The 72,089-nt window shown below is 35.7% G+C and overlaps 3 protein-coding genes and 1 long non-coding RNA gene across 5 annotated transcripts in view; all 4 read right to left on the bottom strand.

Moving 5' to 3' along the window:
- The window catches only part of LOC141347452 (uncharacterized), a 14,777-nt gene extending 2,878 nt beyond the window's left edge, over positions 1-11,899 (bottom strand). The window contains exon 1 of the mRNA XM_073852472.1: positions 11,843-11,899. Coding sequence (XP_073708573.1) covers positions 11,843-11,855 — 13 coding nt within the window. The 5' untranslated portion in view covers positions 11,856-11,899. The remainder of the gene's footprint in view (positions 1-11,842) is intronic.
- Positions 4,281-5,055, bottom strand: LOC141346419 (uncharacterized). Its single transcript, XR_012357212.1, has 2 exons — positions 4,884-5,055; positions 4,281-4,799 (listed from the first exon to the last, which is right to left on the bottom strand). It is a non-coding gene; the product is annotated as an uncharacterized lncRNA (long non-coding RNA).
- Positions 11,900-21,861: 9,962 nt separating the features above from the next.
- Positions 21,862-46,394, bottom strand: usp40 (ubiquitin specific peptidase 40). Of its 2 annotated transcripts, XM_073851504.1 has the most exons (31): positions 45,676-46,392; positions 44,324-44,391; positions 44,112-44,225; positions 43,602-43,766; positions 42,817-42,963; positions 42,071-42,214; positions 41,645-41,773; positions 41,410-41,538; positions 41,030-41,137; positions 39,785-40,100; positions 39,612-39,693; positions 39,358-39,529; positions 38,510-38,594; positions 37,294-37,364; positions 36,497-36,858; positions 34,351-34,504; positions 32,553-32,613; positions 32,207-32,260; positions 32,034-32,122; positions 31,839-31,925; positions 31,724-31,760; positions 31,569-31,633; positions 31,387-31,461; positions 31,204-31,312; positions 31,010-31,089; positions 28,103-28,221; positions 27,859-27,924; positions 27,529-27,739; positions 27,348-27,443; positions 24,582-24,676; positions 21,862-23,689 (listed from the first exon to the last, which is right to left on the bottom strand). In XM_073851504.1, the coding sequence occupies exons 1-31, from the start codon at positions 45,863-45,865 to the stop codon at positions 23,575-23,577; spliced, it is 3,795 nt and encodes a 1,264-aa protein (XP_073707605.1). In that variant the 5' UTR covers positions 45,866-46,392; the 3' UTR covers positions 21,862-23,574. The 2 variants fall into 2 exon arrangements, with proteins under 2 accessions (XP_073707605.1, XP_073707604.1); XM_073851503.1 differs by having other exon boundaries at positions 31,010-31,312; positions 45,676-46,394.
- A 164-nt stretch (positions 46,395-46,558) lies between these two features.
- Positions 46,559-67,246, bottom strand: tspeara (thrombospondin-type laminin G domain and EAR repeats a). Its single transcript, XM_073851505.1, has 12 exons — positions 66,854-67,246; positions 62,897-63,117; positions 59,914-60,140; positions 59,660-59,750; positions 59,393-59,549; positions 58,426-58,557; positions 56,947-57,179; positions 54,880-55,069; positions 51,859-52,091; positions 49,566-49,744; positions 49,384-49,485; positions 46,559-47,395 (listed from the first exon to the last, which is right to left on the bottom strand). The coding sequence occupies exons 1-12, from the start codon at positions 66,966-66,968 to the stop codon at positions 47,242-47,244; spliced, it is 2,034 nt and encodes a 677-aa protein (XP_073707606.1). The 5' UTR covers positions 66,969-67,246; the 3' UTR covers positions 46,559-47,241.
- Between the last annotated feature and the right edge of the window lie 4,843 nt (positions 67,247-72,089).

Raw genomic sequence — 72,089 nt, 5'->3', positions numbered from 1 at the left:
TATATACTACACACAGCCGTTGTTCACTGACGAGCTGCGCACATTCACACTGATAATGAACATTGATTTGCGCAGCTCGTCGGTAAACAACGGCTGTGTGTAGTATATACGGCTCAACGTGAAATCACGCACCTGATGGCATTTACCGCTGATTACAGAACCGGCTTTACTGACAAAACGCGCAAGCATGATCGGCCGATTCGTATCGGTGCATCCCTACTTTTAAGAAGCCATCTCTGGTAAAAGCCATCACTGTATGAACTGTAATCCATAATTAATCTACACATAGTTTTGCTCTCTCTCTTTCTGTGATTTATCATGACATTTTTAAAATCTCATAATTTTGACCAATTCTGTCAGAAAGCTGCTAGAATTAACAGGGAACTTGAACTCAAAGCTCCCAATGCTGATCTTGAAGAAGCTGTCAAAGAGGCTAAACAAGTCCTTCAATGATTCAATCTTTCACAGTAATGTTGAAGACATTTAGCCATAACTGATCTGCTTTAATCAACGCATCCTTATTTTAGGTGTTAATAATGACTTTCCTTACAGTCCTTCCTCTCAAATATTTTGGTCACAGATTTTGTTTAGCACATTGTCTCAACATGTGTGTATTTCTCTTTGTTTCAGGGTAAAGGGAAGACCAAAGGAAGGCCTGTCATGGGATTTGAATTGGGCCATGTTGTGCATTTATGGAAAAGACCAAAAGCAAAGGCAAACATTCCAATGGTATGTCAATGTTGGTCTGAGCACCTTGACTGAACTGTACTGCAATATCATATATCAATATATATATGATATTGTACAAGTGTACTCAAACAAAATTCTCAGATTTTTCACTTTTACTTCTGTCATTGGCCATTGCCTCAACTCTCATGTTAATTGTGTCCATTGTAAGTAGTCAGAGTGTTTATACCAATCCAGTTCATATTAAGTCCATTGTATTCTCTCTATATTAACCTTTACAAATTGGCACTGCCTCTTCCTGTTCTAACAGTACATGATATCTGCCCACACCTCAGAGGCTCAGAGCCTTTTTTTATGTTGATTTTTATTTAACACATCTGTCTAAGAAGCACAAGTCTGGAAATGCTAGTTTATCTTGTCACAAATCAGATCATTGGTAAATTTGGCCAAATCAGATTGCTTAAAGCGGTTCATACCAAGAGCAAGAACAACAATAAGAACTATTTTAGCATCCACACCAACGGACGATAGCGTTCTGTTTACACGCTACAGTCATCTGCCATCTGTTGTCAATGTTTTTGTTGTTCATCATGTGATAAATTCTCTTTCTTCCTGTCTTGCAGGATTTCTCACAGACTACTTATGTATATACATATACAGTGATAGTGACAGGAGTGACCACAGTAGAGATGGGAGTGTTGACTGTAGAGGAGAAAGTTAAATAATAATAATATTTTATGGGACATTCATATTTGTACTTAACTAGCACACTGTAAATACTGTTGCATTTCTATTCCTTAAATTTATTTGTCTTTTACTATACTAAGTGGCTTTTTATTTTATTTATTTTATACATTTATTTATTTCATAATTTTACTATGTTTAATATGTTTATCTGTGCTGCTTTCTTGTTTTATTGCTGCTGGTCTTTTTGAGCTACCAAACAAATTTCGTTGTATAACTACAATGAAAATAACGTATCTTTATCTTTATCTTTATCTTTATCTTTATCTTTATCTTTATATTTATATTTATATTTTAATTGTTATTAACCAATAATTTGTCTTGCATTTAGTCACAATAGAAGCAAACAACAATTACAGGAGAGATATATTTTTAAAGGTAATAATTGTAAAATATTGAAGTATTGTTCTAATCATTTTTTTTGGCCTATTAGTTTGTTAAACATAAGCATTGAATATTATCTGGCATCTTAACGTTTTCTGTAAACAAATTCTCTTTTTATTTTTGAATATTAGACAATCTTTTTAAGGGGTTTTCTATTGCCTATTTTTTAATTACCTCTATGCAAATGCATTTCAAATACAATCAACTACTTGTTTTGTCTTTTTTCTTTCTTTCGTAATGGCACAAACTGGAGAGAGAGAATGCTGTTCTGGGCACTGTTTATCTGTGAAAAGTTTGATGTCAATAAACATTGGGAAATGACTACAAAATGTGTGATTCATTATTTTATTCTTATAGTTCATCTGTCAGGTCTAAGAATTGCAATTTTGTAAGGTCCATTTCCAGGAAGCAGAAGTGATTAATTGTTTACCCTTAATACACTGTAAATGTTACAAAAGCTAAATTAAACAGTAGGAAAAAGCTTCATGTTAAAATAATCATTAGAGGTGCATGTTTTTTTGTTTTGAAAGCAAATTAAATATTTTGAATTATTGTTCACAGCAATTTATATCTAAGTTTTGAGTTTAAATATTGTACATACATTTATATTAGTGTGAACATAATTTGATAATTTTAATGGGAACCATTATGCCCTTATTTAAAAAAATAAAAATTATCCCAGTAATCAAATCTATTGCTGCATCAAGTTAACCAAACTATCCAATCTGTTGTTCCAGTTTTATGTTGAGTGGGGACAAATAAATATTTAACTGAATATTTGTATTTGCCACAAGAACCCGGAAGAACCTGTTATAAATGACCATATGTGGACAAGTAAGTGAGACGACTGTTCAATTGGGTTGCCATTTGGAACTCGCTGTGATTGGACTATCTTTTAATCCAAATGAAAAACAACGCTTAATGTTGCAAAGTCCGTGTTGCTCTTATTACATCAGTAATACCTTCAGTTAACAACGAAGTGTTGCTATGTTGTGAGAACTTCCTAATTTACAGAGATCCTAACCCTAACCCTAAGCAGATCTTAAACTACAAATAACAGCGCCATTTTTTCGTGTTCTATAGATAGAATGGAAGAGGTTTGTGGGTAATGTAGTTTAAAATGTTTAATATTAAAATAGTGGAAAATGCAATCTTTTTTGAACAAAGGTTTATCTAAACATGTTCATTGTGTAAATATCTATGACATATTTAAGAGGCAGGCTGAAATTTGTTTTTTACTAAGATCACTTTTTAAAACACCTTTATACCACATTTCCATGTATGTTTGAAAACTGTGTCCAACATTATGTAATTAACATAGCATAAGTAGTTGTCCTGCCAATTTTCTCTTTGACATTATAATCAGACACTGATTTACAGCCATTTGAAATGTTCATTTTTTTGCTCTTCCATGGGACTCTACTGGGCCCCTGGAGATGGAAGGGCAGTAAAAACACACAAATCTATTCTCATCATGGACAACACACTGTGCTGAGTCACATTTTTTAGATTGTCTTTTCAACAATTTGCCAATATGTAAGTTGCAAGTCATAGTTATCTTAGAATAAGAATAGACATTTCCTATTTGAATTGCGCTCCATTTATTTAATTAGATCAGGAGCAAGAACACAGTGATGACAGGAAATTAAGACACCAGTTTAAACAACCAATACATATTGTGACACTTCTTTGTACTATTACACAATGTCAGTGTGTCATTCAGTAAGAAAAGGTACAGACAGTGTGGTTTATGCAAAAGCCATACAATTCATTCAATGCAAAGGATCATAATATAAAAGACATCATTTGTATCTTTGTCAAATATTCCTCATCTTTGTCCTTTGTCCATCTTTGCAAAACATCAGTAATGTGCATGCTCATCTTATTTATTATACAGTACAGGATTTGTGTTGATCTTTCCCTGGTCCATCACCCTCAGCTGTGCATAAAGTGCCTGTAGCAATATAGTTGCAGTCTCTTCTAATGAATCTTTCAGCCTTCCCTTCATGTAATGAAGGTCATTAATATGACCAAATGTCACATCTTAATTAAAACACTCATGGTAATTATGTGTATTGTTAACTAAACTAAATGGTGTATTTACCAAACACCATTCCTAATAAAAAATATTTACCATACGTTATTATCCAATACTTTGTGCAATACATCACTAAGACAGATACAGTAACATATTAAGACAAATGATATTCAAGAGAAATAAAAATGTGTTATGTTAAAACCATGTTATTTTAACCAGATGAAGCCTCCCAAATGCATGCATGGTTAAATGTCTTCAGCATCATAGAATCACATTCAGTTTCCTGCTCATCATCAGAGCTCTCTTGGTTTTCTTCCTCTTGCTTATCCATATCCCTATCTTAATAATCCCCTTCCATGTCATGAACAATTTCGGTTGTTATTCATCACACTACAGTACAACTGACGGACAAAAGACATGTGACCAATTCAAATCATATCACTTTATTTTCACAATACCATGATCACAAGTGTACAGGCGGTGACATTTTTTTTGTGCAAACTGCAGCATGACAGTAAAGACAACAAATGTTCAATATATAGGCAACACACACATATAAGGGACTCAATACAGGTAGAGAACAATATGGTAAATAGTATGCTATACAGAGATCATGAAATTAAAACAATAATCACAGTACGCATACCTTTGCAGCGCAGTGTGGAATGAATTAGTGCAAACAGAATGTCATGGTGCAGAATAATAGTGAGTTAGAGTCCAGACAGTGCAACTGATAGAGAGCAGTGCATATGAGCTTGATGTGCTGTGTATTGTTTCTGGTACAAGTTCAGTGCAGTCTAATTGCCAGTGGAAAAATGTGTCTGCTGGTGCAGGTTCTGCAATAACTTCTGCCTGATGGTAACGATGAGAGTAATCCATGGCTCTGGTGGCTGGAGTCTCTGATGGTCCTCTGTGCTTTCCTCACACACCAACTGATGTAAATATCCTGGAGGGACATAACATGTATTTAGGGTGTTGTAAATCAATAAACAATATATATTTTTATTTTTAATTGTTGCATTGGACTTACCATTGATTCTTGTTGGAGATATGGGCCAAAAGGATCCCTTCACAACTATTTTGCAGTTGTTCAGTTGAAACAACTGAGTAAACAGTGAAGTTTACTTTTATGGACCGTAACATCTGAGCTGTCACAGTAGAGTTGTTCAGGAATGCAGTCTTCATCGCAGTTAACTGGTGGTTTCAGGCTGCAATGATGCATCTGGTGGCCATTGAATTGATATCGTCAACTGCCTTCATCCTCCTTCAAACAAACAGACAAAACAATAAGTCAACAATATTTCCAGAGAAATAGTGTTGATGAATAGGTGCAGGTGTCAGTACTCACCATATTTGGCCAATCCTGCCCAAATTCCAGATAATGGAATTGGAGATGATAGCACAGTTGATTTGCCAATTCTAGGAGCTATAAAAAAAAAGAAGTGCATGTGAAAATGGTAACTGCTGTCTTTTGAGAGATTAACATCAATTGCTATACCCCATATAACCCTAGCCCATGTAACTACATTGAAGGAAAAGGAAGGAAAGGAAAGGAAGTGAGGTGAGGCCAAGTATGGTGACCCATACTAGGAATTTGTGCTCTGCATTTAACCCATCCAAGTGCACACACACAGTAGTGAACACACACACACCGTGAACACACACCCGGAGCAGTGGGCGCCCGGGGAGCAGTTGGGGGATCGGTGCCTTGCTCAAGGGACTCACCTCAGCCGTGGTATTGAGGGTGGAGAGAGTGCTGTACATTCACTCCCCCCACCTACAATCCCTGCCGGACCTGAGAATCGAACCTGCAACCTTTGGATTACAAGTCCAACTCTCTAACCATTAGGCCACGGCTGCCCCACATTGCTTGATGTATTGCATGCATACATACATACATACATACATACATACATACATACATACATACATACATACATACCAGTGGAAATGTGCAACTTTTCAGCTCTGTGTTTGGGCACAAGAAGACCATGTTCATTCCTCATTCATCAGGACTGGCTTGCTAGGACTGATTTTCTTTGCATTTTTTGGTCTTCAGCTTTAAAACAATACAATATTTATTGACCCAATTTTTAATTATTATTGTTGTTTAAACATATAAATTAAGCAGTTATAATTATATACTTCAAGCTCAAGTTCCCTGGCAACTCTAGCAGGCTCCTGAGTTCATCTGTATACATTTCTATTCAGAGTCTGAGAAAAGGCCATCTTGCAAACTCTAAGCTTCTATTTTTCAACAGAGCACAAAATAATGTGTTAAGTGAGGGAGTAAAGAAATAAGATGAAGAGAAATAGGCAGAATTGTGTAAGTTTAACAAAATGAGAAGAAAGCAGCATTAGAAAAAAAAAATTATTTAACAGCAAACTAAAATGAAATATAATTACCTGCTGATGGTTTTGTTGTAAGCAGTTTAAAGGCCTCTTCACACCAAGGATGAGTCCACACCACAGCTATTTGACATAAAATGACACAGAAACAATATGGTTGGAATCTCTTTCAGAACAGATTTTTCCAGATTCCAAAACATTGACAGCCAATCAAAATCCACCACACTATAAATAGCCTGAGCATTTAAATGCAGACAACATAACTGCAGCACACGCTTATAATAATAAAAAAAAAAAATGTTATTTTCTGTTAGTGTGTTAGTCATTATAATTCTTGCTCTTGGTGTGAACAGCTTTAAGTGATCTGATTTGGCCAAATTAACTGAAGGTCTGATTTCTCACATGACAAGTTAGAGATAGGAGTGAGTGTTGACTAGAAGAGAAAAAAATAAAATAAAAATCAGTAGACATGCAAGGCTTGGTAAATTGTATTAGTTATTAATATTTCGACATGACACTTTGTTGGTTGTTCTTTCTGATGGGGCTGTAGGGTATGTAAAGATGCTGCACAATTTAACTACAGTACAGTCAGTGTTGGGCAGTAGCGTCGCTACAAGTAGTGACGCTACTAGCTTAACTACATTTCTCAGTAGCGTGGTGGTAGCGTCGCTGTTTTCTGAATCAAATAGCTTTTCAGTAGCTAAGCTATTATTTTGATCAAGTAACGCGGTAGCGTCAACAAAAGCTACAAGCTATATATTGTTCTATACTTTAAGCTCGGAAATATAACTGCTACGGATCACTGATCCTGGGTCAGTAAGTGGCGCCACCTCCACTAAACCTCGTGACGCCATTGGCTCATTAAACTGTCAGTCAAACCTTATTCCTCCCGAGTCCCGCCTCTCTCGTCAATGAAATGCGTGCAGCGCGCAGTTTGAAGCATCTCAGCGTGTTTGCAGACTTGAGGTAAATAAAGAAGTGTTGATTGAAAGTACATGTTTTCTGTATTTATAACACAGCACTGTATTTATAAAGGCTAATGTTTTTTTTGCATTCGAGGAGATGAGAAAAGTGTGTCTTAGTCTAACACTTGTTGTCGAGACTTTTGTTGTCGATATTTTTTTGCTAAATTCATGGCGAAAGGCAAAATGTTTCGGTTCGTTAGTAAAAACAAACAAACAAACAAACATAAAACGACCAGGTTCCATTCGTCTAAACGAATTATAATAATCTTTGCTAATATTCTTAATACTTCAAACTGCTTTGGACTTTGCAGTAGTGAATTATGCCTTTACTATGACCAACATGACAGAATATGATATTCAGCTGTTTGATCGCGCTGGTGTCTACGCGCACACATTTGAAACATAAAACAGTCACCCAAAAGTTACATTAGTCAATTTAAATAGTGTGTATTACGTGCAGTTCAGCATGACCACCGGTCCCGTGGCACATTTTTGCTCATCATGATATTTTCCATCGACGTGCATGAAGTACAAAGCTTACCCAATGCATAATAATTTTGCTTCAAATACATTGCAGATATGGAAACAGTTGTATTTGTGGCAAGAGAGGTAGTCTACATAAGCCCAACTACTTTCAGTTTCACATTTAATTTGTTTTGGATTGTTTAGGCAAATTTATTTATGTATTTATTTCATCATTGTTCTGTTCTGAATAAGATTAAAGTTAAAGGATTTGTTGTGGAGTGAGGGAAATAATGTCATAACATTATGCTGTAGGCCTGTTTATTTCAGAATATAATAAAATGTGACTTATAGGCCTTGCCGCTGTGACCTGTCGGTTTAATTTTTCCTCTCAAAGACTTACAATTTACGTTAATGTGTTTTACCTTCTGCAAACGAAAATAGCCGCTTGACTCGGTTATATATTCTTACTGTCAGTTAACAAATTTACAATAGAATTTAGCTTTGCTTCCCAGATAGTAACAGGGTCTGGGCCAAATCTGACTTACATTCCACACTTGTCTTTTATTCACAGTCTTGACTGCAAAAGTTTGTGATTTGTTTTTATTTTTGTATTTGTTATGCACTATAGATTCTGACAATTAAAAAAAACAGGCTCCTGTATTCATGAAATCAATCACTATCTTTGTTCAAACACGGCAGTAAATTAGAGTGCTGTTTTTGTGCGGTCTGTCATATTTTAGTAGCTATATACAACAAATCTACAGCGCTTCCATTAGACTGTTTTTTACGAAGCTGTCAACACTGTAAACTCTGACGACATGCAGTCAGTTGACGAACACCCATTCATATATAGACTATGTTAATAATATGTATACAATTATTTTATTTACAAATTGTGTGTTTTCCCCGTTTTATTCGTTTAATATTGTGAAACTGGTGCCATTGCTTTTTTGTTTTTATTTTTTTCAAGAAAGAATTCAACCCCCCAAAATATGAGATAAATCCAGGCCTGTACATGATACAGATTTTTTTTTTTTTTGCCAAATTGGTTTGGAAGAGTGGTTAAATAAACCATTAAACTGAACTTGTATGCCTGTATGACTGACAATTTAATTGATCACTGAGAGAGCATTGACTTGGTATGATGTTGGTTCAATAGAAAAATGAAATTTTAAAAAATAGCTTAGATGTAGTGAACTTCTTTTGCCATGATGCTGTAGCTTAGCTTGCTACATTACCCAAGGCTGTAGCTTTAGTGTAGTTAAGCTTCATTTAATGAAGAGTAACTGTTAGCTTAGCTCACTACATTTTCCAAGTAGCTTGCCCATCACTGAGTACAGTTCAGTCAAGGTGCTCAGACCAACATTGACATACCATTGGAATGTTTGCCTTTGCTTTTGGTCTTTTCCATAAATGCACAACATGGCCCAATTCAAATCCCATGACAGGCCTTCCTTTGGTCTTCCCTTTACCCTGAAACAAAGAGAAATACACACATGTTGAGACAATGTGCTAAACAAAATCTGTGACCAAAATATTTGAGAGGAAGGACTGTAAGGAAAGTTATTATTAACACCTAAAATAAGGATGCGTTGATTAAAGCAAATCAGTTATGGCTAAATGTCTTCAACATTACTGTGAAAGATTGAATCATTGAAGGACTTGTTTAGCCTCTTTGACAGCTTCTTCAAGATCAGCATTGGGAGCTTTGAGTTCAAGTTCCCTGTTAATTCTAGCAGCTTTCTGACAGAATTGGTCAAAATTATGAGATTTTAAAAATGTCATGATAAATCACAGAAAGAGAGAGAGCAAAACTATGTGTAGATTAATTATGGATTACAGTTCATACAGTGATGGCTTTTACCAGAGATGGCTTCTTAAAAGTAGGGATGCACCGATACGAATCGGCCGATCATGCTTGCGCGTTTTGTCAGTAAAGCCGGTTCTGTAATCAGCGGTAAATGCCATCAGGTGCATGATTTCACGTTGAGCCGTATATACTACACACAGCCGTTGTTTACCGACGAGCTGCGCAAATCAATGTTCATTATCAGTGTGAATGTGCGCAGCTCGTCAGTGAACAACAGCTGTGTGTAGTATATACGGCTCAACGTGAAATCACGCACCTGATGGCATTTACCGCTGATTACAGAACCGGCTTTACTGACAAAACGCGCAAGTGATCGGCCGATACGGATCGGTGCATCCCTACTTAAAAGAGCTCCTGGAGTAGGTGATCTGACATAACTGCAAGACAGAAAAAAAAAATACTGAATTACAATTACTTCACAAAAACTTTTTAAAGTGTGGTAAGCATTGTGGTTACTGTGCTTTACAAATAGTATACCGTAAAATCAAAAAACCATAGTAAGCTTTGTGGTTAGTGTGCATATCCTACAAATACCACAGTAAAACTACAGTTACAGTGGTAAAACCATAGTAAGCTTTGTGGTTAGTGTGCTTATACTACAAATACCACAGTAAAACTACGGTTACAGTGGTAAAACCATAGTAAGCTTTGTGGTTAGTGTGCTTATACTACAAATACCACAGTAAAACTACGGTTACAGTGGTAAAACCATTATAAGCTTTGTGGTTAGTGTGCTTATACTACAAATACCACAGTAAAACTACGGTTACAGTGGTAAAACCATAGTAAGCTAGTGGTTAGTGTGCTTATACTACAAATACCACAGTAAAACTACGGTTACAGTGGTAAAACCATAGTAAGCTAGTGGTTAGTGTGCTTATACTACAAATACCACAGTAAGACTACAGTTACAGTGGTAAAACCATAGTAAGCTTTGTGGTTAGTGTGCTTATACTACAAATACCACAGTAAAACTACTGTTACAGTGGTAAAACCATAGTAAGCTAGTGGTTAGTGTGCTTATACTACAAATACCACAGTAAAACTACGGTTACAGTGGTAAAACCATAGTAAGCTAGTGGTTAGTGTGCTTATACTACAAATACCACAGTAAAACTACGGTTACAGTGGTAAAACCATAGTAAGCTTTGTGGTTAGTGTGCTTATACTACAAATACCACAGTAAAACTACGGTTACAGTGGTAAAACCATAGTAAGCTAGTGGTTAGTGTGCTTATACTACAAATACCACAGTAAAACTACGGTTACAGTGGTAAAACCATAGTAAGCTAGTGGTTAGTGTGCTTATACTACAAATACCACAGTAAGACTACAGTTACAGTGGTAAAACCATAGTAAGCTAGTGGTTAGTGTGCTTATACTACAAATACCACAGTAAGACTACAGTTACAGTGGTAAAACCATAGTAAGCTAGTGGTTAGTGTGCTTATACTACAAATACCACAGTAAAACTACAGTTACAGTGGTAAAACCATAGTAAGCTAGTGGTTAGTGTGCTTATACTACAAATACCACAGTAAAACTACGGTTACAGTGGTAAAACCATAGTAAGCTAGTGGTTAGTGTGCTTATACTACAAATACCACAGTAAGACTACAGTTACAGTGGTAAAACCATAGTAAGCTAGTGGTTAGTGTGCTTATACTACAAATACCACAGTAAGACTACAGTTACAGTGGTAAAACCATAGTAAGCTAGTGGTTAGTGTGCATTTACATGACATTGTCGAGCAACAGTGAACGTTACTATGGTAAAAATATGGTAAATGTGCGGACTTTTTACATGATACGCGATACTAGGCTGGTTGATTTGTAGAGCTGATTTCAGCCACGTGAATATGATTAAAAACAGTTTTATTTATGTATCGATTTCAAACTGCACGAGTTAGAAGTTAGCTTCGGCTAATCTCAATCGTAGGCTAACTTAGCAGCCGCGCTAACTGTTCCACTAAGCTTCCGTTTTAACACATGACCCCATGCAAGTGATGCAGAAACAGTGAAATAATTAAAATAATGAAAAGATTGTTGCGGTCACTTACCTGCTTGAAGGTGTACACCACGTATCAGGTGAACTGGTCGAACTGAGCCTCGCTGGTGACGTAATTGCCGTAGAAGATTCTGCGTGGTATTTGTACGCAACTGCTCTCATCTGGATGCCTAACCCCCTTTCGTCAAAATCCAAAGATGAGGGATTTGCATTCAAATCTATCGGATGACCCTCTACGGTGCCACGCGACGAAGAGGGGGTACCCTCAACGTCAGCTTATGGACGTGAGGGGAAAATGACCAAACGGCAGTATGTGACGAATAGGGGTGAGACCGTGTTGGTCCATTTTAGATATTATGCTGATTTACCTTACCAATTTGGAAGAAGACACGTCTTTCTGCTCATTTACAGTGATGTAGACGTGTTTAAATACAAACAAGGAGGGGCAAAAAATCAATAAAATAAACAATAAAAAATCTAGCTCACTGGTTTCACTTTTTGAATAACCCTTCCACTATTTAGTTGTAGTCACTTGCTGATTATTGTGTAACAGTAGTTCAGTGTTAAAATAGTTTTAAAAATGAAAATATAAAAAGATGGAGAGTTGTTGACCCAAGAACTGCTTAGACCACTTCAGTCTGATTTGTGATTAAATTGTTCAGTTTATTATATATTGTATTAGGTATGATAGATTAATTAGAAATAGAATAACAGCAATTTCGGTAAGCACTAAAAAGCAGTCTCTCAGCACATGTCATAATGCTGAATGTTAATGTGAAACCAACAAAAGATCCTCCTTGGTAAAAGTTAAATTTCTTTTCTTAATAAATAAATAAAACAAAATTTAGATGGTTTGTTGTTCGAGGGTGTTATATTTCCATATTTCCATATATTATGTTTGTTTGTGAAGGTAATGAAAGTGCTTCATGAATTTACACAAGCATAGCTAATTTCAGCCAGCATAGCCAACTGTCTTCATGACAAATAATATAGAAGAGATCATATTAACAGCTATACAGAAACTAGCAAACAGAGGTTTTATTTTGCATAAAAACACAAATTTGCATTTGTGAAACTAAAAACAGAAGTAAAAAAGTTGTATACATTTACAACATTTGTGTAGTATAATACAATAAATATAATATCACTCTAGCCAGAGGGAAGTGATGTACGTTTTTGCAAGATAGGTAAGGTATGATGAACTTTGGAAGCCAATAAAGCAGATGTAAACACATTAAATTATAGTAAATAAAAGTTCAGAGTTTCAGGGAAAGTGCACTCTTAAAAATAAAGGTTTTTTTTTTGGCATTGATGGTGACCTTGAACATCCATGGATCATTTCAAATGAAGAAAAGGTTCTTTAGATTTTTCAAATGTTTTTCAAAATCGTTCTTTTAAGAAATATTCACTGAAAGGTTCTTTGGGGAATCAAAAATGGTTCTTCTATGGCATCACTGCAAAAACAAAACTTTGGGGTCTTTATTTTTAAGAGTGTAAAGATATTTCCATTCCAGCCACACCACACTCTCTACCGCTTGCTGTAATTGACAGCCAACATTTTTCAACAAAAATCTCTTAATTAAAAATGTTCTAGAATATTGTTTAAAACACAAATACAAAACTGTCTTGTTTGGGATGTCTTTAATATTTGGAGCACAAACCGTCTATCACAATGACAGAGTTAACTTGTAAACTTGTGTCGATAATAATTAGGGGGAGGCAGCTGTTCTGTCTCAATATGTAAACATTATTTGCTGAGACATCAATGGACTAATTGCACTGAGCTTCCATTTTGAAATAATACTGCTTAGTTACGCAAACTGGATCTGAACTAGCACCCAATCCATGCTGGTGGAAAAAAAATGGTAACAGAGGCTTCATTAGACCATCCGTGTTGGAAAACATGGAAATGTTTATTTTGTCGTTAAAGTTATTTTTGCTTTCTTCCCTGAGTCTTGACATTTGTTACATACATATACATTTTCAATAAATCATCTTGGCGACCCATTTTGAAAGTCAGAGGGTTTGAAAACGATACCAAGGGAGGGACACATTGTCTTGTTCCCCTCACCATGGAACCATGTTAACATGCATAACCTCAGACGTTTAACAGTTTCGAAAAGAGTATTTAGTCGTGGAAATTGTCCGGTATAGAATTTTGGCAGTGGTTGTGTCTAAGTGAGAAAAGATTATATGTACTTAGAAATCTGTAGTCAGTGAATGTATTTTGCGCCAAAGCAGTGGTAAATGTTCCACAGTTTTGGTTCACATAGACTACTGTTGTGCTCAGTGTGTGTGTGTGATTGTCAAAAAAAAAAAAAAAAAAACAGTCCAGATTATTACTTGACTATGCCGTAATTATTAACACATTTACAACCATTTACAATCAGGATCCTTCTTTGCTTCTTTTTATTCTGTTGGCAATACAGAAGACATTTCCCCTTTTTAAAACTTTAATATTTATTATATTATTAAAGGAGAACTCCGGTGTGATATTGACCTAAAGTGTATTGAATCATGATACCGAGTGTGAACGTACCTTGCATATCTCATCTCGTCTTGTCCACTGCTGTCGGAAATCTGGGGTCAGTTAGCCGATGCTCACAACAGGTTGTCAATGAGAGTCAATGGGGCATCGAAGTAGTCATGTAAATAAATCACTGTTTTATGCCATTTACGAGGCACAAAGTAGCTCCACACTTCATTGGTAGACTTCCAAGGGCCCTGACATTTAAAACGAGACATTGAGACATTGAGAACCGGTAGTTTATTTACGAGAAGATTTATACAGACAGTAACTGCAAGAAGTTAGGCGATCGCCACAATCTTGAATGTAGTCACGATAAGTCGAGTGACGAGCAGGAAGGAACTTATCAGGTTTTCAACTTATCAGGTTGTAGTTTCCTTCCTGCTCGTCACTCGACTTATCGTGACTACATTCAAGATGGCGGTGAACTTGGATTTGTCTGGGCTTGTTTTTGTTTACTTTTAAAGGTTTGGTGCCCATCCACGTCCATGATAAGGCTGGCAGACTGCACCGGTTTTCAATAAAAATCTTTGTTTGTGTTTTTCTGAGGAAACAAAATCACCTACATCTTGGATGCCCTGGGGGTAAGCAGATAAACATCCAATTTTCATTTTTGGGTGAACTATCCCTTTAATGCTGTGGTAATTTTAACCGTGCCCTTCGTACTTTCGGTTTAATGACATTAAGTTAAAAGTAATTTATCATTCAATGAAATTGTGCGCATGCTTTTAGACACCCATTGGTTTTGCTTTGTCTGAACGCGCAACTGCTCAGGTAATGTAAGTGGTATGATCCACTAAAAAAACTACAGAAAAGTAAAACTAGTAATTTTAAAAGTAAAAACTACTTCTAGCAGTACTGGCCACGAGTAGCCTAGTACTAAGGAGAGATTACATGGCTGCTCAAAAAACAGTAAATGAAGCGCGTGTAGGACAGATGTGAGGAAACGAACAATGCTATTCAAGGTCTCCATTAATTCATGCTTCTAGTAGTTTATTGTGTGTATATTTTAAAGCACTGAATCATTAAATAAATTGTGATTTATTTGTTTTCTTAGTGTTCTAAATCAATTACTGGCTGAAATCAACGATTCACAATTCAAAAATCTATGTCTCAAGATCGATGTATATGCATCTGCAGGTTTTTGTAATTGATGCATCTAGAAAATGAGTGTAAAATGTAGTAGTTGAATGTGTTTTGTGTCAATGCAACTGAAAATTATCCACATTTAGCTCAAATAGACTGCTGTTGTGCTCACTGTGTGAAGAGTTAGGAACTAGGCATTGAGAAATTATAAATTATAACCAGGGCCGCTGCTGGCCAAATGGGTGCCCTAAGCAGAAATGTACTTTTGTGCCCCCTCCCCCAAATTTTACGGAAGTAAAAATAAAATAATTAAAAAAAAAAAACTAATATAGGGGCCAAAATAGAACTTTAAAATAGAAGACCGGTATAATAAAACTGTTTTATCAACATCAATGAGTTACCTCCAATGGCTATGATTTTATTAATACAGTTATCTGATTGATTTGATAGTCTCAGAATCATACAAAAGGAAATTAAGCAGTTTTACTACGATAAAGCCATGGTTATCTGCCTTTTTATCTATCTTTCTATCATATCCATGCTTGTAAATTTTGTTTTATAGAATATATAATATTTGTATTTGTCTGTATTTTTTAAATATATTTTTATTATTTGTTTTTACCTGTTTGCACCAAGCGTGTGAGAGAAACAAAACTTCAAAACTCTTGTATGCACTGTACATGTGGCAGTTTTGACAATAAAGCAGACATGGGTTATGATGCCCACATATTTTTGTTGAGGAAATGATAGGAAAGATTATGTGGATATTTTGATTAAATGTTTGGTCAATATTAAATAAGGAATTCGATCATCATGTAAGTGTAACAATTGCATTTACCAGGCCTTTGGTGCCCTTTTCAGGCATTTCTATTAAAATTGTAATTTTGTATCAGATTACGTATTTTAACACTGGTATTTAATGACACCATATGGTCATTATTAATCAATAATCATAATTGCCTCTGTTTTAATATAATGCATTTTAAGTCATTTTGTTTACTTAGATCTGCTTGTATTAATATTAAGAAACATGCGTTAGTCCTGAAATTATTACCGACATTAAAACACATTATTAACGTCGACAGAATAAAATAAAGTTTAACAGGATTATGGACGTTCCTGAAAGTGATGCGCGGGCTTCATCTTGGGCTTTTTTTCCCTTTCGTTTCTCGGCGCCGGACTGTTGATGTCTCTTTCCAGGACCAGGCATATTGTTAATCAATTATTTTCATCATTTTTGGATAAATAGGCAGCCATAAACAGAGCTGAGGGCGCGTCATCACGTGTGCTTACTAGCCTACTCTGCGTTCACCGTAAAACGCAATATATACGTTTATATTTTAGTTTATTGGTATATGTATATTATTAATATTAATTTATTATTATAATATATAAAAACGAGTTTTTTTGAGCAGCTGGGATGGTGCCCCCTTGGCAGTTGGTGCCCTACGCAGACTGCGTACTCTGCGTATAGGGAGCGGCGGTACTGTGCACCAACAATGTTATTTGAGCTAAATGCAAAATATTGACAGTGATTTACAGATAACAGTATACAGTTCTGTCAGTGCTTAATGTAAGGATATTAAACTCTCCACACCCTTTTTTGCAATGTATTTTCATTTTGTATAGACAAAAACACAAAAATGCATTAAAATGCATTCTAAAGCATCCCAAGAATGAGATCACTGGTTTCTCTTTAATCGTAACTGAAACTATTTTTTGAAGGGCACCTATTATGCAAAATACACTTTTACATGCTGTTTGGACATACATGTGTGTGTGAGCACATCCACCCCACAATGATAATAATCCACCCATTCCTAATATTTAATCACCATAACATAGAAACAGTCTCACTTGGCATGCCGATTTGATTCTCTAAACAATGTGACATCACATCGTTCGATTTTGCGTGCGTATGTTATCAAAGTATTTTAGCGCTGCATTGGTGAGAGTAGTTTGCGCAAGCTCTGTAACTTTGTGCTGTTTTGGCCTACTTTCAGTGTGTTTGGCTTCCTATATGCACGGCTGAACTCCGCTTCTCTTGCTCTCAGTCACGTTGCTTCTACCAACTCTTTATTGCTGTAGGTATCCAAAGCATAGATGTACAGTTTCTCAAAAAAGTGGGTACACCCCTCACATTTCAGCAACCATTTTAGTCTATCTTCACAAGGGACAATACTATAGAAACGAAACTTGGAAATATTTTAGAGTAGTCGATGTGCCGCTTGTATAGCAGTATAGATTTACTGTCCTCTGAAAATAACTCAACTTACATCCATTATTGTCAAAATAGCTGGCAACAAAAGTGAGTACACCCTAAGTGATAACAGCAATATGTCGTTTAACCATGCAAAGCCACATGTCCTATTCACCATAATGTTTTTGTCTGCTTGACAGGACCATACAATGTTGTGTATCTTGTATTAGAGCAGTTAAAATTTGGTGCTTTGAGTACTATTCTCTCATACTGACCACTGGATGTTCAACATGGCACCTCATGGAAAAGAACTCTCTTAAAGGAACACTCCACTTTTTTTGGAAATAGGCTCATTCTCCAACTCCCCCCGAGTTAATAAGTTGAGTTTTACCGTTTTGAAATCCATTCAGCCGTTCTCCTGTTCTGGTGATATCACTTTTAGCATAGCTTAGCATAGATCATTGAATCCCATTAGACCAATAGCATCTCGTTCAAAAATGACCAACGAGTTTCCATATTTGTTGTATTTAAAACTTGACTCTTCTGTAGTTATATCGTGTACTGAGACCGGTGGAAATGTAAAGCTGCGAGTTTCTAGGCTGATAAGATTAGGAACTACGCTTCCATTCCGGCGTAATAATCAAGGAAGTTTGCTGCCGTAATATGGCCGAAGCAGGCGGAGTATTATCAGAAATTAGTTCCCAGCTAGTTTAGCATTTGCACATGTGCTGCGTGGTTTTACTGCTCCTGCTTCGGCCATATTACGGCAGCAAACTTCCTTGACTGGAATGGGAGTGTAGTTCCTAATCTTATCAGCCTAGAAAATTGAAACTTTGCATTTCCGCCAGTCTTAGTACACAATATAACTACAGTAGGGTCAAGTTTTAAATAGGACAAATATGGAAACTCATTGGTCATTTTTGAACGTGATGCTATAATAGGATTCAATGATCTATGCTAAGCTATGCTAAAAGTGATATCGCCAGAACAGGAGAACGGCTGAATGGATTTCAAAACGGTAAAACTCAACTTATTAACTCGGGGGGAGTTGGAGAATGAGCCTATTTCCAAAAAAAGTGGAGTGTTCCTTTAAGATTTGAGAATTAGAATTGTTGCTCTCCACAAAGATGGCCTAGGCTATAAGAGGTTCAGTAACACCCTGAATCTGAGTTACAGTTAAGTGGCCAGGATCATACAGAGGTTTTTCTTGACGGTTTCCATTCGAAACAGGCCTCGCAAGGGTTGATCAACGAAGTTCTGTGCGTCAGGTGCAGAACCTGGCTTAAAAAAAACAGATGCATGAGTGCTGCCAGTATTGCTTTAGAGGTTGCAGAAGTAGAAGGTCAGCAGAAGTGCTCAGACCATACACCACACACTGCAACAAGTCGGTTTGCATGGGTGTCATTCCAAAAGAAAGCCTCTTTTAAAGCTGGCTCACAAGAAAGCCTGCAAACAGTTTGCTGAAGATAACCTGTCCAAGAGCACGAATCACTGAAACCGTGACCTATGGTCTGAAAAGACTAAGATAAACTTGTTTGACTTGTTTGAGATGGTGTCCAGCATGTGTGGCGATTTCTATAGTATTGTCCCTTGAGAACATATACTAAAATTGTTGCTAAAATAAGGGGTTTACTCACTTCAGCTGTCTGAGTTTATAAAGTTGCTCATTCTACTCTATATTTAGGCATGAAAATGACCTCAAATATAAATTAACTTCATAGTTTTGCCTTCAGTTAGATTAGGTTATAAAGACATGAGTGTATGCGCTTCAAAAATAAAAAAGTCCCACTAGAAATCCTCCCTTTAAAAAAGGAATGGGTTGTCCCATAATTTGCACAGTATGATCATATTTCCTCTAGAAGCACATGGATGAAACAACAGAAGTTATGTTTGCTCTCTTTCGCCTAATATTGGTTAAACTAGCAAACCTGTGTAAAGAGTGGATTAATTGTCAACAGTGTTACCCAAGTATTATTGTTGCAAATTTTAACAAGACAATTTAACTAAAACGTATGTTGGGTTTATGAAAATATATTTCTAATCATACCATATGCACAGTATTTCTAGGCTCCTATGTTGAGTATAGGCCCAAAACACTAAAAATGTCAACTAAGCTACTCAGTAAATGGTGGACAGTAGCAAACATGGATGTTTATGAAAAAAAAAATTTTTGGCTGAATACTTAGTTGAAGCACCTTTGGCACCAATTACAGTTGTACAATTATCATACTGGAGTCTTTTTGGCACACCTTTTTTTAGGCAGTTTCTTCTATTCTTATTTGCAGTATCTCAAGCTTCATCAGGTTGGATGGGGAAATTGGCTTTGGGCCAATTTTCAATCATAGCTCAGACATGGGCTTCTCCTTATTTTTATATTATCGACATCCATAAATTATGGTGAAAAAAAATTGCAGCGCTGGTGGAAGCAACATGAGACCAGGCCATATATGTCAACATTTGAGTACCAAAAAAACAGGAGATGGGGGTGGGGTGATTTAATACTGGTTGTTTTCTGCATACAAATAAGGGTCGTTTAAATGGCTTATTGAAGTGAAAGCTATATCTCAATTTACATGTAGGCCTATATTTTGTTTTGTTTTTGGAGTACCAAATCTATCTTGGCCTAGTACGACAGGAGTGATAAAACTGTATATATCGAGTTCAGGACTCTTTGATCCCATTGGTCCAGTGTAAGGCTTCAGAATAAATCCTGTGAGAGCAGAGAGCCCTTCCACAACATCTATGTCTTCTTTACACATGCTTCATTCAGACAGGTTGCACACAAGGGATACAGTTTAAAAAAAAATGTCTTCTGCTCTGATGTTTTGGTGACAAACTGAGGATTGCTCTTGTATTTATATGGAGAGAAATAAGGAACGCATATTTCGTGTGCTTTCTCTTTCTCTTTTGCAGACAATGGAATCTAAAGTATGCATTCGTAAGAAAAAAAATCTAGTTTCTAATGAATACTTTTTTCCTAGGAAGAGCATGTCAGAACACAAGATCATAGATTTAGTTACATTTGTTTAAACTTCATTAACAGCCCTAGCTAAAAAAATGTTTGGTCTGGGTGTTCATATAGTAATAACAATACATGCACAACATACACAAAAGGACAATCCTACAAGCAATACATAGTACTTCACCCACATTACTGCATTCCCTATTCAAAAGGCCCACAGTGAATGACACAAATGTTTGTTTATATATTAATTAAATTTTCTTTTGATGTCCTATAACACCAACCAGATGGTATTAGTTCAAAGGCACATTTAAGCCGGTAAGCGCTTTTATGTGAACATGCCATATCATGTAATTGATATATTGAATTTTGCTTGGATCCTACAATTTCCCACAAAATCCCACAATAGTTATAATTCTATTTTTACGTAATTTGCAAATGCTTTTTGTCCAAACCAAGTAACTGTTATACCATAAAATACTCTTAACTATGTAAACTCTATGCAAATCACATTGGCTAACAGAAATGTTCTATATTTCCTTAGAAATAACATCTGGTTTGCTTTCTTACAAATCATATCCACATTACCACAACCTGAATTTATAACATAATTCCAGTTGGTTCTCTGAGTGATTTAGGGTGTGTAGGGTTCGGGTGGCAGTGTTCACACTTATTTAAATGAACTGCTGTCGAACTATGGACCCCATTGTTCTTCCTGTGTTTCCCGTGGCCATATTTCCTGTACTGTCCACATTTAGGTTGATTATTAGTTGATTCCCCGCACATGTCTATCCCTCATTATCCTGCGTATATTAGTTCATGTCTGTCCATTTCTCCCCTGTCGGATCTAGTTGTTGTTTTGTTCTGGAAGTTGATTGCTTGCACCTGAGAAAGTTTATAATGGTATACTCTAAGGGGCTGGGGGCTATTCCATAAAACAAGTTAGTCTGATTTATTGTCAATTTATGCTGGGAAACTAACTTGGTCTGGAGCAGGCTAAACTGTCAGGCCAAACTGAGTTCCTCTAACACTGACCAATAGGAACGCATTGATATTACCATTGACACTCTCACATACAATTGATACATTGATGCATTCAAATTATTGTACCCAAGATTTAATGATATTATTCTAAGATATATAAAAATATTTCAACATAGTTGGCACATTCAGTTGATCAGCAGTTTCTCAGGCTTCAGTTCAGCAGGCTTTCTCTCTGGTTTTATGACAGCTCTACCTTTATGGTTATTAGTAGAACATTAAAACAGTACAATCTAAAATTAATAGTCTTTAAAGCATTAAAAACACTAAATTAAAAGTTAAAATCACTCAATTAAAAATGAAAATAAATAATAGAAAATAGACTTCATTTTAACTGATAAGAAGAATACACATCAACTCATTTGAGCTAGTAATTACGGCTATATTTGCAATCTTACGGTTACTGCTCTCATAAAAATATGCTCTCTAATGTTGCCCAAGGGCACAGTATAGCTAGCGTCATGTTGTAATGCTTAGTCATCTCATCAAGTCACTGCACCTGCTAAACAGTGAATAAAGCCACCACACTAAAGAGATTATATAGATGATCTGTATACTTGTTTATTGAAAAGAAACAATGAATGCAAAATAAAGAGAAAGAAAAATAATCATGGATGTACTTAATTTGGCAGTTATATGCTTGTTGAACGTCGTTCTATGACTACAGTACTACTAAACATTAGAAACAAGGCAAACCATATTTAACTAATCATGCAATTCATTCATAAATTAAATGGTTTCTTACAATAGTCTTTTGCTTTTGTGTTCAGAACCATTTTAGTTCAAAACAGCAAGAAAACAAATATGGATATCAATCCCTGATTTGCATGTCTCTGATCCAGGAGAGTATTTTCTTTTTGCTTGTTTGTGCAATTACATCAATGAAACTGCTGTATTATAGCCTTGTTGAATTCTCATTTAAAAGGCTATAGAGGATTAAAGGTTTTTTGGTTATAGAACAGCATTTCTTTCTCTCTCTTTGCATTATTTCAGCACACACAGCAGCTTTCCTGCAGTTGGAGAGGAGGAGGCAGAGGTGGTTGGTCAAACAGGTTTAAAGACTTAAACTATTACCACACACTTATCAGCATAAAACCATTCGTACATTTTATAACCTCAAATGGAACAGATACTGAAACACAAGAATTTATGACATGAGGTCACACCATAAAAACTCACTGAACCAACAACCATGTTCTGAGAAATCAATTCATTGTGGTTGTAAAGGTGGCAGAGAACTACTAATGAAGAAAAGTTGTTTTTTTAAATCATGTTTGACCTAACTGATGTGAAAAGATAAAAAAAATACTCAAAAATGAAAATTCTGTCATCATTTACTCACCTTCATGTTGAACATACAAAGTTAAAAAAGGTGAAGACATTTTTGAAGGTGCATCACGTTCAGTCACCAAAAAAAATAAAAAATACATTGTGCAGTCAGTGACAAGATGATGTACCTGGACAGGGGAGTTGCTAGACCTAAAGCTCTACTGGGGCACAGGCCCCCATTACTCGTTAATTCAGTTGTTACATGTAGTTTAATGTCTTTATTTTGGGATTATCAACATAAATTATAACTCAAATTTTAGATTTTACTGGGGCACTGCATATTTTTACTGGGGTACGTGCCCCAGTAAAAAGGGTCTAGCATCGCCCCTGTACCTGGAAAGACAGGAATATTGTGTACAGTCCGGGATCATATGCGGGTGAGTTTACAATTACAGAATTTTATTTTTGAATGAATTAAAGTATTACAAACTATAAAGAACTGCACATAATTAAAGATATCTTTGTAAAACATCTTCCATACAGTATTGTGTTGATTTTGTTGAAGACACCAGTTATAACATTTCATACCGTAACCATCAAACCCCTTCTTGTGAAAAAAAATAAGGTAGGAAAATCCACTGGCATAGGCTGAAACTGATCTCTTAGTCTTGTAGGGTACAAACATTTGCTCCAGGAATGAATTGCATATAAAGGGCAAAGAAAGTGTGCAAGCTTGACGAAATCTCAGTGATTAAAGATGATATTTCCACTTAAAAGTACGTTTTGGATCAGCATCCCTGTGGCCAAACAATCATATTTTTCACAGGGTGGGTTTCCTGGGCAGATCTTTCACACTGTCTTCAGTTTGGCTTCCTTGCAGTGACTCAGTGGGGCAGAATCTGTCATGGCACCTTGGCGGCCTTAGCAAAGGTTGTGAAGACCAACAGGCAGTTTTTTAAGATGGCTGTTCACAGGGTGGGTTACCTGAACACTCCCACATTGATCGATAAGGCCACCTCTGGTTTCCGGTTTTTAGTTGGGCCCGACTTCTTGGACCCAAAGTCTTGTGAACATTCTCCAGTGGCAGGACGCTCCCTAGTGGACAACATAATAGTTTAAAAAGTTTTGATTTGTTTTTAAAATGAATATGATAACCAAGGCTGTGTTTATTTGATCAAAATACAGTAAAAACAGTAACAGTTTTCTATTTTAAAATGTATTTTATTCCTGTGATGGCAAAGCTGAACTTTCAGCATCATTACTCCAGTCTGCAGTGTCACATAATCCTTTATAAAACATTCTAATGTGTATTATTTAACAACAAATACCATTATTGATGTTGAAAACAGTCGTGCTGCATAAGTTTTTTGTGGAAACCGTGATATATCTTTCTTTTTCAGGCTTTTTGATGAATAGAAAGTTCAAAAGAACAGCATTTATCTGAAATGTATATCTGAAATTTATGTATACCATATGTCATGGCATTTTTAATACTACAAATTTAATTAAATGAAATTAGCAAAGGCCTATATGTGACCCTGGAGCACAAAACCAGTCATAAGGGTCAATTTATTTTCTAAAAGCTGAATAAGCTTTCCATTTATGTACGGTTTGTTAGAATAGGACAATATTTAGCCGAGATACAACTATTTGAAAATCTTAAATCTGAGAGTGAAAAAAAAAAATCTAAATACTGAGAAAATCGCCTTTGAAATTGTCCAAATGAAGTTCATAGGAATGCAAATCACTAATAAAAAAATTACATATTGATATATTTACTGTAGGAAATTTACAAAATATCTTAATGGAACATGATCTTTACTTAATATCCTAATGATTTTTAGCATAAAAGAAAAATCGATAAGTTTGACCCATACGATGTATTTTTGGCTATTGCTACAAATAAGCTTAAGACTGGTTTCGTGGTCCAGGGTCGCATATCCTGTAATCTTGGAGAGTGACAATAAAAGCAAAACAAAAGATGCACCTTGTGTTGTGATTCGTTGCCTCCTCCCTGAGTCTCTGCAGACCAATCTCATCTTCCAGAGTAGCGAATTCTTTATTATTGTCTATTAGCAGATTCTACACACATGCAAATACAAACAAAACAAAAAAGTGACAGAGAGAGGCATTGCTGAAGACCCCAAAATATTACATAACATTTGCCTAAAATGTATTTAAAAAAGACAAGCTTGTGACTAGCATATCAGACATTTTCTATCAAAGTGATAATCTCAATCCCAACTATAGTGTGTATAACTGCAACTATAATTTGAAAATGTTTTCACTGAGCTTAGTGACGGTTAGACTCCTTAAATCAAATAAAAGCTCAATAAAGCTACAAAATAATAATAATAATAAAAAGACATTGCAACCTTAAAGGGATAGTTCACCCAAAAAAGTTAAATGCTGTCATTAATTACTCAACTTCATTTTGTTCCAAACCCGTAAAACCTTTGTTTATTTTCAGAACACAAATTAAGATATTTTTAATAAAATCCAAAAGCTTTCTGAGCATGCATAGTCAGCAATGCCACTGAAACGTTCAAGACCCAGATGTAAAATTGAAAAAAAAGGCCAAATTGTAATTGTTTTCTTTGCACACAAAAAGTATTCTCACAGCTTTATATAATTTAGTTTGAACCACTGATGTCACATGGACTATTTTAACCTTACTACCTTTCTAGGCCTTGAACGTGTCAGTTGCGTTGCTTTCTATGCAGGAAAATACAGAAACCTCTCGGATTTGATCAAAAATATCAAAATTTGTGTTCTGAAGATGAACAAAGGTCTTACAGGTTTGGAATGACTTCAGGGTGAGTAATTAATGACAAAATTTTTATTGTTAGGATCAGTGTTGGGGGTAACGCATTACAAGTAATGCAAGTTACGTAATAATATTACTTTTTCCAAATAACTAGTAAAGTAGCGCATTTCTTTTTAATTGACAAGAAAGAGTTACTTTTTCAAATAAGTAGTGACAGTTACTTCCCCCCCCCCCATTTTTTGATTACAAACTGTCCTGTCCCCATGTTGAGAGCAATTGTAAGATGTTACTTTAGTTCTAGAATAAATGTGAACATGCATTAATTCATCCCACTCACTAAAAAAACGGATACAGTATTTCTCAAAATGAATAAAAACAGTGAAATTCAACACAAACCTGCAATAATTAAATATGTTAAATAAGATAAATATCCTTTATGTATTTAATCCTATTTTATTAACCAATGTGTTTGCTGCCGACCTTCGATGATCCAATTCATCCATACTAATAAGCAAAAATTACTCAAGATAATCTAACATTTGTTTTCCTTTTTTTTTTTTATTGCTGAGAGTTGACATTTTTCTTCTGCGGTCTACTGTACAGACGTGAATTTACTTTTCTCTAAGCCTGAGGCTTTTAGTGTAAAAAGGCTTTTACATTTGCCAAAAATGTAAAAAAAATATTGAAAACAAGCAAGCAAGCCCTGCCCAGATGTAAAAAGTAACGCAACGTATTACTTTCCATAAAAAGTAACTAAGTAACGTAATTAGCTACTTTTTTAGGGAGCAACTCAATATTGTAATGCATTACTTTTAAAAGTAAATTTCCCCCAACACTGGTTAGAATGAACTATGCCTTTCAGTAGCTTCAAAATAATTATTTTCTACTAGTAACTAAAAGTAACTCAGTAAATTTCAATAGGCTTTATGCCGAACGTCACATGACCAACCCCGGAAAACAGGTCTCATTGCTTCCGCTTGTCGGAGAACGTGTTATGGCGCTTTTCCACTACACAGTACCAGCTCGACTCGGCTCGCCTCGGCTCGACTCGACTCGGCTCGACTCGGCTCTGTTTGGTTTTCCACTGTGTAAAAGTTGTACCTGTACCTCCACAATAGTACCTGGTTGTCATAGCGACGCTGCAAGAAACTGCCGTGATGTAATCTTCTACGCGACACACACCCGCTGTCTGCACCTCCTCGTTTGACCACGGCGTATTCTTCCGAGTTGCCATAATATGTAATGGATTGGATATGTCACGCAATCTCTGGCCAAACTTTTTAAAAATGGCGGGGTTATTCTGGATACTATTGCTGGTGCGTGCAATGATGACGCAGTGAATAGTGACGATTCTCTCTGACCAATCAGCAGTCTGCTGTGTTTTCACGTCACATTTTAGTATCGCCTTAGCTCGCCTCAGCTCGCTTGGAACCTCGCCGGAGGTGGTACGAAAAAAAGTACCTGGAAGCCGGTACAGGTACAACTTTTACACAGTGGAAAACCAAACAGAGCCGAGTCGAGTCGAGCCGAGGCGAGCTGAGGCGAGCTGGTACTGTGTAGTGGAAAAGCGCCATTAATAGCCGTAATAAATAATGGCGATATCGACGGACTTTTAAGGTAATCAGTTAAACAAGCCAGCTGTTTATTGTGGACGTTTCATTCGATATTTATATATAAATGTTAGTGAAAAGAATAAAAATTTAAAACTTTTATATATCAATCCACATATGTGATGGACATTGGTTATGATCATTTTTAGTGTCTACTTTGAATGAATCTTGAGTAAATCATGTTCATATTTAAAGAGGGATATGCAAAACGCGTGAACCGGAAGCAACGAGACCTGTTTAGCAGAAAACGGAAGCCTGTTGGGCATGAAGCCTATTTGATTGGCCAGAGATTGGAATTAGTTCAAACTTTAGCCATAGTTTCTACAGTTGTTTCCCCAACATTACTTAAAATAAACAAATTTATGATTGAGTTTACCTTGACACCTATAATATCTCCATCTTTCAGGTAAAATGGAGCTGCCTGGAGACTCTCAGCTTTCCTCTTCTTCTTCTTTTTTGAGACCTGTTGAGTCTGGGATTATTCAGAAGTGATTATTAAAGTGTTCTCAACTCTTGTTAAAAAACTGACAATTCCCACTTTTCCTCTCTTATCTCACCCAGTTGGAAATGGGCATCCAGGTGTGTTTGTCAGGCAGGTGTTTAGCCAGGAGCAGGTTGTCAGGAGTGAGACCGTACTGGGAGGCCAGAGCAGCGTAGAGGCCCTTAGGGGTGCCGTCCCGCCCTGCGTCCCACAAAAACTCCTCAGAAGGATAATACGCCTTCTCTCCTGGCACCCCCATTTGAACCCTCAGCAGCAAATCCTTCAGGCTGTACAGATGCAGAGAAAAGAATGATCTGTGTTTTTCAAACTGTAAAACACGGTTTCCTTCTTCCAGGGATTTGATCAATCGCCTCATTATCTGAATTGCTGTCAAAAAAAATCTCACCCCAGGTCCTCCTCTTTCAACAGCCTCTGAACACAAATCTCCGCTCCATTCCCCAGCTTCAGCTTCCTACAGGAAAAGAAAGACTTCAATCCTATATACTGTAAAATAAAAAGTTTCACACGCTTTTTTTTTTTTTTTTACTAACACTGTTCAGTGTTTCCATTACAGCACCATTCGGTGGAAAACGGCTAAGAGAGACGTCACACAAAAAAGAAGAGCATGAAAGAAATCCAAAGCTATCAACCTGAGTGTCTGCTGGTTTCCTCTGAGTATCCTGGCCAGTTTCTTGCCCTCCAGCAGCCATACACGCAGGAATGCAGGACTGGGCACACACACATCCTGCAGCGCCGGCAGTGTCATGATCTACAAGAGCACAAATATGGCTTTTCTCAAGGGATTGTGTGATACAGCAGTGCTCATTTTACTTGCACTGTTACACAGTAAGCCAAAACCATTCACTACTTTTTAAAAGTTTGGTTTTCTGAGGGGTTTTGAAAGAGGTTTCTTATGCTCCAAAGCTGAATTTTCAGCATCATTTTTAACGTCTTTGGTCACATGATCCTTTTGAAATCATTATAATATGCTGATTTAGTGATTTATTTTTGTAGTCAATGTTAAAAACAGTTGTGCTGAATAGAAAATGGGTAACACTTTACAATAAGGTTCAATTAGTTAACATTAGTTAAAAACATTAGTTAACATGAATTAATAATGAACTGCACTTATACAGAATTTATTAATCTTTCTTAATGTTAATTTTAACATTTACTAATACATTATTAAAATCTTCTTAACATTAGTTAATGCAGTGTGAACTAACATGAACAAACAATGAAAAACTGTATTTTCGTTAACTAAACGTTAATGAAGATTAGTAAATACAGTAACAAATGTATTGCTCATGGTTAGTTCATGTTAGTTAGTACATTAATTAATGTTTAATTAATGAACCTTATTGTAAAGTGTTACCAGAAAATGAAATAAAATTCAAAAGAACAGCATTTTTACATAGAAATCTTTGCTAAATAAAAATCTAGTCTAGTCTAAATTTGAGCTACAGGCAAAAGTAGTAGAAAATGTCAATTATGATTGAATTTGAGTTCATTAAGTCCTCTTCTAGTGATCCCAATGCTCCAAATAGAAATTAAACATCTAAAATGATCAACATCATTACTCCAGTGTGCACTGTAACATGTTCCTTTAGAAATCATTCTCGACAAATACCATTATTGATGTTGAAAACCGTTGTGCTGCCTAATATCTTTGTGGAAACCGTGATATATCTTTTTTTTTTTAGGCTTCTTGATGAATAGAGAGTTCAAAAGAAGAGCGCTTATCTGAAATGTATGTATACTTCCAAATGTCATAGCATTTTTAATACTACAAATTTAATTAAATGAAATCAGCAAAGACTGACAACCCTATATGTGACCCTGGACCACAAAACCAGTCATAAGGGTCCATTTATTTTCTGAAAGCTGAATAAGCTTTCCATTGATGGATGGTTTGTAAGGATAGGACAATATTTGGCCGAGATACAACCATTTGAAAATCTGAAATCTGAGGGTGCAACAAAACCTAAATATTGAGAAAATCACCTTTAAAGTTGTCCAAATGAAGTTCTTAGCAATGCATATTACTAATAAATTACATTTTGATACATATACAGTAGGAAATTTACAATATACAAATATAATTGTACGTTTTCTGAGAGGAGTACCTTCCTCTCTGCACACTTCTGAACAACTGCTGCTACTTCTCACCACAGGTCTTTTGTTGCAAAGTGCAGCATTCCAGCTTTGTAAATATTCATATTGAATTCTCACTGAAATAAGTCCAAACCATTGAAATGTGATTTTCAAACCCATGCTGATGAGAACAAAACAATCACACTGATTTCAGAGAGTGTGCAATCTCCCTACAAAGTAGATTATTGCGAAATATGTCTTGGCGAGATTCACACAAACATAATCTTATATGTTTTACATGATCGTTTAGTTAACGGTTTGGGGAAAAAATCTGATGTGTAACATTACATTAGATCCATGCATTACAGTAGATCTTAATATAGATCTGTCTCATAATCAAACTTTAAAAGAAAAGACGAAATCACTCACTGCTCTTGATTAAACTACTGTTTATTTGCATCTTTGTTCTTATTTTTCATAACAAAGATAAAATAAAAAATAGCTATATTGTGATTAATAATATATTAATTGTTATTAAGAAAAGAATTGGAGGAAAATATGTAATTTTTTGCTTGGTGATTTTGCTTTAAACTCTGCTGACTCTGTTGCCTCCAAACGGCTGTAGCTCAGTCATTTTTTGTCTGGTTCCAAGTCATGTATTATTTTGAAGGTATTATAATGGAGAAAATAAAAGTAACTCATATTTTAAATTTTGCTCATTCCGAATCATTTTGCCAGCATGGGTCACAAATTTTCCATTCCATTCCATAAAATAAAAAACTTTTGAATTGTAATGTACTGCACTACTTTCTTCACTAGCTTCTCTACCTTTTTTTATAGATTAATCATTAAATGAGTGAAGGGTGAAAAGTGTACTCATAAAAGGTAAAGTGTGTAGACTTAACATTAAAATTCTCTTATTCCAGTTTAATATTCAGAACTGTTAATATGCTATTTGTAGGCTGCGTTTCTAAGTGTATAGTAAATGAGCTAAACAGTCTTACACAGCTGCGTTCCCGAACAGCAGGCACCCCCCTTTGAAAGCAACGATTGCATTTACTGTTTTGTCTGCTCGCTCGGAGGCGCAAGTAATTTATTATATATGAAAATTATTACATTCAGTGGCTTCTCCTACTTTATTAGCAATATATAGTGCCAGTTAATCAGGAAATTATGATTTTTTTCTCTTTGACTTGTTGGATGGAAACGGAGCTTATTCGCAAATGTTTTATACAATATTTTGTTAAATTTGCAACTTTGGATGGAAACGCGGCTATTGAAGCAGAGTTATGTCACGTTATGTCACAGGTATTTTGCATATATATTCTCATTGTAAAGGCTGTTAGGATTCTGTAAGAAACAGTTCTGCAATTCTGTATGGTGCTGCTAGTAAAATTACACACTTCACCTTTAAGTTATCATTATCAGTCGCCATCATTAATGCTGTGAGCAGATATGCCAACCTGAGTTTTGAGGTCATCAAGTGAAGCCTCCTCTGATATCTCCACATGACCAATGAATGTCATCTCTGATGCAGACCACTCTGAAACACCAGGATACACACATAAGCACAAACCAGAGATATTCCCCAAGCAGCCATGATCTGACAGAAACATGAACCTCGCTTGGTTTCTAGAAAATTTGCTAAAAGTCAAACCTGTGGTAAACCCCTCAATGCTCGGAGACTCTGCCGTGTGGTTCAGCTCTGGAATGCTGGATCTGTCAATCATGTCTATGTACATCTTCACAGACAGCTTGAGGTAACCCTGAAATTGAGATAAGATGAGTTGATTTCCTTTTTTAATCTTACATAAGAAATCATTCTAAACTTAAAACACACCTTTGGAGGCAGTCGGCCCTCCACCAGCACCAGTGTATCTCCATAAATGACTTTTGCCTCTTTTAAAGATGCATTCTGGGAGACAAGAGTAAACAGGAGTCAAATATTTTAAATCACTGCAAACTGAGAAAGAAATAAGTGAATTAGTATTCATTTTTAGAGACTATTATATAAGCTCCTACCTCATCCATAAGCGGCTCTCCAATCTCCTCACACCAGTCCACTCTCCTTAAGTGCCACAAGTCACCTAGATAAAGAAACATTTGTTTTAGTAATAAATCTATGAAACCAAGACAAAAAAAATGCCATTAAATAACAAACATTTAAATGATTTTACCGTCAAGTTTCACCATCTGCAACATTTCTTTAAGGCACTGTAATAAGAAGAACCGGCATGTTTAAACACCAGCAATTTTTCAGAGCTAAAATTTCAAATAAAATCCAGAGTTCACCTCTTTGACAGTTAGAGACTCCTCTACAATAATCTCCAGCTCCTGTCCAACTGAGGGCGCTATACCAATGCTGAAGTACAAGAACAACTGCATGGAGAAAAGATTTTTTTTTTCAGTACAGAATGGAAATTAAGTGAAGAGCTGTGATATGCAGTCTGCATTACATTCACACATGCGCAGATTGTATAAACGCACTTGTGTTGCTGTTGGCACTGGTCCAGGACACAGGTAGAGTGAAGTCATCAACCTGATCCCTGCATCCCGAACACTCAAATGCTCATGCACTGGAACACACAGAAACGTTTAGCATGTAAACCTTTAGAGGGATCACATTAGCAGTGGTGCTGATGACAGTTTTGAAAAGGTACCTGGAGGTAAAAGTTTTCCAGTTCGATCCATTTGCCTCAGACAGCACTCAACACCTAAAAAGAATTTTAAAAATAATAATAAAGACACTGATCTGAACACAAAGGGAGACAAAAGCTCTTCCCTGACACACATACACTTATTTCTGCCTCTCTATTTTAAAATAACACTATATTGAAGAGCATCGCTGATACACGGTAAAAAATAAAAATAAAAAGAAGCCTTAAGAAGTTGAAACAGAATAACATAAGAAAAGGCTTTGAGAAGTATTATTGAGCATTTTTCTTGTTATTGAGCATTATTGGGTATAACTAGATATTCATGGGTATTAATATTAAATATTATTACCACTGAGCTCATCCTGTAGGTGAAGTTCCTCAAAAGCTTTTTCCTTCACCTCTGCCAGCAGCTGCAAGAGTCACACACAGCAAATCAACAATCAAAATTGTCAAATTTAAGTATTAAAAAACAGAAACAAAGCTGAAATAAAATATAAACATTAGATGATAAACTTAAAATAAGACAAGACATGAAATAAAATGTTTAGTTTAAAATAAGAAAAGTTTAAGTACTAAAATTGAATTACTAAAACTAAAACTGAATTAAAATAAATTAAAGCTGAATATAAGCGTAAAAACAAAAAACTAATAAAAATGACAACGCGCAAATTACTAAAACTTCAAATTGAAACTATAAAAATCTATTTCAAAACATTATTAAATACTATAATAGTATATAAATAACACAAAAATAACTGTGAATGTCTGTGTGTCCATTAGGGCTAGGTAAAAAAAAAAAAAAAAAGAAAAGATTTCTCAAATTTAATCGATTCTCATTTTACATTGTAGTGCACCTCCGTCTAATAAATCATAATAGGCTTTGTGCTTTGTTACTTTTGATATGAAAAAGTCTAAGATTTCAAATTCTGACCATTTTATTACAGTATTCAAACAATAAATGCCATTTTGGCACTGTTTAATGTGGATTAATAGATCACTGTAGCTGCTCAGTTCAAGAGAAGAGGCAGCGCAAAGTGCATGTGAATTGATCATCTCTGCTTTGATACCAGTTACAGAACGAAAATAAATATGAATGAACATCCCGAAAGTATGATAAAAGAAAGTTTAATTTAGTTTAACATTTAATTATTTTGGATATATATCAGGTACAGTACATGCCAAATTTTCTTTCTCCCAGTGAATGCTGTAAAATATACACGAGTGTCTAAAACGCAGTATAAAGTTTTTATACTATTAAAGTTACAATTACATAATTATGTTTCTACTCCAATTCGTTTTTTTTTTTTTTTTAATATAAACATTTAAATGGTGGCTGTCTTAAAAACTTGACGGATTAATTCATACATATATTGAAGAACAGCAAAAATTATAATGAATATGTTATGTGGTGCACATATTTAGCTAAATGCTCCTCTCTAGAGATCATTTTTCTAGCTGACTGACAAGTTTATGGTCACCAAAAATTTTCTTTTTGAGGTAAATGTGACATTATGTGACTTGTTTACAAGCTATTGACGCCTTTGTGATTACATTAGCCAGGATACAGCAGCGCAAAGTGCACGTGAATTGATCATCTCTGCTTTGATACCAGTTACAGAATGAAAATAAATATGAATGAACATCCCGAAAGTATGATAAAAGAAAGAGTACAACATACCAAAATCCGTATCCTGTCTAATGTAATCACAAAAGCGTCAATAGCTTGTAAACAAGTCACATGATGTCGCATTTACCTCAGAAAAAACATATTCGGTGACAATAAACTTGTTAGTCAGCTAGAAAAATGAACTCTAGAGAGGAGCATTTAGCTAAATATGTGCACCATATAACATATTCATTATAATTTTTACCACCATTTAAATGTTTATATTTCAAAAAAACAAATTGGAGTACAAATATAATTATGTCATTGTCTCTTTATTAGTATAAAAACTTAATACTGCGTTTTAGACTTGTGTATACTTTACAGCATTCGCTGAGAGAAAGAAAATTTTGCATGTACTGTACCTGATATATATCCAAAATAATCACATCGAAAATTAAATCACAAGCTTGTGAATCAGAATCGAATCCAGAAATTTGAGCCAAAACCCAGCCCTAGTGTACATGCATGTTTTCATTCCTACCATGTTCCCTGAAGCTGAGACTTTACTCCTTTTCTTCCCTTGCTCCTCCTCCTCTTCCTCCTTCATTCCACTCTGCGGGCAAAACTCCACCTGCAGCCAACGACAGTCTGAGGGCGTTGTCACAGTAACTATGTCACCGCTGAGGCTGAAGATACTGTGGAAAATCATAGTCTCTATTATATTAGTGTTTACAGTATATATTTACTTCTCCAGTATCAGTGTCGTGAAATGTTACTTTTAAAAACATCACATTATTGCATTGATATCTCATCACAATATCAAGATAAACATTGTATTTACATTAATGAAAGTTATGACAATGTGATTATGTCTTAAGCAGTTTTTAAACAACAAAGGATTAGCAATTGATGACAGAATTATCATTTTTGGGTAAACTAACCCTTTAAATTAGGGCTGCTCGATTATGGCAAAAAATATAATTACGATTATTTTGGTCAATATTGTAATCACGATTATTTAACATGATTATGACTGGATCCAAAACTTTATTTCAGTGATTAATAAAAAAAAAAGCAATACAACAGAAAAAACATTTTTGGGAAAAAAATTACTCATTACTTTTATGTTAAGTATAAAGTAGTCTAAAAGCCTGCTACAGAAATTTCATGTAATTATTTGAATGTAAAATAAAACCACGTCTTCACTGTAATATGTAAACATGCTTTGTTTCTTATTAAAACTGCAAAAGTCCTTTAAGAGCAGTGAGTGATTTTTCTCTTTGTATTTTTACGTTTTATTAATTTTAAGCAGAGACGGCAGAAGGAATATTATTGTTTGCCGCTTTAAGAGCCACACGGATCCAATATACTGTTGCACACATATTTTCATTCTCAACTGTTTATGATCATTTAAGACATAACTGACAAGGATTTACATGAATAATCACCAAGCGCCTCATTTTGAAATACATTTTCGTGTATTTCGTTTAGGTATTTGTCCGTGTTCTGCTCCGTCTCTGAGCGCATACACAGAACAGCACAAGTTTTCTTTCTCGCTTTTGAAACAGTGTTGTTTTTGACAACCATCTTAGATTTAGTCTTAGTCTTTTGGACTAAAATGCTTATTAGTTTTAGTCAAATTTTAGTCACTTCTAAATGTGATCGTTTTAGTCCAATCTTAGTCGACGAAAAGTCAAAAAGGTTTTAGTCTAGTTTTAGTCAAAAAAAGGGGAAAAACTCTTTTAAGAAATTAATGTAGGTCAGTAAGTATTTTGCTGTTTGGTAGAGTCACTTATAAGTTGTGAAAATAGCAGATCTATAGTTCAACACAATGTGAGCTTCCGGATCGACTATTTTCACCAATAATTACAATAATGAAGGAATGGTTTTAGACATAAAAGACATATATTTGAAATACACCCATAGGTCCTCTCACCGTTTGCGACCACCCATCATGGTTAATCGTCTGTCTGTCTGAGTGACAACAATGTGACGTGTTGAGCGTAACCAAACAAGGATAGAATGCTAAAACGGCTTGCCATACTAGTATGGCAAAGAGTATTTAATGCTAAAACGGCTTTCCATACTAGTATGGCAAAGAGTATTTAATGCTAAAACGGCTTGCCATAGCGGCAGATACTTTTTCGGTTTTAATTGGCATGCACAATAAGCAGAAATGTCATGCATTTTAAACGTCTGACGGACCACCCACTAACATTTTCGTCTATTCTCGTCGCGTCAACGAAAACTCACACACGTCTTGTCATGTTTTAGTCATCAACGAGCATTTTTATCTCGTCATCGTCTCATTATCGTCATGAAAAAAAGTGGCGTCAACGAAATGATTTCGTCATCGTCATCGTTGACGAAACACTGTTTTGAAAACACAACATCAAAGAAACATTAATAAATCATGCACGTCCCGTTTTATAAAAGTCACGTTACATGATTTTGCTGATTTGCATGTGAAATTAGGCTTTTATGGAGGAGCGAAAGCGCACCACTGGAAAGGGTCGGAAGGGGGCGCAATAATCATTTCATCTCGATTACTGTATTTTCATTTCCGCTTAAAGCCGAAATCTAAACTAAATTTCGAAATTGCACAGCCCTACTTTAAGCTGTTAAAAGAGTGATTAATATGAATTTTTTCGGTGTTAAAAAAAAATGTCATCAAGGCCTTCCTTTACCTGCTGTCTAGTTCCTCTAGGTGTAGCAGCAGTAGGGCATCCCCGTCCTTCAGAGAGAGCTCTCTTAGGGTCCTCTGCATGTCCTGAGGAGGGAAAACCCTCCAACCGCTCGCTCCGCCCCCATTGGCCCCTGGACGGCTTTGCTCCTGGCACAGAAAGGCCTCTTGGGGCCCTAGAGCCTCGAGCACTGTACCTAGAGTAGCCCCACCAGCAAAGCCCTTCATAGAGCGTACCAGACCGGATCCATCAGCATCTCCAACCTCTGACACATCCCCACATCCCAGCTCCTCTATAGAGGGACGTAACACTGTCAACAAAACAGGCTCCCATTCGACACCAGTTTTCACCGCCACACCACTGACCTGAAAAGAAAGAGAGAGAAAAAAAAGGAAACATCAGTTTGGCTTTAATGATTTTAAGTTGCAATCTACATATATCTTTTTTCCACCAAGAAGGTGCCAGTGCCTGATCTGGCTCATTACATTAGTTTGCCTAGAAGAAATAGTGGTTCTGGGCCAGAAAAATTTACTCTACTGTAGTGCTCTGCAAAAAGGTGTTAAATTAAATGCCAAAATTTTGAAGCATCATGTTTGTTTAGAGAGTTTTTGGCCAAATTATGTAGTATCACAGTCAGTTACATCTGTATCCAAATGTGGAAATATTGACCAATTATAAGAGAGGTTCACAGATCTCTCAAATGAGCACAAGTAGAACACTGACTCCAATACTTTGGTATAAAAGGCATATTATCAATTTCATAATAAATCCACATGACCGCTGATGAAGTAGGTGCCCACCTCTCTTCCATTCCACACAAAGAGATCAGAGCCATTAGAAACACCTGCACTATACAGGGATATCTGGTCATCTGAAACAACACAAGAGACATAAATGATCATCCACAATCACTAATCATGTACACTACTGCTTAAAAGTTTGTTTTTTAAAGGTTTAAGTGTTTTCTATTTGAATATATTTTAACATAATTTATTCCTGTGATTGCAGAGCTGAATTTTCATCAGCCATTACAGCAGTCGCCAGTGTCACATGGTCCTTCAGAAAACATTATAATATGTGACCCTGGACCACAAAACCAGTCTTAAGTAGATCGGATATATTTGTAGCAATAGCCCAAAATACACTGTATGGGTCAAAATTATAGATTTTGTTTATGCCAAAAATTATTAGGATATTAAGTAAAGATCATGTTCCATAAAGATATTTTGTAAATTTCCTACCGCAAATATATCAAAACTTAATTTATGATTAGTCATATGCTTTGCCAAGAACATCATCTTAACAAATTTAAAGGCGATTTTCTAAGTATTTAGATTTTTTTTTTTTTTTTGCACCCTCAGATTCCAGATTTTCAAATAGTTGCATCTCAGGCCAAATATTGTCCTATCCCAACAAACCAATTATTTATCAATTATTTTTCAGCTTTCAGATGATGTATAAATCTCAATTTCAAAAAATGTTCAACTTCACATTTGCTGATTTGCTGATTTCTTATTATTATCAATGTATATAAGAGTTCATATGCAAAAGCCTCTAAGTGCCGTTTGAAATTTTCTTTCAAAATTAGCATTTTATAGATGCATTTTATCAGGCTCCTATGTGTAGGTTTAGTAATTTCACTTTAATTTAAATGAATAGGTTCTCTTTGTTGCCAGCAAAGTGAAATAACTGAACATAAACATAGGAGCCTCAGTAAAATGCTCATTTTAGAAGAAATTTTCAGATGGTACTCAGAGGCTTTTAAATCTAAACCCTTCATATAATCAAAGTTAGTTGTGTTCCTTCATATTTTTGTGATTCATTTTTCCAGATTTTTTGTTAAATAGAAAATTCAAAGGAACAGCATTTGTTTGAAATAAAAATCTTTTATGTGATATCGTCTCATTTGATCAATTTAATGTCAATTTGGGGTCAATAAATATCTTACTGACCCCCAAAAATTTGAGTCAAGAGTGCCCCAAAGGGCTTAAAGTGCAAAAGTATAAATGTGTTCACCTGTCAGTGTATCATACAAATGTAACCCAGCTGGCACATTCTTAGCCAATGTCAGTGCCATGTCTCCTTCCCAAAGATCTTGCATCTATGAAACCAAGGTCAAAGGTCAGAGAAAACTCAATATATTCTGTCAGACCTAATCTAATGGGACATTCATTTGCATATAAATAGTATTCTCTTCACTTATGTAGCTAAAAAATTACCATCAACTATAGCTGAACATGAATTACATTAAAGGATTAGTTCACTTTCAGAACTAAAAATTTACAGATAATGTACTCACCCCCTTGTCGTCCAAGATGTTCATGTCTTTCTTTCTTCAGTCGTAAAGAAATTATGTTTTTTGAGGAAAACATTTCAGGATTTCTCTCCATATAATGGACTTCTATGGTGCCCCCGAGTTTGAACTTCCAAAATACAGTTTAAATGCAGCTTCAAAGGGCTCTTAATGATCCCAGCCGAGGAAGAAGGGTCTTATCTAGCGAAGCGATCGATTATTTTCTAAATACATTTACAATTTATATACTTTTTAATCTCTACACAGCGTACACACAGAGCTACACAAGATGAGCATTTGAGGTTAAAAAGTATCCAAATTTTTTTTATTTTTTTTTTAATAACCGATCATTTTGCTAGATAAGACCCTTCTTTCATCACCTGTGATCGTTTAGAGCCATTTGAAGCTGCATTTTGGAAGTTCAAACTCGGGGGCACCATAGAAGCCCATTATATGGAGAGAAATCCTCTTCTGAAAGTGACTTACTCCTTTAAGTTGCACCTTTACTTAAAAACGACAATGTGAGAGCACAGCTAAGGAAGCGGGTGTAGAAACTGATTAGTGAGGTCACCTGGTAGATAGCCAATCGCAGGTCTCCCACAGTCTTTCTGCGGTCAAATGTGACTGTGATAATGGAGTCTTCGTCTGGAGATACAGGGTGCAGGGCTCCATTTTGGTAGTGGTAATGAGGGGCCAAATGCAGCCGCACTTCAACGCTGTTGCTGCTGGCATCAAACTCAGCTCTGCAAGAGACAGATGGCTTGAACACTGCATAAAATACCCAATGCTGAGTGTGTCAGTGTTTATGAGTGAATATGTAGCCACCTTCTCTGTTGAAGTCTTGCATTTTCCTCTTGTACCATTTCCACCAGGTGAGGAGGCACTTTGTATGCAAGGTTTCCTATGGCTGTTTAGAAAAGGTACACAAAAATAGCCATTGGTATAATCACGTTTTCATATTTAAATGGATTTGCACCACTTATGCACACACAGCATACCCTCTGGAGGTCTTTTCATAGTTGTCTTCCTGTAAAAGAGCATGTAGGCACTCTCTTTTCCCTGAAACTGCTTCTCTATGTCCTTCACCGTAATGGCCGTCACAGTGGAGTCATTCAGGTCAAACCACTGACATCCGTCAGTGCCCTCAGAGTCTCCTGTTGTTTCTGGCTCCATGTTCTCTGGGCTGTTATTGGCTGATGTTGAACTGACTGGTTCTGTTGGACTGGGATCCGTCGTTGCAGGAACAGCAGCTTTTAGAGCTACACGGGTTCCATTGGAGATCAGCATAAACACTTCAGGGTGGTTCTGAAGAAACTGAACAATGACAAAATGGTCATACAATTCTTAATGCAGTTATGTTATTCTAGCATTGAACTACAGAAGTAATATTTAGGTAATATTTGAATTTTTTTCAAATATTTGAAAGAAGTCTTTTATGTTCACTAAGGCTGCATTTGTTTGATTAAAAATGCTGTAAAGGCAGTAATGTTGTGAAATATCATAAAAAACATTTAACAGTTTCCTATGTTAATACATTTTAAAAAGTAACTTTTTCTGTGGTGACAAAGCTGAATTTACTGCCCTCTTCAGTGCCACACACTGCAAAAATGCTTTTCTTTTTTTTTTTTAGATTTTTTGTCTTGTTTCCAGCCAAAATATCTAAAAATTCTTAAATCAAGATGTATTTTCTACACAAGTAAAAAATATTTTCTTGTTTTCAGAAAAAGAAAAAAAAATTAAGTGAGTTTTTGTATAGAACAAGCAAACTAATCTGCCAATGGGGTAAGCAAAAAAATATAATTTCAAACAAAAATTGGCAGATTATTTTGCTAAAACGCACTTAATTTTGACTTGTTTTTTCTGAAAACAAGAAAATAATATTTTTACTTGCCTAGAAAATTCTTCTTGATTTAGGAATTTTTAGATATTTTGGCTGGAAAAAAAAACAAAAAATCTAAGCAAGAAAAGCATTTTTTGCAGTGCATGATCCTTCAGAAATTATTCTAATATTCTGATTTGCTGCTCAAGAACTATTTCATATTATATTACTGTTATGTTTATTGTGGAAACTGATTTTTTTTCAGGATTTGATTAATAGACAGTTCAAAAGAACATTTGTTTGGAAAATAAATATTACTGTCACTTTTAATCAATGTAATACATACTTGCTGTTTTTTTTTTTTGTATTATTGTATTTGTGTCACTAGAGTGTGAAGTACAGTATATAACTTAAAAAACCCAACCTTGCTGATGGTGCCGTACTGTTTTTTATATTTTTTGCTCCATGGCGTGCCGGTTTTATTCATCAGCTTTTGGCCCAACTGGTCTACAAGCACACATTTTGACTCCTCCTAACAAAAACAAGTGAAAATCTGCATGTGACATTTTATGACCACAAAATTTCAGAAATATTGATTACAGTTGTCCTGTAAAACAGAATAGATCTAAAATTCTGCTTTACTGTGTTGTGAAGTGAATAAAATGACATTTTCTTGATTCAAATGAGGGAATTAGATCATTCTATACATTAAATAACAGCTACAAATCCAAAAGTGCTAATAATATTTCAAACATCTTCCTGCGGTCTTGCATAGCTGTAGAGCCTTATGGTGTAATAGTGTACCTGGGCCAGAATGTCAGTAAGAACAGAGAGTGGATCCTCCGTGTCAACAGCATTCTCACTCTCTTTTTTTCTTTCCCCGACTTTGTCCTCTCGTCTCTGTGTTTTCGTCTTGACTTTCACCTCTTCCTCCTAAGAAAAAAAAAAATCAAACATACTGATTACTTGTTACTTTTGAATTGGACCTGGTTATTATCGAACCATACATAGAGACTGCAATAAAGGACAAAAGACTGACCGGTGCCTCCCAGTGGCCAAGCTGATCAATGTCCTTGATGTAGACATGATAATGACCTCCATAACAGCCTCCTTTATGGATGATGACAGAGAAAAGCTCGTACGAATACTCTGTGTCTGGCCAATTGTTCTGTCAGAAACAAAACACTTGTTTATCCTCTGCTTTGAAACGTCGCTGTGGTCATTATAGCTCTCCATCTAGAGCTGTGCCTCTAGTTTACAAGTTATTAAAATTTAGTGTCTGCTTGATGCATCTGGAATAACAGGAATATCGAAATGTTGCTAACAGGATGTTAACAGTGCATTCTACAATACATTACCAGATCTCATGCACTGTTTAGTGCAGAATTTTCATTAATAACACAGACTTATCTTACTTGGATGGAGAGTTTGGGAAATGTAATTGTGTGTGATTCGACTCTGGTACCTGCTCACAAAATGGTCTGAGGTTAAATGTAAGAGGAAAAACATAGTTCCCAGTCTCTTTGTAGCGCTCACACTTGGCAAAGTCAAAGTTGAACCTCAATAAAGAAATGGTCAGGAATGGTGGAAGTTTTCTCAGTTTAGCAGACTGCAACAAAAGACAAAATTAAGCAGGTTTATAATCAACTCAACTGACTGAATGTGAATTTAGAATAATGGCTTAGTGCCATTCACATGTAAACAGGGATCATATTACATGAGGAATCAAATGTCCCTGATCTGTAACTCTATCTATACAATCTTGAAAAAATTGCACCATGGTTTTCAGAAAAATATTAAGCACAACTGATTACAACTGTGAAAAAAAAAGTTTCTTGAATGCCAAATCAGCATATTAGAATGATTTTTGAAGGCTCATGTGACACTGAAGACTGAAGTAATGATTCTGAAAATTCAGTTTTGCTATCACATAAATAAATCACATTTTAAAATACATTACAATAGAAAATAGTTATTTTAAACCGTAACAATAATTTCACAATATTACTTTTGATTTAATGCATTTTTAATCGATTCAATGCAGCCCTGGTGAGCATAAAAGAACACTCAAAAACATGAAACAAGAAAAAAATCTTAGAGAACTTGAACAGTAGTATACCTCAGGTAAATAATGACAAAAATAATGACATGCCCCCTTCAAATAAATATGTAACTGCTGATTTGGAGTTTGAGTTCTGAGACGTAACTGACCTTAGCGGCCCTAACCAGCTGGTTACATCTGCTGCAGCGGTACAGATTATTACCCTCAAACATCTCCTCCTCCACAAACATGTTCCATAGCGCCTCCTCCAGTCCACTCACACCACGCACTGACACAGTCAGGTCCAGAAAGTCCTCCTGAGAGAAGACAAAAATAGTAAAAGAACAGCATTTATTTAAAATTTAAATCTGCTGTAACCTTATAAATCTTTTTGATCTAATGAGCGTGTCTTTGCAAAATAAAATTACTAATTTCTTTTTTTTTAAATTACAGACCCAAAACTTTTAAATAGTGTATCATAAAAGTGACCCTGGACCACAAAACCAGTCTTAAGTAGCACAGGTAATATTTGTAGAAATAGCCAAAAATACATTGCATGGGTCAAAATTATACATTTTTCTTTTATGCCAAAAATCATTAGGATATTAAGATCATGTACCATGAAGATATTTTGTACATTTCCTAGCGTAAGAATATTAAAACTTAATTTTTGATTAGTAATATGCATTGCTTAGAACTTAATTTAGACAACTTTTTTCAATATTTAGATTTTTTTGCACCCTCAGATTATACATTTTCAAATTGCTGTATCTCGACCAAATATTGTCCAATCCTAACAAACCTAAAAACTGACCCTTATGCCTGGTTTTGTGGTCCAGTTTCACAAATAATAAATAAGCGCTGTTTTTGTGCTGATTATATTTAAAGTCGTCACAAACTGGACAGCTGAAAGCAAAAATAGGTAGAGACAAAAGGGCACATTCTCCTTCCCGACCTGTCTCTCACTAATATTGCCGCACTCCTTGCAGGTGATCTGGTTGACAAGCGTCCCGTGGTACAGCCGGTGTATGAGACTGCTGCCTGAAGTGCCTACTAAAGAGCTCTCCAGAGCACTGAACAGGATCCGGTTCAGCTCCTGCACATCTTGCTGTCCCATTTCCTAAAGACAAAATCACAACATAAGATGAAAGATTTTAACAAGCTGCCTGATCATTTCAGTTTAACTTTAACCAGACTCTTTATGTGGAAATGGTTTGTTTTGAAGCCACTGTTTGGTCCGCAAGTACACATTTTGACTCAAACCAAAGTAAAGCATGCATTCCTATTTCACATATGTAGGAGGAAAAGGGGATAATTCGGATACATCATAGATGCTATTACACAAAGTGACCCATGCGACCCTAGGAAACCATTTAACCCGAGATTACAAAAAAACTGTCTTTGCAATTTTCATTGTTAGAGCCTGCTAAATAGACAGAAAGTAAAGACAACAAAGTCTTTGTACCTCATTGTTCGTCCAGCCAAAACTGTCAGTCAGGTCTGTCGTAGAGGCTGTTTGTTCATCCACCAGCAACAGATGAGTAAACAGTCTCTGAAGCTCCAGAGGTATCACACGGACCTGAGATCACATAGAACCGGAAACATCTATTCATCTGGTCCTTATAAAAACTTAGAAAGCCATCTATTCATCTCTCCCTTACATACACTCATACACACCTTTGCCTCTGGTTTGTCTTTGTCAGCAAGACATCCTAATTCATCCGGTCCAAGATGGAATAGCTCCTCTGCAAAAGATTACAGTATATTATGTCATAACACAATAAAAAAAATTGTGTTCTCATGTTGTTCCAACCCTGTATGGCTTTGTTTTTACAGTTTTTAAGTGCACATCTTGGCCACTTCATCAATATAAAGTAAATCAAGACTTGGACTGTCAACCTTTAATCTTACAGAAGAGTAGTTAGAAAAGAAAAAGTGATCATTATGACTCTTCAAGTCATCTGAATTCTGAATTTATCAACATCTTTGTAGGACAAACCAGCCAGAATTGTTCTTTAGTGGAAATTTTAGCAGCAAACAGTAAGTTGAAATCTTACCAATTAACAAATAAATCTGATTCCTGAGCACATATTTTGTTTAGTTAACTGGATCAAACAAATTATTGAACATGCACATCGAGCCCAAACATAATCACCTCTTTTAAAACAACTGCAAATGTTATCATGAAAGTGTAATCTACAAACCATTAAATCATTTAATATAACATGCATGTACAACTTGTGTTCTTCCAACAATTTTTAGGCTGTTTTGTGTTTTTAAGATTACTTAAATGTTACCAATTTTTCCAGTACACACACCTGTGTTTTTAATTAAAACTGAGCTTAAATTATAAAACCTACCCGAGGACTCTTAAAAAAAAAATATGTGACCGTAGACCACAAAATCAGTTAGAAGTAGCACAGGTATATTTAAAACAATAGCCAACAACACATTGTATGGGTCAAAATGATCAATTTGTTATGCCAAAAATATTAGGTAAAAATTGTGTTCCATGAAGATATTTTGTAAATTTCCTACCATAAATATATATATATATATATAAAAAAAAAATTGATAAGTAATTTGCATTACTAAGAAATTCAAATTTTATTTTTGCACCCTCAAATTCCAAATTATTGTTCCAAATATTGTCCTCTTCTAACAAACCACACATAAATGGAAAGCTTATTTATTCAGCTTTCCGATGATGTACAAATCTCAATTTAAACATATTGAAGCATATTGACTGGTTTTGTGATCCATGGTCCATATTAGACACTGGTTCATGGGTTCACCAAATAAATGAACCTTCGATGTCAATAAGGAAGCATCGTGTGATGGAGTCACGTGAATAATTGATTCGAAGCAAATATTGATGGAAGTTCTTCGCTTCATCAACTAATTATATAGATTAGAGAGGCCCGAATCCTTCTCAGAAGTAAATAATAATGACATAATGTTAATTTTTATGGCAACAATTTTCTTTAAATAGTAATGAAATAACAAATGTCTTTTACAACCCATCTTACCCCTAAACTCTGGTGTGAACAGCAGAGTCTGGATCAGGGAGTTAAGGTAACAGGTGCCACCCTGATTCTTGATCCCGCAGAGTTTGATTTTCCCTCTGGGTGGAGGAGGCTCACACTCTCTCCCCTTCACACCTGTGCCAGGTGTAGAGGAAAAGCCATCCCCGTCCTCCTCAAAAAGATCTCCAAACATGACCGCAGCTGCCTTGTAAACCTTAGTCTTGGTAAACCTCCTGTTCTTTAGTGAACCGAGTTTCGTTTACTGTGAAAGGAAAGTGTTTCTCCTCTTGCTATCTCATCTTGGTCTTCCCCAGCTCCCGATTAACAATCAATGGACTTACTCTGGAATATGATGACTTCACAGGACTAAACATCGCTTTAAAAAGCCAAAAGAAGAAATGAATGCTCTTTTTGCCCCGTTTAAGTGTCGTGACGTTCCTCTGGATGAATCACAGGTGTCGTGAGTAAATCTCAGTCCTTAAAACGCAACGTGGAAATCTGAGAGGTGACTGCACTGCTTCCATATTTCACCATTGAGATTTAAAAGAACTATTATTTTTTCGTTGACAGCCGCTGTATTACTTTCGTTTTATTAAACCGCTAACGAGTTCCGTTAAGAATCTTTCCAAACTCGACTGTTTCATTCGAATAGACCAGTTTGTTAGTCGTAATAAAGGAAGAATTGAAATCTGAGTAGAAAACCATTAATGTTTTTAGGACGCAGCCATATTTGCTTGATGACACGTCAAGCCGCTATGCATTGTGGTACTTGTAGTTCTCTATGTTAACGGCCCTCCTTCGTGCAAATGATCTTGTTTATCTTAGAAGAACTACAAATTTCCTCCATCGGGCTGTTTTTTGGCTTGATGGGTTCTGTAGTTTAAATATGACGTATTTATATAATAAATCTGTTGTTATACACAAACGGCCTATATACCAAATCAGTGTATTACACATAAATGTTCATATTTGAAACTGTGAAACATGAACATTAATAAAACAGCTGTAAAGTAAGATCAATTTATTGTAGTGCAAAGAACAAGAGGTAAAATACAAATTTTTCTTTACATATAAATAACATTATTTATTACATTATTTTACATTATTGATAAAATCTTTATTAAGCATTGTATGGCACTTTCCACAAATGAGTGTACTCTATTTATAGAAAGTAAACGATTTATGTTGTAAATAAAAGTTATTCAAAGTTACACAGAGTCTAAATGTTCTGTGCCCTCATTTTACTTTCTGGATTCACAGGATGTCCAGTGAAACTGAATAGGCTTAGTCCATGCTGAACCAGTGTCATTTAAAAACTAGACACATTTGAGAGATTCGCCCCTGAAAGTTTCCTCTTGCATCTTGGCAGTCCTTTTTATGCAGATGAGGTAGTTTTCAGGAAGTATCAAATTCCATAATCCACCACTGTCAGCTTGATTGACTTCTCTGACGTTAAATAGCTTCTCGTTAAAGTGTTAGTGTAGTGGTTCATAAGAGAACAATTCAGTTCTATCAACTTCTGTGGCATATGATAATAATAAGCGAAAAACTGAGCAGTTGTTTGTGCACTCAGTGGATTCTCAGCTTGAAGATTTTGGAGAGAGGTGCTTTGGCACTGGAGTACATCAGGTATGAACCCTCTGCTGAGGTAAAGAACTCCCAGTCACTGCATCCAATAGTAGGTAATCGATGAACAGGAACAAAACCCTCATATCCCTGCCATCTATCAGAGACAAAAACAATAAAAATGAAAAAGAAATCTTCATTTGCTGCAATAGTCATTATAGCTATTAACACTGATATACTGTAATCTTATTTAGAAGCCCATTTCCTTCACAGAATTAAAAAAGGTCACTTTTTATCTTACAAATTTGACTTTTTTGCTTACAATTCTTTTGTAAGCAAAATTACTTTTTTTCAGAATATTAGAAGAAAGACAGAATTGAGAGGGAAATGAAAAATGTCAGAATGTGATATAATTGAGATTTGTGTTATATTGAAATATATTGCAAGAAAGAATGTCAGAATTTTGATTGTATATCATATATCTTGCAATTCTAACTACTTTTTTCTCAGAAATTGAGAGATATAATCTCAGAATTGTGGTTGACACAGCTGGCAGCCTTATTCCTAAATGTGTTGTACCAGAAAACCTTTGAGGGCGTTGAACAAAAAAGCTCAATATTTTAAAATGTTTGATCAGAGCAACTGAGAAAAACCTGCAATGTAAAGCCAAAGACTTGCAAGATGACCCGACAAAATGAGGGAGAAAAATACCAATGCAGAGTTGTATTCAGCAAGATGCTTTAAAATGAAGGCCATACTTCTTCATTTACACTGCCCTCCAAAAGTTTGGAAACGCCCTAGAAAAGTGGGGTTTTGGACAATATTGGCATGAATTCTTTTTAATTTGTGATCATTTTGCACTGATATCCACCATTAGCAGCTATTACAGCTCTGCATGATCTGGGCATCCAAACTGTCAGTTTATTCAAAGACTGACTTGATATATTAGTCCAAGCCTCCTGAAGGATTGCCCAAAGATGATTCACACTATGCTGATATTGTCCAAAACCGCACTTTGCCAGGGGTGTTTCCAAACTTTTGGAGGGCAGTGTAAATGAACAAGTATGGCCTTCATTTTAAAGCATCTTGCTGTATACAACTCTTGACCAAGAAGAACAAAAAGGCCAACTTGAACATGCTAAAATTCATTTGGATAGACCTGTGGAGTTCAGGAAGAATGTTTAATGGAGTGATGTGACCAAACTGGAACTTTTTGGACCTATGGATTCTATGGAAGAACACCATCTCCATCATCAAACTTGGAGGTGGATTTGTCCTGTTTGTTTTACTGTTGCAGGAAGTGGAAATCCTGACTGTATAAAGGACATCATGGATTATTTTAAGTATTTGGCCATTTTGGCAAGAATTGTGATGCCTTTAGTCAAAAGACTGAAGCTGATGATCAATAGACTTTCCTGCAGGACACCCATCCCAAAGTATACATCCAAATCTGCTTAAGCTTGCTTCAGGGTTCGGTCGTAGAATGTTCTTGAGTGGTCTGTTCAGACTTCAGATTTAATTCTTATTGAAAATATTTGGTGGAACTGGATAAAAGCAGTGGTAATGTGAAAACCAAAGATTATCAATGATCTTAAAGCTTTTTCAAGTGAGGAATGGGTAGAGATGGCAGTAGAGAGGTGACAGAAGCTTCTAAAGCATTTATTAAAGGTTATAAATACTTTTGAATTTTAACTTTTGGAGGTTGAATAATTTTGAACATGAATGTTTAGAGCTAACTTGTTTTTATTTCCATTATTCATCAACTTAACATTCTCAGAACTACTCAAATGTGTATTAAACTTTCTCCAATAGTTTACAGATGTCTTTGTTGAATTGTTTTCATAAAATTTTGTTCTCTGGAGCAAAATGTCCTGCAGGTCAATGGGTTTGAATAATTTTGATTGCAACTGTATATCAGAAAATTGTTTGTTGTTGTTGTTGTTGTTGTTGTTGTTGTTGTTGTTGTTGTTGTTGATTTCAAAATCCTAAGTGAAATGTACAGGTTTACTTAAGTGAGGAAGGAAGGATGGGGAGAAAAAAGTAATATCTTCACAACTGTTCTTATAACATTAAGTCTGAAATGTAGATTTCAAGTTTTCCCACAGATTGTTCTTCAGTCAGGAGGAGGTGGCTTTCAATCATTACCTGTATATAACACTGTTCAAAGAGTAAGACGATCCATCATAAGAGTTGGCTACAACCAAGAAGTGCTCATCTCCAACCGAAAAGAACTCCCAGTCCACCGCACTGTCATACAGGAAATAAAGTCAAAAAGTGTGGAAAATGATCAATTCTCAACCTCCAAAAAACAATAATTCAGGCTTTACCTGTATGTTACAATGTCTTGGAACTTGAGGAACATCTTGGTTGTCATATCAAGTTCATATATAGTTGAGTTGATGGTATAGAGGCTCGGTCCTCTCTCACACAGCATGTGTCCATTGGCAACAGCTAGGAAGACTCTGTTTCCAATCTGAAACATCTCCCAGTCTGTAGCCCCAAATGTCTAGAGAAAAGAACAAAACTTTTGGTTTTGGTCTAGAATTAACAATAAGTTTTTCAAAGCACTCAAGCTGCAATGGCATTTATCATTGCCTTTACAATGTATAAAAGGTTGAGGCAAATGGCTGCTTTACAGTTTTTCTGAATATAAGTTCATTTCTACACTACGTTAAGGCAGTTGTAGTGACACATTTTTGGAAACACAGTCCTGCTGATTTCACACTGACTGCATCCACTTCATGGCATCCGTATCACATCACTGTGATATGTGTCTTTGATTTTGTTAGATGGTAAGATCTCAAGATTTTAATTATAGTGTAACATCATCTAAACACTTGATATTAACAAAAAACTCTTCTTGTTCTTTTTCCCCCCTGTAAAACACATCTGCACACAGGGAAATTCCCATCTGAAACGGCTGACAACATCAAGAGGTGAGTCTGTCTTGTTAAGTCTGTTGACAGGTACTTTGGATCAGTGATTTAGAGAAAATGACTGCAAATGTTTAACATTTTTATAGACTTCAATGAAAGCAGCCACTGCGTTTTCATTTGACTTCCGATTGCTAATTCTAGTATTTTTTATAAACATTAACATGTTCTATTCATCCTTTTTTAGGCATAGTTTACCAAAGAAATGCCATTATCACCATAATTTTATTTTATCTGTGAAACAAAAAAGGATTTTTCCAAGCAGCTATTTTCCATATGAGAAATTGGATGGCGACTTATATAATCAATTTTAAAATCTAATTGTTTAAAGTATGTTTATTAATTTTAAAGCTTGGAAGGTTTTTATTTTTTATTTTGGAGTTTCACCATCCACTTCAGTCAGTAAAAAATGTGCATAAACTCTCCTCGGTTTTATGGAGAAAAGATCTCTTCCTCTAGGTGTTATGCACACAAATACACATGAACAAGCATTTTCAATATCTCATCTTAACCTTTTTAAGTACAAATGTATTGTATCTAGTAAAATCATTTGCAGTGATGACTGAAAAGTTTGTGACAACAGGATTTCAAACAATAAATCTCTTCAGTAACAGTTGAGGGTCTTTTACGGCGGTTAAAGCTTCTGTTCACCCTATACTTAAACAACCCCAGCAATACTACAGATGCCCCAAGGTGATTCTGTGAGAACAGGTGTCAGGTAAAATAACATGCTGTAACTGGGAAACACCCTGTACATGAGTCCATCATTCATCATTTTTCATGTGTGTGTCATGATTTTCCACTTCATTTACCTGTAATATATTTCTTAATGTGCAACTCAGAATAGAAATGTACCTCATTTACACCAGTATTTCCATTCAAAGTAAACAAGTTCTAAATGATCATCAAGTTTCAGATTGATCCACTTGATTTTAAGCCGACAGAAAGTTCTACACTGTAAAAAAAAAAAAAAAGCTGTAAAATTTACGGTAAAAAACCAGCAGCTGTGGTTGCCAGAATTTTACCGTAAAAAATACGGTAGCAATGTTTTAGGTTTTACAGTTTTCAGTTAAATTTACAGGTAAATACCGTAATTTCACTGATATAATGGTAATGTAACAACCTTTTAAAGTACTGAAATCTGTTTTTAACTTTTGTAATACAATGATAATCACCAAAAGCAGGTGGTGATGACAACATCACATGTTGAGCCAAGGCCCATCACAAGGAGGTTTTGAAAAATAACATATGTAGAAGGTGCACAGTGTCATTCACACAAACACTAAACACCATCATGGTAACACACATAAAACTGAAATAATGCAAAAAACATTAATTTAACAACATTAGATGTAACATACAACCCTAATGTACAAAACTGCCAAGAAAAAACTAAGAAGAAAAAGTTATTTTAACAAAAAAACATCAAATTCTGGTAATGTCAATTTACGGTTATTCACTGTAAATTGTATGTTCTTTTTCCACTTCCAAAAACGGTATGGTACCGTAAAACTACATGCACAGTTTTTCACCGTATATAGAAGGGGAACTTACCGTTAACCATTTCACAGGTCTATACCGTAGCATTTTTACAGTTTTTTACAGTTAAATTCACGGTCATTTTTTACAGTGTAGAGCCTTAGCGTCCATCACAGGCATTTTGAAATGCATTGCTATATAAACTCACCCTTATAGTCTGAAAAAGCTGAAAGGCTCCACCAAGCCAGATATAGATTGATGAATCTGTTTGGGTGGAGGTGCCGTCAAATGCGTTGGCCACTGCTAGGAAGTGGTAGGGTCCTACGGTGAAAAACTCCCAGTCGTAAGCTCCTAATGTCGAGATGGTCTGGTTCACCTCAAATATCTTGGTGCCTGGGTTCCACTTATAAACAACGCTGTCAATGTTGTGATTGCCATTCTCTAAAAGGGATGACAGGAACATAATGTAAGGGTTTGAAATTATATTAAGTGGGATGACTGTTAGTCTATCAGTCCACACAAAAAATTTTTTTTATGTATTTGTAAAGAAATCTTTTATGCTAGCAAGACTACATTTATTTGATTACAAATAGAGTGAAAATAAGTTTTTGAGGAAAAAAGTGTAATTGCGAGACAAAAATTCACACATTTTTACTTTTACATCTCACAATTTATATTTATGTCTTGATTTTTTTTCCCTGTTAACATTTTGCAATTATGTTTTTTATTCCACCATGAAATAAAAAAAGTAATTGTTACTTTTTAATTTCACAATTCTGACATTTCTTCTAAGAATTGCTTGTTTATATCTAATTCTGAGTTTATATCTCACAATTTTGAGTTTATATCTTGTAATTCAGAATAGCGAGATTAAAAATCAGAGTAGTGAAATATTGTGAGGTAAAGTTTTATTCCATGGTATAAATGGACTTCCATAGAATTGCGAAATGTAAACTCAGAATTCAGAAGAAAAAAAAGTCAGAATTGTGATATATAAACGCAGAATTGCTAGAAAGAAAGTCACAATTCAGAAGTCAGAGTTTATATCTCACACTTCTGACTCTTAACTGCGAGATAAAAAAGTTGAAATTAAAAAATATATATATTCTGTGACAGAACAGGCTTCTGTGGAAGCCCACTTCTCATAAGTCAGAATTGCGAGATAAAAAGTCACAATTACATTTTTTTTTTTTTTATTCAGTGGCGGGATATAAAGTCACAATTCTGACTTTTTTTTCTCGCAGTTGCAAGTTTGTATTTCGCAATGCTGACTTATATTATAACATGCAATTACAAGTTTTAAGTCAGAATTGTAAGATATAAACTCACAATTCAGAGAACATCCTTCTTTTTTCCCTCTCAAAATGGACTTTATAACTTGCAGAGTTTATATCTCACAATTCTGAGAAAAAAGTCAGAATTTCAAGAAAAAAGTCAGAATTGTGAGATCCAAACTCAAAATTGAGAGAAAAATTCAGGATTGTGTCTTTATATTTCGCAATTCTGACTTTGTAACATGCAATTGCAAGTTTTAAGTCAGAATTGGAAGATATAAACTCCCAATTCTGAGAACATCAGTCTTTTTCTCCCCTTAAAATTGGACTTTATAACTCGCAGTTGTGAGTTTATATCTCACAATTCTGAGAAAAAAAGCAGAATTTCAAGAAAAAAGTCAGAATTGCGAGATCCAAACTCAAAATTGCGAGAAAAAGTCAGAATTGTGACTCTAAATCTTGCAATTGCCTGTTATAAAGTCAGAATTGCAAGATATAAAGTTTTTTGTAAGATATAAACTCACAATTCTGAGAAAATATGTCTTTTTTTCCCCTCAAAATTGGACTTTATAACTCGCAATTGTGAGTTTATATCTCACAATTCTAAGAAAAGTTAGAATTTCAAGAAAAAAGTCAGAATTGCGAGACAAAAACTCGCAATTGCAAGAAGAAGGTCAGAATTGCAAGATCCAAACTCAAAATTGTGAGAAAAAGTCAGAATTGTGACTTTATATCTCGCAATTCTGGCTTTATAATACGCAATTGCAAGTTTTAAGTCAGAATTGTAAGATATAAACTCACAATTCTGAGAAAATCAGTCTTTTTTCTCCCTCAAAATTGGACTCGCAATTGTGAGTTTATATCTCACAATTCTGAGGAAAAAGGTCAGAACTGCGAGATCCAAACTCAAAATTGTGAGAAAAAGTCAGAATTTGTGATTTTATATCTCGCAATTCTGACTTTATAACATGCAATTGCAAGTTTTAAATCAGAATTGTAAGATATAAACTCACAATTCTGAGAATATCAGTCATTTTTCCCCCTCAAAATTAGACTTTAAAACTCGCAATTGTGAGTTTATATCTCACAAATCTGAGAAATAAAGTAAGAATTTCGAGAAAAAAAGTCAGAATTATCTCACAAATCTGACAAATAAAGTAAGAATTTCGAGAAAAAAGTCAGAATTGCTAGATATAAACTCGCAATTGTGAGAAAAAGGTCAGATTTGCAAGATCCAAACTCAAAATTGTGAGAAAAATTCAGAATTTTGAGTTTATATCTCGCAATTCTGACTTCATAACATGCAATTGCAAGTTTTAAGTCGGAATTGTAAAATATAAACTCGCAATTCTAAGAGCATCAGTCTTTTTCCCTCTCAAAATTGGACTTTATAACACGCAGTTGTGAATTCTGAGAAACTACGAGATCCAAACTCAAAATTAAGAGGAAAAAAAGTCAAAATTGTGACTTAATATCTTTCAATTCTGACTCTATTTCTCAGAATCGCAACTTTGCTTCTTAAAATTGCGAGTTTATATCTCATAATTCTGAAAAAAAAAGAAGTCTGAATTGCGAGTTTGTATCACTAAATTCTGAAATGTAAACTCGCAGTTGCAAGAAAAAAGTCAGAATTGTAAGATAAAAAGTCACAATTACCTTTTTTGTTTTTTATTCAGTGGCAGAAACGAGCTTCCATAGGCTTTCATACAATATTCTTGCGTTCATTGCAAACATATCTTTAAATATCAAATATTTTGTGCTAACAGATGAAAGGAAGTCATATGGTTTTGGAAAGACATGAATTAAAAATTCGTATGAATAAAAATACTTCTGCGAATGTTTCTGGTGTGGGGTGAACTGAGAACCATTTAGCACTATTTTAGACAGTTAAATGAGCCTAGTTAGGCACCAAGGAATCATTTGGAGCAGCCCCAGTACACCATTGTTGGACCAACCTGTTCGGTGATTAGCCACAGCTAAAAAAGCTTCATTATTAATATGAAAGGCCTCCCAGTCACGAGCGCTGTGCGTCTCCAGGGTCTGATAACGCACAAACTTCAGCCTCTTATTACTCCATCTATAGATCACAGACAGCTCTCGCTCTCCATCCGCCGGGCCCACGGAGTTTGACACCGCCAAGAATATCTGGCACACATACAACACACATAGTGATAAATGAGCCTGATAGAGACAAACAGAGATAAAGTTACACTTATCAATCAGCCTGGCATTTGGCTATCATGAATCCAGCTTGCTAAATTTAGAACAGCGTGAAGATCAGGTGCTAGATATACTATACCATATAGCCTAGTATGAGTCATAATTTCACTCAGGCAAAGAGTTTAGTGATGTTTTAAGTGATAGAAATACAAACTCTGTGATATAATGAGGATGATAATAGTCGTAAGGGGCTGCAGGTTTCAACAAAGAACTTTTATTACTTCCTATTCTTTATAATTCAAGATCTGTATGATATAATTAAGACTAAACAATTACACTGCAGACAGACAGATGTGTATAAGTGATTCATTCAGGGAAGGCAATGCATCAGACTTGAAATTAATTTCTGTGATTGACTACACTAGTGATTTAAAGTTATTGCATACGTGTAAAAAACACCACATCAAAACACACCTGTCTCCTGCAATGCAGTGTAAAGTCTGTTCTCTGTGCTCTCTGCATGATTGAGTGGAAAATGTTCAGATCACACTCATGCTACTGAACCACGTCTAGTGTATCTCAAAATCTAGTCTCAGTTCTTACCTGCCCCTTACCCCATTTCCTGACTGTGAGTCTCTCTTAACATTTCACCTTAGGCTTTTTCTGCCAGTAATTCTTCCCTAATGAAGTGCCAATCACTGTTCTCTACAGCTGCACTGAACAAGCTTTGCCTGTTTAACAGCAAATTCAAGTCCTCTATATTTAGCACGTTTCAATGTCACTGGTGTGACCCTTTTTAAGCTTATATATATATATATATATATATATATATTCTGAACTATTATTTTTATGAACTATGATAGTTTTGTCTCTTTTTCCCTCCTTTTTCCTGTTCTATAAAGGTTGTTTTTAATAAGACACAATTATTACTAAAACATTCATTGAATTTAACATAATGGATTTAAATTCATTAAAATTTAATTTAATTTAAAATTGAATTGAATTGAATTTAATTTAATTTAAAATATATAAAATAAAATAACCTTAATCAGGTTAATCAGTACAGCGATTTTAATTTTGCAGACTAATATTATCAAATATTTTTTATTGAAGCCTGTTTCCACCATTCAGTAAAAAAATTAAGAAAGGTTATTGTGACTTGTTATCTCACAATTCTGACTTTTTTCTCAGAACTGTGTGATATAAACTTGCAATTCAGACTTTTTTTCTGAACTGTGAGATATAAACTCACAGTTGCGAGTTATAAAGTCAGAATTGTGAAATATAAACTTGTAATTCTGAGAACTAAAGTCGCAATTGCATGATATAAACTCGCAATTCTGAAAAATTAAGTCAGAATTGTGAGATATAAACTCGCAATTCTGTGAACATAATAGTCTTTTTTTCTCCTCAGAACTGGATCTCACAATTCTGAGAAAAAGATACAAACTCGCAATTCTGAGAAAAAAGTCAGAATTACTTTATTTCTCGCAATTGTGAGTTTATATCCCACAATTCTGACTTTACATCTAGCAAATCTGACTATATAACACGCAGTTGTGTATTTATATCTCATAGTTCTGAGAAAAAAGTCAGAATTGCGAGATGTAAACTTGAAATAGCGAGAAAAAAAAGTCAAAATTGTGAGATAAAAAGTCGCAATTACCTTTTTTATTTTTTATTTTGCGGCGGAAATGGGCTTCCATATTTTTTAAATATTAGACACTTTGGTTTAAAAAATGTAATTAACTTGAAATGAGTAAAATGTCTAAAATCAATATTCATTGTATTTGGCAATTCTTTTTACTTGACTGCTGTGCCACTATAAAGTTTCAGACTTTGACAACATTGTCTTTTCTCACCTTCCTCCCTATAGTGAATTGCTTCCATGCCTGGGCCTTAAAGGTGCTGATGTTCTGGTAGAGCTGGAAATGGCCGTGGTTCCAGCGGTAGATGGCAGATCCTGGTTTGTTGGCCCGATGAGCCATAGCAGCAAACAGCCCAAAAGAGGGAATCTGGAAAAGCTCAATGTCCAGCGTCTCTGAGGTGGTGTAGAGGTCCTGGTAATCATCTACATAGTCTAGCCGGTCTTTTTCTGTAGATTGAATTGCATAAAAAAAAGAGTAGTTGAGTCTTCATCTGGCATAACAAACAAAAAGGTACATGATTAAAACAATCTCAGGTTTTTTTTCATGGAAATTATAAAATACCATGTCATTACCCTCTGATATCATCACCATTGCCACAGGACTTTTTGGTAAAGGAACTGATCCATTATGCTTATTGTTATGAATTATTATAAGATATGAGATTTATATAAATAATGCATGGTAAATGTAACATGATTTTCTAAATTTAAACGGCAGACTCTAGCAAATCTCTGCTGCGTGATTGTTTAGACTGTCGAAAGAAACTACAGTAGAGCTCTATGTATAAAGTATAGCTACAGTATGTATAAAGATACAGTTGAAGTCAAAGTTTAACACAGAATCTGCAAAATGTTATTCATTATACCAAAATAATAGGGATCATTCACAAATTCTTTGGTTTTTCAGCATTTTTGTGTATTTGAACCCTTTCCAACAATGACTGTTTAATTTTGAGGTCCATCTTTTCACACTAAGAACAAATGAGGGACTTATATGCAACTATTACGAATGCTCACTGATGCTTCAGAAGGAAAAACAATGAAATTAGAGCCAGGGGTGAAAACTTTTGAACAGAATGTAGATTTGTAAAAAAATTTTTTGTACATTTTCAGAAACTACAGAAGATACTTACATGTTTCCCAGAAGACGAAGAAAAAACTTAAATTTAGCCTGATCTGCAACTTTCAAAAGATTAATGCATCGTTTTTCCTTCTGAAACATCAGTGAGCTTTTGAACCTTCTGTAATAGTTGCATATGAGTCCCTCAGATGAATATAAAAATCATACAGTCATTGTTGGAAAGGGTTCAAATGCACAAAAATGCTGGATAAACAAATAATTTGTGCGACCTGACAGATTTTTCTGTCACTAAACAAAAAAAAAAAAAACAGCTGTGGATCATCCAGGTAACAACACATCATTAAGAATCAAGTGTACGTAAACTTTTGAACAGGGTAATTTTTATAAATTCAACTCTTGTGGACTATATGTAAATGTGAAATATCTTATTCAGGCCAGTACTAAATAAAAAATACCATGCATTTTGTATGATGTCTCTTATTTTGGTAAAATAATGAACATTTTGCAGATTCTGCAAGGTGTATGTAAACTTTTGGCTTCAACTGGAAGTGTGTGTACCTACTTAACTATATTTTGGGGACAAATTTGTATCTAAAAGTGAGCTAAACCTACCTTGGAGCATAGAGTGCCAGTATGCACCATCACATAAGAAAAGGCCTCTTTTAAGAGTGTCAAACCAGAGTTGTCCCTGCTCTGCCGCAGTGCATGCTGGTTTAGATCCCAAAGTGACACGGACCTCCGTCTCTGAACAATGAAATGAGAATGCAAACATACTGAGCAAATATGTTTACGTTAAAGTTACATTTCTTGTTGAATTACATTAAAATATGTTTTTGATGAAATCTCTGATTAATGGTTTAGTAAAATATATTTTTGATATGGTAATGAAATTCCATTTGTAATGGATCTGCACTTCATAACAGGCGAAACTATCTATCTACTCAGCTCAGGCTGTGAGGGTGTTAAAGTATTACCCAAAGTATGTAATCTAGATCAAAGTCACCATTAGCTAATTTAAATTGTCAGTACAAATGATATAAACACAGCATTGTTTGTCATGCCCCAGATGTGTGCCAGCGTAAACCCCCTCATCGCCCACACCCACTCAATCACTGACAGCTCTCACTGCAAGCGGCAGAACCTCTGTTTTCCTTTTCAGAGTGAAACAAGTGTCAGATGTTTAGTTTGGGACCATAATTCAATCCAACCACAGGCGATATGTCATCAGTGTGGTCTTCCACACCACAGATCTGTTCTTTTCTTCAAATGTTGTCCATGGCTCCAGTCATGATACAATAATTTTTTTGCAATGGTTCATTGTAACTTAGTGTTAGCATTGGCTGTGTTAATGTTTAAACAGCATATTTTCCTATAAGCATCTCTGTTTTAACGTTTATTATGCCCTTAATCATATATATTCAGTGATAGCATCAGTTATAATTGTTGAAAACTTCTCCCTTTGAATTACAGTCTTAAAGGTTTGGAATGACATGCCTTTATTTATGTTGCTAAATATATTTATTTTTAGTTTATGATTTATTTAACCTTAACATATTTTCATTTTAAAATTTTGTTTTACCATATGGAGGGCCCAGGACGTCATTCGTTTGGGATTTCACGGGCAGGTTTGACAGAATTGTAGGGATGGAAAGCTCAACTAGTGATGGTCTGAAAGAGGGACAAACACGTGGTGTTGCATCTGATCCAGGCAAAAGGACGAGTTGGCGCAGTAAACCCTTTGAGAAAGAAGACAGATCATCATCTGACCAACAATATATTTGCACGTATGCTAGTACGTATTTTAAATAAAGCAAAATAATAAGCAATATCAAAATGCAACGCTTACAGAGAATAGGCCTTTCCACTTTCTTCGACTTCCAATGTGAAACCTGGAGCCATTGGTGCTGAGATCAGAGGGAAATGGCTGTTTATGGATCCTGAAACCCATTAGGGAAAGTACATTACTCACTATACAACAATAAATATCATGTACTTCACTGTTTTGAATACTAGTAGCCATGTAATAAAATTAAATTTGCTCATTCATATAGATGCCTATGTCATGTTGTGAATAGGGTCTTCTACTTTCTACAGACTCACAGTTCCAGTGGGATGCCGCAGTCCAGGGTGAGGGTGGCATGGTGACCGCTGACGGCTAACACTATGCTGTGCCAGTGGTTATCCGTGAGCCGGATTCTTTTAAAGCTAAGACGCTGCCTCCCCATTGAGCCCTGATAGATGAGATGGACTTTCTCTTTAGAGAAACGCAGGCCAATCAGGAGTTGATCGACATCCTCCTTCACCACAGCGAACAAGTACTCATTCCTCTGAAAGACAGCGAGCATAGATTGAGTTCAGAGACACGTAAATGCAAACTATATGTTGTAAGTGAGTTATATAAAACAAAGTTTTTTTTTCAAATTCGAAATATTCACTGTTAAGTATCATTGAAAATTTGAGATACTATTATTTACACTACCAGTTAAAAGTTGTTGAACAGTAAGATTTTTAATGTTTTTTTTTAAAGTCACCAGACCTGCATTTAAAAATTTGAAATATTTTTTACCATTTAAAATAACTGTTTTCTATTTGAATACATTTTAAGATGTAACTTATTCCTGTGATCAAAACTGAATTTTCAGCATCATTACTCCAGTGTTTAGTGTTACATGATCCTTCAGAAAGCATTCCAATATGCTGATTTGCTGTTAAATAAACATTTTTATTACTATTATTATTATTAACATTTAAAACAGTTAAGTACTTTTTTCAGGATTTTTTGATGAATAATAAGATCTAAAGATCAGCATTCATCTGAACTGAAAAGCTTTTGTAACATTATACACTACACCATTCAAAAGCTTGGAGTCAGTATGTTTTTTTAGTTATTTATTTATTTATTAATTTTGGGGGGTAAGAAATTATAGAAATGAATACTTTTATTTAGCAAAGATGCTTTAAATGGATCAAAAGTGATGATAAAGATATTTATTATGTTACAAAAAAATCTATTTCAGATAAATGCTGTTCTTCTGCACATTCTATTCATCAAAGAAACCTGAAAAAATATATAATTTGCTGTTTTCAACATGTTTTTGACTAGCAAAATGTACTTTGGATCAAATAAATGCAGCATAAGAGACTTTAAAACATTAAAAATCTTACTGTTAAAAAACATTTGACTGGTAGATTTATATACACATACACAGTGGTGTTTGAAAGTCTGTGAACCCTTTCGAATTTTCTATATTTCTGCACACATATGACCCAAAAGCCCTGAAAGTTGACAAAACAATCCTATGTAACAGTTGAGACAAAAATATATACTTCTTTATTTATTTATTCTGGAAAATAATCCAATGTTACATATCTTTGAGTGGGAAAAGTACGTAGATCTCCAGGATTAGCAGATCTATCATCTGGATATGACAATATTATTGTATGTGGTCTTGGTAGAATAGATCTGCTACGCTGCTGCTGCTGAATTGCTGCTGCTGTTGGTTATTGCTGTAGTTGTAGATTATTTCTGCTGCTGCTTCTGCCAAAGTATATGGCGATACAGTGCTGTGAGTAGTTAAGACATACTGCTGCTGCACAAATAGCAGACAATAACCCGTAGCAGATCTATACAGGTGGAGCTGGGGAAGGTGGAGGGTTTCAGAGGAACTTTGAAAGCGCGCTGGGAAATGCTGAAGTGAATTCTACCAGCCATTTAAATAGCTGCAAGCTCATTGGTTGTGTACACAACATGAACCAATCAGCTTGTGCCAAGTCATATAACTCTGTGATATTATCAGTTATGTTAACAACCCATGAGCCTACATCACCTAGAGTTTCATGGCAGAAATATGTATTTAATTTGAAGGTGAAATTAGAGTCTGTTCATAGGTTTTTAATCCATGGGATGACTACCAGGTGTCAATGTGTGCCCTATTTTATTTAAAGAACAGGGATCTAGCAAACTCAAACCATGTTTGTGGAAGTGAATCATGGCATGAAGAAAGGAGATCTCTGAGAACCTCAGAAAAATATTGTTGTTGCTCAATAGGGTGGAAAAGTTTACAAAACCATCTCTAAAGAGTTTGGACTCCACAAATCCACAGTCAGACAGTTTGTGTACAAATGGAGGAAATTTAAGACCATTGTTACCCTCCAGAGTGGCTGACCAACAAAGATCACTCTAAAAGTAAGACGTGTAATAGTCTGCAAAGTTGCAAAACTTCTAAGCAAGTAAAGGCCTTTCTCACATTGGCTAATATTAATGTTCATTAATCCACCATCAGGAGAACACCAAGCAATCATGGTGTGCATGGCAGAGTTGCAAGGAGAAAGCCACTCCTCTCAAAAAAGAACATTGCTGCCCATCTGCAGTTTGCTAAAGATCATGTGGATAAGCCAGAGGGCTATTGGAGAAATGTTCTGAGGATGGATGAGACCAAAATATAACTTTTTGGTTTAAATAAGCGTTATGTTTATGTAGAAAGAAAACCACAGCATTCCAGCATAAGAACCTTCTGTGAAACATAGTGGTGGTGGTGGTGGTGGTAGTATCATGGTTTGGGGCTGTTTTGCTGCATCTGGTTCAGGACAGCGTGCCATCATTGATGGAACGATGAATTCTGAATTATACCAGCAAGTTCTAAAGGAAAATGTCAAGACATCTATTCGAGAACTGAATCTCAAGAGAAAGTGAGTCATGCAGCATGACAATGATGCCAAGCACATAAGTCATTCTACCAAAGAATGGTTAAAGAAGAACAAAGTTGATGTTTTGGAATAGTCGAGTCAAAGTCTGGACCAATTGAAATGTTGTGGAAGGACCTGAAGCAAGTGGTTCTGTACGGAAGACTGGGCTAAAAGTTTACAAGTTTAGGGAAAATTTGAGTCCAAGTGAAATTATCACATGAATATATAATACACCAGAGTGCAGCCCTGCTTGAGTTAAGACTAAAATATCTATTCGCAAATTAGAAATTTGTATTTTTCTTTCTACAATAATTCAGCTGACCTGGACGCAAGCATCTGACCCTTGGCGGAGCTGTGCATTAGATGTCTTTAAAAGTCTATGTCTTTATGAGCATACCTTTATTCTGGTGTGAGACACTTTTACAGTGGCCACTATGGAGAATTCTGCAGGGAAATGAGGGCAGTTAATGAAGAGCTGAGACGATGGAAAGGTGTGTGCCTGCGTAGGACTGAAGAACTGGACCCCACGAGCACCTCCCTCCTGCACCATACGGACCCCAGACATAGTCTCTCCATTATGAGGCAGCACTCGAGACAACAGGTCCACTGGACGGAGATCTGGAAAGGGAGAGGAGAAAGATTAAAGAGAGAAACTGAAGAAACAAGTTGAGTAATTGGCTAATTAGCACATTGTCTAGTCAGTCCCTGTTGGTAAATGCTGTAACTACACCCTTTCAAGGATTTTGAACTGTGTGTGTTCTTTAAATGCCATCAAACAATCAGCTTTGTCACGACATTATTTTCCGTGTAGTGGTAATTATGATTTTATTACTTAGGTGATTGCCTCAAAAACTTCTATGCCTAGAATTGAGTGGCCATTAGTGAAGATAAAAGCAAGAAGGTGGCATACTTCAGAATTTGTGTGAGCCAGCCAAATAACTACCACTGAAAATGGGAACACTAATGGATGGATTTCTCCAGGTATTACAGACTACCTTGATTCCATTAAAGGGACAGTCATTAATTACTCACCCTCATGTTGTTCCAAACACATAAAACCTTTGTTCATTTTTGGAACACAAATTTAGATTTCTTTGATGAAATTTGATGAGCCTTAGGATCTGCATAGACAGGAACGCAACTGACACGTTCAAGGCCCAAAAAGGTAGTAAGGACATTGATAAAATAGTCCATGTGACATCAGTGGTTCAACCAGGATTTTATGAATGTTAAGTGAATACTTTTTGTGTGCAAAGAAAACAAAAATAATGACTTTATTCAACAATTTCTTCTTTTTTGTCAGTCTTCGACCATATCACGCATGCATCGTGGTACTATCGTGAACATGCGGTGAAAACTGACACACACAAAAAAAGTCACACAAAAAGTATTCATTTAACCTCATAAAATTATGGTTGAACCACTGATGTCACATGGATTATTTTATCCATGTCCTTAATATCTTTCTGGGCCTTTAATGTACAGTCGTGGACAAAAGTTTTGAGAATTACATAAATATTGGAAATTGGAAAAGTTGCTGCTTAAGTTTTTATAATAGCAATTTGCAAATACTCCAGAATGTTATGAAGAGTGATCAGATGAATTGCATAGTCCTTCTTTGCCATGAAAATTAACTTAATCCCGAAAAACTTTCCACTGCATTTCATTGCTGTCATTAAAGGACCTGCTGAGATAATTTCAGTAATGGTCTTGTTAACTCAGTTGAGAATGTTGACCAGCACAAGGCTGGAGATCATTATGTCAGGCTGATTGGGTTAGAATGGCAGACTTGACATGTTAAAAGGAGGGTGATGCTTGAAATCATTGTTCTTCCGTTGTTAACCATGGTGACCTGCAAAGAAATGCGTGCAGCCATCATTGCATTGCATAAAAATGGCTTCACAGGCAAGGATATTGTGGCTACTAAGATTGCACCTAAATCAACAATTTATAGGATCATCAAGAACGTCAAGGAAAGAGGTTCAATTCTTGTTAAGAAGGCTTCAGGGCATCCAAGAAAAAGTCCAGCAAGCGTCAGGATCGTCTCCTAAAGAGGATTCAGCTGCGGGATCGGAGTGCCACCAGTGCAGAGCTTGCTCAGGAATGGCAGCAGGCAGGTGTGAGCGCATCTGCACGCACAGTGAGGCCAAGACTTTTGGAAGATGGCCTGGTGTCAAGAAGGGCAGCAAAGAAGCCACTTCTCTCCAAAAAAAACATCAGGGACAGATTGATCTTCTGCAAAAAGTGGCGAATGGACTGCTGAGGACTGGGGCAAAGTCATATTCTCCGATGAAGCCTCTTTCCGATTGTTTGGGGCATCTGGAAAAAGGCTTGTCCGGAGAAGAAAAGGTGAGCGCTACCATCAGTCCTGTGTCATGCCAACAGTAAAGCATCCTGAGACCATTCATGTGTGGGGTTGCTTCTCATCCAAGGGAGTGGGCTCACTCACAATTGTGTTTTTTAAAACCAGAAAATAAATCTCTTTGTGAAATGTTTGAAAAGTATGCTTGTGCCATCAGTCCTTAAATTAAAAAGCATATGATTTTATACGTTGTTATTAAATGCTATTTACATTGATGTATTTGTACACATTTTATCACATTTCTTGGGAAAACATGCAAACCCATGACCATGGCATTGCTAACAGCATGATTAAGTTACAGTACACAGGAAGGCTATAAAATCCATTCATGTGGCTTTAGAATCTGAATACTTTTGGTGGCCAATGTATTTTTGCATCTGCGGATGGGAATAGCTCTTGATATAGTTTATCTCCCAAACTATGCAAATTTCCTTCCATGCAAAATATACAGAGGAAAGAGGGGGAGACAGAATATTTATCAGCTCTCCCAGGTTCACAGAACTTAAAACAACCCTTATTTAATTTACTGTCATTCATATATTCAATGGCATGGTTATAAAAATTTGTAGTGTTTTTATTAGCTTCCCATCTCTATGACTTCATATGACCATTGTTTTCTTCAATAATATACATAGTTTTAATCTAAACTATGTAAAGCGATGTATTTAGCAACAGCATAAATAAGTTTCAACTGATACTCTTGAATTTATGTTTTACTTACTTTCTTAATTCTCAGACTACAAATCAAGGATGCTTCAAATGAGAACACACACACTGATGGCAAAAAGATGTCATCTATAGATGTTCGGTGACAAGACTGCAGTTCCCTAAACATTCTCAGCATTCTTTGGTTCATCCACATTATTGTGGTATTTACAGCTTCTATTGTAATAACAGTCCTTCAGCTGAGCTCATTGCCCTAATTATGGACCGTTTAGATGGTTTGCTCTTGACATAAAAAAGCAATATTTTAAAATACCACTTCAGGAATTTACTTTGGTGATGTTCTGGTAAATTCTTTCTCATATTAGCACTTTTCATTTTCTCATTTCTTTTTGCATTGGTATCTAATGTAATTGCCTTCGTGGTATGAAAATGGGAAAATTTAAGCCCTAGGGATGTCGCCGGGTTTGGGAAGAGTTTTACATTTTTCCATTTTAGAGACCAAGCCGTGAATCAGCATGACAACATGGATACACCACCAGTCTTGTGTAGTTGCCCATCTCTCATAGTAAAAGCATTTGTGTGGCACACATTTTACAAATTAGTAAGCATTCATTTCTTCGATTAAAGGGATAGTTCAACCAAAAATGAAAATCTGTCATCATTTACTTACCATCAAGCTGTTCCAAACACAAAAGATATTTTAGAGAATGTTGGAAAGTCAACAGTTTCTGTTCCCTATTGACATCCGTTGTGTTTTTTCATTGTATGACAAATTCAATTTTACTGTGTGAAAATGAAATTTTCTCAATATTGTGACTGTCTCTCAGTATAATTTCCACCATAACACCAAGTTTGTCCCTAACAAAGAGAAATCTTTTTTTTTTCCATCATTTCTAATTGACGTATAATTTTGTAATTATGTGAAAAGTGTAAAAAGTGTCATCTAATTGGGTGCGATTAGGATGAATAAACATTGCTTTATTCTAGCTATAAAAGTAGTCTAGTACGAACAAAAGAGTCTTAAATAATAATTTTCACCGCAATTGTGAATGATATGGTTGTAATTAGTGTCGATAGTTGAAGAAATACTCTTTTATACACATAATACACACTCAAATTGAGGATTCAAGATACAATCTGGACTAATCTGAAGACTTTTATTACAGAGGAAGTCACATTTTCTTAGTGTCTGCTGATAAAGAGATAAAAACTTTGTAGTACCAGACTCAGTGATTTAAAGATCAACAGTTTGGTGTCATACAGCAAACAGAAGGCAAATACAGTTTATTAGAGGGCAAATGAGAAGGGTTATGTGCAATTTCTCACCTGTACAAGGTTTCCATGGTACTACGGTCACACTTTCCATCGGTGGCAGAAGAAGCAGAGACAACTGCAGTGCAAATAGCCACGATGATGGCACCAAGTTATGCTGTCCTTCCATTAGATGTTGATTTGTCAATAAAAATGTCCTTACAAAATTTTGATTGGCCTCAAAGGATGATTCAAAGTTGCCCGCTGGTCAAGATGCTTTTATGTCCTGTGTTCTTTGTTCCTTGAACTGTCCAGAATAGAGTCTGTCCCTCATTGTTTAATTTTAATAAAAGTTCAGTTCAACACTAATGAGCCATTAGCTACTTGAAAAAGTTATTTCTTAAAACAAAAATCACACATGCGTGTGAATAGCAAGCACTGGGTAATATCTCAATACACAATACAAACTAAATGAAAATTCATGTTCCCAAGAGAGTCCTTCCTCTTCCACTTAAATGCTAATCATTAACAAAGCAGGTCAAACAAGTCAGAGCCAAAATACTCAGAAAGTCCTGAACATCCAAGCCTGTGCTTTTTCCCTCTTCTTCCCGTTTGCTCAGGAACGCAGTCCGGAACGCAGCAGCTCATTCACCTGTCACCTGCAGGGTCAGATGAGCATGTTAACAGATCACAACTACAACTGAGAGCTCAAGGGGCAAAAGCGATGTATTTAGAGAGACATTCAAATGAAACCATGTCAACACGAGAGGAGGGGCTCTGAAGGAGGTACATTGGCTGAGAGAAAGGCAGACAGAGAGAGAGAGAAAGAGAGAGAGAGAGAGAGATTTCCTGCGGTCCTAATCTCAGTATTTCATTGCTTCATAACCCCTTCCTCCCTCCCTCTCCCTCTCTCTCGCTTTCTGTTTTATTTTCTGCCTCTGGGTGGAGTCCCTCTCTGTGTCCTGATCTGGTTCTCAGTGTATTTTTTTTCTTGTTGACCTTTGCTGATCTGCACTCAAGTTTCTCCTTAGTATGTATGTGTACATCTCTTTTCTTGATCTTAATTGTTCAGTATTTTTAAACAGGATAAATTATTCGAGAGACAATATTGTATAGTAACATATTTAACATATTTCGAACACATTTTGAATTAACTGGCAATAATTTGGCAATAAAAGGGCAAACCTGATTACATTAAAATGAAGTCATAAAGTCTGGAGCTGTATATCTTGCATAAACGATGACTAAAGAAAACAAGCATGGCTTGCAGCGCTTAAGTTAAAATACTGTGTGTGAATTAAAATAATGTGTTGAATCCCGTGAAATTTACCTCAATCATGAGGTTTGCACTTATGTCATGATTTGGTTACCCAGTTGCACGGCCATATTGGTGATACTCGGATATGAACAACAGCATGGATTGCATGGTTAATGTACTACTGAATATGTTGTTCTGCTAATTTATGCTGTCTAAACCATGGAAAAACTTACAGAAGCTGACAAATCATATAGAGAAGGACTTAGTAAGCAAGAAAGGGTGCAATATTTTGACAAACTTATTTTAATAGGTGCTAAAGATACGTACGAGCAGTATTGATTAAGATATTAGCCTAATATTTCACCTACCGGAAATGACAAGAACAAACACAAATGTTGTCAAGATTCTTGCTCTGGAAATCCTGGTTCAGTTTAGTCAACCACAAACACATTTTGTTCCCCAGAGAGTTTTTTGCACTCTTCTCCTTGATTTATTATTACTTTTGGCAACCTATAGCACTCCAAATGTTTTTCCTGGTCTGACCGATTAGTACAGCCCAAAACATGACAATAATTGACCATTTTCAGCAGCAATAATCAGCTAAATATGTGAGTTTTGTTCGGTTCAGTGGCATTGTTTACATTCAGTGCTACCAATATGGCTAATTGATGACACCTCGTGAAAACACACTATATGTGCCCTCATCTGTTTCTGATGCCACTAACCTTGCGTCGCTTCATGTCATCTTCCCACTCGCTAAACTAAGACAGGTGAGTAACTGCAAAAAGACAGTCCTTGTGACACTGTAAAGTGATGAAAATATGGTGCATGTGTTCTTTAAAACCATTTTCATAGGTTTAACGTTCAGACTATATGTTAATTTGACTAGAAACACCAGAGAACGGAAATGTAAAGCATATTGTTCCAGTCAAACGAGACTTCCGGGTTTAGGACAAAGGTGGATAAGCAGCTCTCAAGCTAACATTCCTGATTTTTAATGTTTCGTTTAGTTACATAATTGTTATGAGCAAATGTCCAACTAATGAGTTTCAAATAAAAAGTTCTATGAATGATGTATATATGCAAAGTTCCGGCATTAAACTAGATGCAGTCCAATAGGTCAACTCAATCTGACATAATGACATCATCACATGGCACAATTGATTGGTTCTCTTCTGTACCAGTAGCCAATGAGCTCGCTGCATTCATCTTCGTTGCATTCATTAATTACGCACCCTCATGACATTCCAAACCCATAAAACCTTCGTTCATCTTAGGAACACAAATTAAGATATTATTGAATTAAGATTATTATTTAAGATTGCAATTACCACATTTAAGGTCCAAAAAGACAGTAAGGACATTGTTAAAGGTGTCATGCAAAACTCACTTTTACATGTTGTTTGAACATTAATGTGTGTTGGCAGTTTGTGAACACAACCGCCCTACAATGATAAAAATCCACCCAGTGGTATTTTTTTAATCTTTAAAAGTAATATCCCCTTTTTAAAATCAGGTCATTCTCAGCTTCTTTTCAGTGTGACAACAAACCGCAGATCCCGATCTACATATGCGCCTATGTTCGTGTGAATCATTCCTATTGCAGCTTCACCCACAGCAGAAGTGAGTATAAGGTTTTTTTTATGCATCTTTTCAAACAGCCCATACTTAATAATGTGCTTGTTGGCAAGTTTAGCTTCTAAACGCAGCTAAATGCGACTGAAGTAAACATTACGGCTTATAATCCCACATCAGAGAGGGGCGGGGCGAGCAGAGCTCATTTGCATTTAAAGGGGCTGTGCAATAAAATGATTAGATTTTTTGCAGAGCTGATTTTGACAAGGTAAAAGGGTGTTTTTTTTACACTACTAGTGAGAATGTTTAACCAAAGTATTATAAACTTTTCATTAAGACTCTAAAGAATCATATGAATATGTGGAAAATGGGCATCCGATGACCTCTTTAAAATAGTCCATGTGATATCAGTGGTTCATCCATAATTTTATGAAGCTATGAGAATACTTTTTTGTGTGCAAAGAACACAAAAAAATGACTTTATTCAACAGTTTTGTGCATGCACACGCATGCGTCGTGGTACTCTCATGAACATGCGGAAAAGACTGACGTGGAAGAGCAGAAATGGTTGAATACAGTCGTTATACAGTTTCTTTCTTTGCCCACAAAAAGTATTTATGTAGCTTCATAAAATTAAGATTGAACCACTAACGTCACATGAACTATTTTAACGATGTTCTTACTACCTTCCTGGGCCTTGAATGTGTGCGTTGATGTCTATGCAGGGTCAGAAAGCTCTCAGATTTAATCAATATTCATATTTCATGTTCCAAAGGTCTTATGGGTTTGGAATGAGGTGAGGGCAGGGTTGCCAGGTTTTCACAACAAAACCTGCCCAATTGCACCTCAAAACTAGCCTAATCACATTCCTGCAGATAAAATTCATTTCAGGGGCTAAATATGACGTTATTAGGGGCGCTTCAGCCCACAGACATCAAAAAATACCCGCAGCAACAGTGTAAAAGTTGCCCAATTCCGCGGGGAAACCACAGACTTGGCAACACTGCGTGAGGGTGACAGAATTTTCATTTTTAGGTGAACTATGCCTTTAAGACAAATAAATTAAAGGTTCGAACATGACTGATCTCCAAACCATGCAGCAGAGGCAACAGGAACAGAAAGTTAAAATATAAAATAGTTTAGTTTTATTACCACTGTAAAGAAAAGTCAAGGTCAGATCGCTTAAATAATAACACTACACCTCTTCTCAACAAGCTGCATGATTTGAACTTTCACTCATGTCTGGTTATCCCAGCCTAGTTTCCCCAGCAGTGTTTTTCGGTCTCTTGGTCTCTCCTTCTTCTGGTACTCTTTGGGATGCACAACCCACTAATTTCTAAATGATGTGGGTTTGACTAATTAGTGAGGCAGGTATTACAGCTTGGGCTCTTCAACACATACATAAAGACATAAAGACCAGCATGCAGTTCACCTGACCCCACTTCACCTTTGTCACTTAAAGTCTTTTTCACATCAAAGCTGGCAGAAAATAAGGAACATTAGGGATGTTAAAAGGGGAGGAACACAGCAATTGAAATTCCTCTGAAAACAGAACAGTGGCCTTTGACAAACAGTTCACTTGTATGTAGTGGATTTTAAAGAGCTGTGTTACCAGTTCATGAACTCCTGACAGAATCTTACCTTCCTAACCTGCATATTTATAGAAGATAGGCTAATGACATTTTAATCCCATTAGAGGAAAGTCCAGTACAGATTTCAAAGACAGCCAGCCCTTTATCATAAAGTGGTGTTTCAGTGAATATGTTCTCATACTTGTATTATTTCTTGATGACTTTTCTAATTAGAAAGTGGAAAGAAGCAGGGCAATAACCACCACAAATCCTCACCAATAAGAAGATATCACCAAATTGTCCACCCCAGTTCAATATTTATAAACAGTTTTAAAAGTTACATCTTTAATTTTTGCACGTTTTTGATGGCGAAATTGTCACCACCAAATGCTATTTGAGAACATTTGACAAAGTTAATTTTACAGTTTTGATGGCCAGATTTATTGTGGATATGGGCTATACTTTAACAGTGTTGCTGCGGGTTGTTTTTCATATCTGTGGGTTGAAGCGACCCCAATAATTTGATATTTAGCCCCTGGAATGCCAATTTTTCCAGGGGAACCCCTCCATAAAATTGGTATTTTACCCTCCAGAATGAAATTTTTACCAGGGGAACCCCAAAACGCAATAGTTTTAGGCTAGTTTTCAGTGGCAATTGGGTGGGTTTTGTTTAAAAACCTGGCAACCCCAGCCAGATAGTCACCCTCAATATCTGTTTTTTGATTATATTTGATATCATTACACTTTTAATGACAAAATTGTCATGCCCAGTTTGATATTTGGTCATATTAAATAAAATTTTTAAAGGTAAAAGTTAAATTTTACAGTTTTAATGGCCAAATTGTCACTCCCAATATTTGACAATACGTTTTTAAAGATTCATCGATGACCATATTGTTGTCCCCAA

This window comes from Garra rufa, chromosome 12 (assembly GCF_049309525.1).
Source record: "Garra rufa chromosome 12, GarRuf1.0, whole genome shotgun sequence".
In the NCBI taxonomy this organism is placed as follows: domain Eukaryota; kingdom Metazoa; phylum Chordata; class Actinopteri; order Cypriniformes; family Cyprinidae; genus Garra; species Garra rufa.
Note: the sequence above shows the minus strand (reverse complement) of the source record. Positions and strands in the feature narration are given on the sequence as shown.

Coding starts and splice junctions, on each gene's coding strand:
- usp40 (XM_073851503.1), bottom strand. CDS start 45,865: ATGTTTGGAGATCTTTTTGAGGAGGACGGGGATGGCTTTTCCTCTACA. Junction 32,614..34,350: donor TCTCAGCTTCAGGGAACATG/GTAGGAATGAAA, acceptor TGACTCTTGCAG/CTGCTGGCAGAGGTGAAGGA. Junction 31,761..31,838: donor AGTCTCTAACTGTCAAAGAG/GTGAACTCTGGA, acceptor TTCTTATTACAG/TGCCTTAAAGAAATGTTGCA.
- tspeara (XM_073851505.1), bottom strand. CDS start 66,968: ATGGAAGGACAGCATAACTTGGTGCCATCATCGTGGCTATTTGCACTG. Junction 60,141..62,896: donor TGTCTCACACCAGAATAAAG/GTATGCTCATAA, acceptor GCTGTCTTTCAG/AGGAATGAGTACTTGTTCGC. Junction 59,550..59,659: donor AGTGGAAAGGCCTATTCTCT/GTAAGCGTTGCA, acceptor TCTTTCTCAAAG/GGTTTACTGCGCCAACTCGT.